The 72089-nt window shown below is 38.4% G+C and overlaps 2 protein-coding genes across 3 annotated transcripts; one reads left to right on the top strand and one right to left on the bottom strand.

The window, feature by feature from the left end:
* The first annotated feature begins 484 nt into the window (after positions 1 to 484).
* On the top strand, positions 485 to 11627 carry LOC118471824 (uncharacterized). Its single transcript, XM_055007509.1, has 10 exons — positions 485 to 863; positions 2913 to 2996; positions 3795 to 3901; positions 4796 to 4910; positions 6362 to 6400; positions 7155 to 7234; positions 7311 to 7401; positions 7488 to 7586; positions 8421 to 8576; positions 9760 to 11627. The coding sequence occupies exons 1-10, from the start codon at positions 833 to 835 to the stop codon at positions 9894 to 9896; spliced, it is 939 nt and encodes a 312-aa protein (XP_054863484.1). The 5' UTR covers positions 485 to 832; the 3' UTR covers positions 9897 to 11627.
* A 24062-nt stretch (positions 11628 to 35689) lies between these two features.
* LOC111586823 (GRB2-associated-binding protein 1-like) lies at positions 35690 to 61966 on the bottom strand. 2 transcript variants are annotated; one of them, XM_055007427.1, is made up of 13 exons: positions 61673 to 61966; positions 54854 to 54982; positions 52303 to 52474; positions 50289 to 50469; positions 47432 to 48075; positions 45844 to 45926; positions 45654 to 45763; positions 44338 to 44579; positions 44099 to 44164; positions 41648 to 41744; positions 40376 to 40505; positions 39050 to 39184; positions 35690 to 37858 (listed from the first exon to the last, which is right to left on the bottom strand). In XM_055007427.1, the coding sequence occupies exons 1-13, from the start codon at positions 61745 to 61747 to the stop codon at positions 37658 to 37660; spliced, it is 2265 nt and encodes a 754-aa protein (XP_054863402.1). In that variant the 5' UTR covers positions 61748 to 61966; the 3' UTR covers positions 35690 to 37657. The 2 variants fall into 2 exon arrangements, with proteins under 2 accessions (XP_054863402.1, XP_054863403.1); XM_055007428.1 differs by lacking the exon at positions 61673 to 61966 and adding an exon at positions 55333 to 55647.
* Between the last annotated feature and the right edge of the window lie 10123 nt (positions 61967 to 72089).

The following is a 72089-nucleotide window of genomic DNA, read 5'->3' as shown; positions in this document are numbered from 1 at the left end:
AAAATCACACAAACAAAACACAAAATGACAGAAATAAGACACAAAACAACTAAAACGACACACGAAATGATGCAAATGAGTCAAAATGACTTAAACAAGATGCAAAACAGCACAAATAAGACAAGAATTAATACAAACAATGCATAAAACAAAAATTAAGAGACAAAATGAAACAAACGAGACACAAAATGACAAAAATGAGACATAAAACAACAAAAATGAGACACAAAATGACAAAAACAAGACAAAACAGCAATTAGGAGGCACAAAAAAAACCAAAAACAAGACACAAAATGGAAAAAATAAGCCACAACATTACAAAAATAAGACAAAAAACAACACAAATAAGACAAATAATTAATACAAATGAGACACAAAACAACACAAACAAGACAATAAAACCCTCTAACAGTGTGTCTGAAGACATTAAAATGTTGATTTGTTGTATTTAATATATCAGTAAAGTCTATTTTGTCTGTCGTGTCTTCCAGAACTCTTAGTGTTTGAATCCTGAACTCTGTGTTTGTTTTTCTTTCATTTCTGCATAAAGTCTGGAGCTGAGAGATTGAAATGATTCTTACATGATTACAAATTTTAAACCAAACTCATCGCAGCGCAACGAGGAAGAGGAAAGAGCTGCAGGTCGAAGCAGGAAGAGGAGGAAGAAGAAGAACTGAGAGGCGATCAGAAGCAAGAGCGACGGGGAGGAAGATCTAAAAAAAAAAAAAAAAAAAGAGGAACAAAATCCAGAAAATAAAAGAGAAACTCTGCAGCTCAGCGAGGATCTAAAAACCGAGAAGGTAAATCAGAGAGGAGCTGGTCTGAGACGACCATGAGGCTGAAGAGTCGACTCTGTTTCCTGGGTGAGTTCAGACCGACTAAACTAAACACCAAGAACCTCCTCAGATCCTCCTGCTTCTGGATCTGCAGGAACTTTATTTAAGTTCTATCTTCATTCTGTGAATATTTTCAGGTTCCAGGCATTTTAAGTCCATAGAGGACGGTCAGAAATGAAGGAAAAAGTCCACCAAAAATGAATTTTAACTCATTTTAGACCAGTTTTGACTCACTGAGACAACTTTTGAGCAGTTTTACAAAAATATTTTGCCATTTTTGTGAAAGTTTCGAGTCATTTTGGACAATTTTTTTGTATTTCTGGGTTCTTGGTTGGACAGAACAACATGTTCCAAAATGCCAGCTTTGCTTTGGATTGATAAACTGTGACAGATTTTTGTATATTTTTTTTTTTTTTTTTTTACTGTTTTCTCTAACTTTGAGCATCAATATTATGGGATGTATCATAGTTTGAACAGTAAAACTGCAGCAGTTTAATGACATAAAGTCCTAGAAACCATCATTGGTTCCCTGGATGTGTTTGTTAACTGATAATTCACCAAGTTCAAAGGTCTTTAGCATCTTCTTAGAGGGATTCTGCAGATCGAACAGTTTGGTAACTCGTTCCACCACCGGGGAACCACAGACTAGAAGAGTCTAGATATCCACCTCATGCCCAGTTGTGTGGTTGGATCAGGATCAGGCGCCTGTTGCTGGTCGAGTGTAGGCCTGATAGAGAGTTCAGGTAAAGCCAGAAGCTCCATTACCAGAGTAAAAAATATGACTGCATTAGAAAATAGTTGTTCCACATCCAGAAGATGATCCTGGTATCAGGATGGTTTTAAATAGGTCTTCTAACTATTAACAACAAAACATACATTAAAAAGTGCAAAACAAATAGAAAAAGCAGCATCCAGGTAACAGTTGTGTCTTTAGTGAAGATTGGCATTCAGCCTCAACTTTGAGGGGTTGATCCTGTTTCTCCTCTCTGGTGTGATCTGCTCCTTGAAGACGAAGGTGGAATGAACACTTGGATTCCCACCAGCTCAGTGGGATATGATCTCACTTCCAGCATTGCATCTGCTGATGGATTCCTTCTTGTAGTGTCACAAGTTGCTCGTTCTCCAGAGAACCTCCAGACAGCAGATGCTTGTGGTTGCTCTTGTTGGTGTTCTGCTGTAGAGGAGTTGACTGGCTGGATCTTCTGTCTGAAGAGCTTCACCAACCGCTCTACTGTCATTGCAGGCCAGCTTTTTGGATCTTGGGGCAAGAAGGGTGGTTTCTGATAGAACAGTGTTTTATTCAATTCTATGGAATTTTTTTTTGTAAGTCTCTGGAGACGGCTTTTAGAGCCGGTTCGTTCACGACCGACACCAAAAATGTGCGTAAAAATGCTCCTTTCATTGTCTAGAACTTGTTCTGACCAACCACCTATCACACATGCTGATATGAGCCTGGAAAGTTTACCCACAATGACCTTTTTAAAGTTTTCTCTGGTCAATTATCAGAAAACAGAAACACATCCAGGGAACCAATGATTGTTTCTAGAACTCTATGTCATTAAACTGCTGCAGTTTTACTGTTCAAACTACGATACATCCCATAATACTGATGCTCAAAGTTAGACAAAAGAGTAATAAAAAGTCCATCACTTTCTCAAATCAAATCAAAACTGGCATCTTACTTAATGTTGCCATCATGTCTGAGCCTCATCACTTCATCAGTCATAAATCTGGACCCTCCTCTATGAACTTCAAGGATCTGCAACTCTGAAAATATTCCTAGTCTGAAGGTAAAACTTTGCTTTATTAAAAAAAAAAACCCTGTAGATTAAAAAGAACAGCTGATTCTGAGGAGGTCAGAATATATTTGACCATCAGGAAGCTGAAAATCTGCTGAATATTTCACATTTTATCTCTCTGATAAATAGGTTAATTTAGGTGATTTTTTATGGATAACTTCAACCTGCTGGTGATTCAGATGTTTACAGATGTTTTCTGTCTGTTCAGTCGTTGTGTTTCTCTGCTAACAACAGTTTGGAATCTCAGTGTGAACTTCAGTTTTTCTCTGTGTCTCAGTTCTGGTGATTTCTTCTGTGTCGAGAGGAGAAAACCAAACTACAGTTTCTCCACCAGGTGGCGACGAGAAAGCGGAGAATGAAGGTATGGTGGACTCAGAATCTCTACAAAACCTGCATCAGTAAACTGCTGCTCACATCTGTTCACATCTGTATATTTACCTCACTCTATTTATGCTGATTTTACAGGTAAACGTGTGTATAAGTAAAAAAAATAGATTTTCCTTGTGAGATTTAAAATGGAAAATGTTGATATACTACGGGGACCAGACCTATCCTATCTTATACTACCATCTACAATACTACACTACACTATCATCTACTATACTATACTATCATCTACTATACTATACTGTACTGTACTGTACTATACTATACTATACTGTACTATACTGTACTGTACTGTACTGTACTGTACTGTACTATACGATACTATACTATATTATATTATACTGTACTGTACTGTACTGTACTATACTGTACTGTACTGTACTGTACTGTACGATACGATACGATACTATACTATACTATACTATACTATACTATACTATACTATACTATACTATACTATACTATACTATACTATACTATACTATACTATACTGTACTATACTGTACTATACCATTACACTACATTATACTACACTATACTGTGATGATCTCTACTCTTTTGTCAGAATAGTCATTTTGTCCTATATTATACTGCGTCGTAGCGTTCTATCATGTAGTATTCTTATTTCTCGTTCTCTAACACTTTGAACTACTCCATCCTCCACCCACTGGTCAGATGTTTTTATTTCCTGTCCTTCTTCTGTGTTCTGGAGTCTGTTTTCTAACTTCCTGTCCTGAAACTCATCAGTCTAATTCTGTTTCATGTCTTCAGCTTCCTCCACTCCTACGGTTCCACAGTCTCTGAATGACACCAGACATGATGCTAACAGCTCCACAGCGACCAATCAGAGCCCAGCATTGGTGGAGACGGTTTCCACGGTAACACAGTCCACTGACTTACAGTTCCTTTGTACCTGCAGCAGGTTAAAACAGTCACTAAACCAATGATTCTCTTTTATATTATTCACCGTTTTCACTAAACTCATCTGGAGCACGTTGAAAAATCTGAACTTGTCCAGTAAATTCTGAAAAGATTGGACTGTGTGTGCCAAGACGCCGGAAAAATTAACTAGCTAACAGGCTAACCTGCTACTGGGCTGTTTATAGAGCAGCTGTTGATGGTTTATAATTACTAAGAAACTCATTTAGCTACATTTACACATTCTACAAAAAAGTAAACAATTAAGTGAAAAAATAAGAAATACATTTTTTAAAAAAGGTGGAAATCTGTCAGGAGAGGTGATTAAAAATATGATGTAAAAAATGGTAGAATATTAGAACATAATAAAGAATATTTTTTATTTTATTTGTCTGTAGTTTAACAAAGTGTCAATAAATGCATCATAATTAGTAAATATCACAGAAAAAAGTGTTAATTTACATGTTAAATGTAAGAAAATAGGCAGAAAAATATTATTTTAAAGATATATATGATCTTATTTTTAAAAATTGTTAATTCAACACTTCTTAAACCCATTTTTGAGAAATTAAAGATAATTTAATTATACAATAACAAAATTAGTAATTTACATGTTGACTTAAAAAAATCAAAAATCTATGTTTTTATGAAAAGCTATTTCTTTTCTTTAGTTCTTTTACAATGTATGACCATAAAACCACACTTTTACTGTATTTAAATCAGCTAAAAACATTATTTTGCTATTTTTATTAAGTATTTTTACAGCCTTTAAATGTTAAACTATTGTACTGTTATATAATGTTTGTTTTCTGACACTTTGCTGTTTTTTTTGTTGTAATTTTTCTCTTTTACAGCCTGTAGTAGGAACGCCGGGTAATGAAACGACAACTGAAGGTTCGTCACAGTCTTCAGCCTCCGTTCACGTGACGACGGTTTCTATGACGACGGATCTCACCTCACCCGAAGCCAGTAGGTTACCTAGGTTACCGTCTCCAACTCACAGTTTGTCTTCCTGCATGTCAAACCACAGCTGTGACTACGGCGTTCTATAAATGTCAGCAGACAAACACGACTGGAGCTTCAGCGAGACACAAAAAGAACCGCAACACAACACTTAACCTGAAAACAACAACGTTTAACCTGAAACAACAAACTAACACCCAACACTCCATTAGTCACTCAGATATTAAACATGATAAAGAACTGTCTGGAAATGGATCAATTTTTAGAAGTAGTTTAAAATTTTATTGCATTATATTTTATTTATTGATTTTATTACATTTATTAGATTTATTACTTATATGTATTATCATTGCCATTTTTATTATTATTATTTATGATACTATTTCATTATTCTAATTATTAACAATAATAACATTAATAATAATAAATATCAATGACTTTTATATAAAGTTTTAAATATGATCCAAAATAAAGTCTGTTGTTGTAATTCATCATAATAATAATTATTAATATTATTATTATTTCTGACACTACTTTACTTTATTTTGTTATTATGAATAATATATAATATTAAATTATAATAAGAATTACCTCACTCTAATTATATAATAATAATAATAATAATAATAATAATAATAATAATAATAATAATAATAATAATAATAATAATAATAATAATAATAATAATAATTTATACTATGAAATTATAATTATAGTAATAATTATACAATTATAATAATAATTATTTTTATTATTATTAGTAGTAGTAGTAGTATGAGGTGTATTATTGTGATTATTTTCATAAAAATAATAATAATATTAACAACAACAACAATAATAATGATAATATTAATAACTATAATAACTATTATTATTGCCATTATTATTATTATTATTATTATTATTTTTGTTAGAAGGAATACTAATTATATCAATGATTTTTATACAAAGTTATAGGTATAAATTCATATCACACTTGATATTGATTGATATGTTGCAGTTAGAATCATAAGTATTTTGACATGTTTTATCATTATTATTTAGATTTGCTGAATGTTGAATATACAAGATTATTAAATTATATTGTGCATACAATGTTTTATGCACTAAAATTGGGAAACAAATGTATTTGAAATATCAAAAATGTCTGTATTTTATGTGTTTTCAGTTATTTTTCTGTATTTTTTGTTGTCTGAGCTGCTGGAATATTCCTTATTATATTATCATATTCATTATTAATTTGCCAAATTAGACTCAGATGTCTGTATTATTATTATATTACATCAATAATATTACAATATTACATATTAGAATCATGCTACTACATCAAAGATTATTATATAATATATTCATATTTATTACAAATTAACATTATGTATTACATATTCAGATTTTCCTAGTTTCTTGTATTAGTTTAATGTGAATGAATGAATCTACTGTTTGTTTGTTTGTTTCAGCAACACCTAGTGAGGAGGAAGATGGAAATACTTCCTGGGGTGAGAATGTTTCTGTTAATTTTAATTAATTTCATTAAGATTAGAAATATTCCATATTTTACTCACTGTCCAACTAAAAAAAAGACTAAATAAAACAATACAAAGTTAGATACTTTTACTCCTCCAGAAATTATTGTGTATAAATCCTGCTTTCGTGTAAAAATATATAAAAATCTGCCATTTTTTCCGTTTTATTTTACCAAAGACTGTTAGATTTAAGCTGAATACTGTGAATATATTTCTAAAATTTGATATAGTTTGGGGCAAAATACTGTGCAATTTTTGAGATTTTTGGTAGAAATACACAAGTTTTCTCATCAAATGTTGAACTAACGTGCTTTCATTAGTGTGTAATATATATTCTACTATACTGTTCTATTATGTACTATGCTATACTATGTTATGCTATACTATACTGTACTATACTACGTTATACTATACTATTACTTTACTAGATTTCACTATACTACACTATACTACACCACACTACATTACACTATACTATACTGTTATGTACTATGATATACTATATTGTACTATACTATATTTTACTATACTTTACTATACTATACTGTACTATACTGTACTATACTATACTTAAGTGGAAGAAAACTTCAGAAAATGACAGGAATATAGAATATTATAAATTAATGACATGATAAAAATATAAATAAAACGAGGCAGTAAAGTATTTATTTCCCTTTAAATCTGTCCCAGTGTGTTTTAAAATGTTGGATGAAATGTGTGTTTTCAGGCTATGTGTTCCTGGTGATGATCGTCCTGGTCATCATCGTTCTGTGTGTCATCCTCTACTTCCTCCGCAGAGCCTCCAGGGTGAGAATCTGAACCACAATAACGTCTTAGTGTGTTAAAGTACAGACTCCTGAACTGTTTTTATTTATCTGTCCAGACGTATTCCTTCGACCTGCATCGTCCCGGTCCGGTGGATCACCCGAACCTGCCCATCGGCACCTTTGAGCCGGTTTACCTGGACGACCTGGGTGTGTTTCTGTGGATGGAACCGGACTTCAGCTACAGTAAAGCCGTCCGAGTCCTTCCTCATGTGTTTCTGTGTGTTTTATCTCAGAGCGACCGACTCCCAAAGAAAACACGATGACCGAAGAAGCTCCTCCGGCTGCCAACGGAACCAGTCTGACGGAGGAAAAGTCCTCGAGTGGACACAACGGTAGGAAAATTACCTGGGGGACAGGTGTTACACTGAAACACCTCAGGAAGCATCAAACTATCACCAGCAGGACTCGGTTCCACGTGTTCCTGTCATGTTTTATTTCATCAGGAGTCATTCTGGACACATTTTAGGTCCTTTTGGTGAAACTTCAGGTCAGTCTGGACAAATTTTAGACCACTGTGGAAAGATTCTTGTTATTTTGGATCATTTTTAGTAAATCTGGACAAATTTTGAGTCAATTTGTACAAATATCAAATAATTTTGGACACATTTCAAGTAATTCTGCACAAATTTTGAGTGATTCTGAACAAATTTAAGTCACTTTAGACCAATATTGGGCCATTCTTGGACAAATTTAGTGATTATTCACCAATTTGGGATCATTTTATATAAGTTTGTGAAAGTGTTTTGTCATTTTGGACACATTTTAAATCATTTTAGGCAAATTTTAAGCTATTTAGGACTAATTAAGAATAATTTTGAAAAGGTTTCATGTAATTTTGGATAGTTTTTTTCATTTTGGATGAGTCTTATGGATTTTGGACAATTTTGAGTCATTTCGGAGAAGTTATTATTTTGATCTAGTTTCAAGTCATTTTAGACACATTTTGAGTCAGTTAAGTCCTTTAGGTGAAACTTCAGGTCAATTTGGACAAATTTTAGGCCGCTGACAAAATAAATCAGGTTTTGGATTTTATAGGTGCAGACACCACAAGAATTAAACATTAGAATAAAACAGTCAAACATGGACTCAGAATAACTAAAATGTTGTAAAACTACAAGTGAATTAACTAAAATATCCCCCTACATGTCGTCTCTTGTTGTGAGCAGCTGCTCAGGAACATCTGGATGTCAATGGTTTGGAGACATCACCCACCAGTAACACCAGTGAATCGCCAGACGCTGACCCAGTGCAGCCCCTGGACAGTCCCAGTCTGATGTTCGGTGATGCTGAAGAGCAGCAGAACGAGAACAACAACAATCCCTGTAAGAGCATTTAGACACACTGACTAAATATTTAGCCCTCATCTGAACTAATTCATTGGATTTTCTATTTTCTGAACATTTCAGAGTTTATTTTTCACTGCTAAAATAAGTGGAGGCTACATGTTCTGCTAACTGTTTGGCTTTAAAGTCAAATTTAGTACACAACTCTGTAGAAAATGATAAAATGCAACCTAACTGTATAAAACTGAACAAAACTTAGCCTTTTTTGGGAGGTCAATACCAATATATGACTACTAGCATGCATGCTAACACTCAGCTTCTCACTGAAAAAAAACATTTTCGTCGCTGATTTCTATTCTGTATTATTTGCCAGTATGTAAATTAGTGCTTTAAGTTTTCTAGCAACCCAATTTATGCATTCGGGAGTATTTAATTTTTTTATTTCTGTTTCACTGACACCTCTCAGCATGTTAACATGACTGTTTAGCCTAGCTTAGCACAGGCAGAATGGAGGGAAGCTGGTAGCTAATTAAAAGGATAAAAATGAATTTAAAATGTCAGATTAAAAGCATCCAAAGCAAATGTCATGCTAAGCCAACTGTAGTAATATGAAAGATATTTTAGCATTTTGAGGATGTCAATACCAGTACACAGCTGCTAGCGTGCATGCTAACACTTAAATTAAGAATTAAAATATTGGCTACAAAAACTAATTTCCATGATAGATTTTTATTATTTTGAGGTAAATTAGCACCTTTTGGTTGTCTAACAGTACAATTTGTGCATTTATGAGCATTTATTTCTCTGTGTTAAATTGACATCTCTTAACATTGAGACAGAGAGAAAGAAATGACTCAATATTGGTCCAAAATGACTCATTTGTGTCAATTTCTCAATATATTTTCAAAAGAGGTTAAAATTTATCCAAAACGAGTTAAAATTTGTCCCAAATTAGTCAAAATTTGTCCACAATAACTTTAAATGTGTCCAAACTAATTCAAAATTACTGGAAACCTGACCAAAAGTAGTTAAAATATTTTCACAACAAGATAAAATTGGTCCAAAATGAATTAAAATTCAGAAAAAAACTAAATATTGTCCAAAATGACTCTAAATGTGCAAAATAGCTCTAAATGGCATATGATACAAGAGATTACTGTATTTCAGTGATGTTTTGGGCCGATTTAAATCTAAAATGTCCTCTGTCCCTCTGTGCTGCCAGCGGTTTGTTCCAACGAGCCTTTCGTGGAGATAAACCTGGATGAACCGGCCTGGTGTGATCAGCTGCTCACCTCCCCTCAACCTCCGTCATCCGTCCTCCTGTTCTCTCCTTTCTCCTTCTCCTCATCCTCTTCTTAGCATCTCACTGGATCTGTCTTCTTCATGTCAAACTAAACATTCAGATTAGGAGGTTGCTTTGATCCACTAATCTTCTTGTATTCCACTTTTTACACCAACACACCTCAAAACGCGACATTCACCCAAACCACGTCCAGCAGCAGTCAGTACATCCCTGTACAACATCATTCATCCAAAAAGAGCTAAAACCTGTCCAACGTGACTTCAGATTTGTCCAACAAGACTAAAAACTCCAAAATAAGTGACAAAAATTGTGAAATGATGGTCCAAAATGATCAGAGGCTTTGCAAATGTTAAGTATTTGTCATATTAACTCAAAAGTTGTGTAATAGGACCGAAAATTAGTCCAAACTGCTTTAAAATTCATTTAAAACGTCTTGATATTTGCTTCAAACCGACTAAATAATTTGTCCAAAACGAGTTAAAATTTGTCCAAAATGACTCTAAATGTGCAAAATAGCTCAAAATATGCCCAAAATGAACTAAGAATTATTCAACATGATTCAAAATTTGTCCAAAATGACTAAAAATTTGTCCAGAATGACTCAAAATTTGTCCAGAATGACTCAAAATTTGTCCAGAATGACCAATTAATTGCTAAAATTAGTAAAAAAGGTGTCTGAAATGACTCCATAACCTTCCAAAATGACTAATTTGTGTTAAATTTCTCAAAACATGTTCAAAATGAGTCAAAATTTGTCCTAAAATAGTCCTAAATTGTCCACATTAACTGTAAATATGTCTAAAGTAACTAAAAATTACTGGAAATCCGACCAAAATTACCTAAAATATTTTCAAAACGAGATAAAATTGGTCAAAAATGAATTAAAATTCAGTCATAACTTAAAAATTGTCCAAAATGGCTCTAAATGTGAAAAAGAGCTCAAAATATACCCAAAATGGACAAATAATGACCCCAAATGAATCAATATTGGTCCAAAATTAGTCAAAGTCTTTGCAAAATTACTCAAAATTTGACCAAAATAACCCATTAATTGCTAAAACTAGTAAAAAAGGACTTCATAACTGTCCAAAATGACTCATTTGTGTTAAACTTCTCAAAATATTTTCAAAAGAGGTTAAAATAAAGATTCCAGAGAATCTCAGTAATTAAAGTTAGACTCACTGAGTTCCTGCTGTGGATCCTGAATTTAATATAAAATAAACCTAAACTGGTAGTTTGTAATCTGACATCAGAGAGATTACTAGTTCTACTGTTAGAAGTAATCTGATTACTGTCATGTGTTAGAGTAGATTACACTGCGCTGTACTCAAACTGTGGTTAGTTTCTGTAAATACTGTTTCTGTTTGACATTTTGACATTTTCTGTTTGTGATGGTGGATGTTTCTGAGTGTATCAGAAGATGAAATGTGTTGACTTTAATTTGTAGTGACAATTATTTTCTAATTTTTTCTTTTTGATTAAAAAAAACCCCAAAAAACTGACTAGAATTACAAAAATTTACATTTTCATGCAACATTTGGCTTCATTTAGGAAACCCCAAACTGACATAATAATAATAATAATAATAATAATAATAATAATAATAATAATAATAATAATAATAATAATAATAATAATAATAATAATAATAATAATAATAATAATAATAATAATGACCTGCTGGTTCAGTGTTAAATGGTTGATATTAAAGTGTTTTCTCTGCAGTTTGTATTTTTGTGTTGTTATAAATATGAATTTGGTGTTAAAATAAAACTAAACTTGGCTGATTCTTGTATTTGTACGTTCTTCTCCCTTATTATAAATATTATAATCCTCTAATTAACATCTTCAATAATAGATCTGACTGAGTTTCTACACCTGGAATCTGTTTCCACACAGTCTGACTGTGTTTCTTTACATCCTGTCCGGTTTCCTGATGAAGCTGCAGTGTTCAGAATATGTAGATTTTCTCCACTAGGTGGCGCTAAAGATGCATCAAACAGAACAGGCTTGACAGGCTGTCCAACATGACCCAAAAACTCTCTAAAACAAGTTAAAATGTGTCTGAAATGACTCCATCACTGTCCAAAATGACTAATTAGTGTTAAATTTGTCAAAAATATGTACAAAACAAGTTAAAATTTGTCCCAAATTAGTCAAAATGAGTCCACAGCAACTCAAAATTATTGAAAACTCCATTAAATTTACTTCAAATATTTTCAAAATTAATGGTCAAAATGAATTAAAATTGACTCAAAATAAGTTAAAAATGGTCCTAAATGATTCTAAATGTGCAAAATAGTTCAAAATATGCCCAAACTGAACTAAGAATTTTCCAAAATTACTCAAGAATGTAGACGGTAGAAAAAAAATCATGTTTTACTTGAACATGCGACTAATGATACGACTGATTTACCCTCTAAATGTGTTCATTTACTAGATTACTGATACTGATGCTCTGAACATGTGTTTAAAAAGAAATAGAGGCTGGTCTACGGGGTGAAAAACAAACAAGTTAGTGTCATTTTATAGCTTTTAACTGTTTTGTTCAATACAGTTAAACATGGAAACATGGAATCTGGTCTCAGATCAGCTGCTGGGTCGTGTTCTGGAGCAAAAACTCAGCAGAGTCTCAGTTTGGAGGTTTGATAAGAAATAAATCAGACTTATCTGAAGCGGGTTCATCAGAGGGAGGAAGCAGGAGAACCAGAAAACTGTTCTGGACCAGATCAGTCTGGACCAGGACCTTCATCCTGCCGGTTCCGGACCAGGGCCTTCATCCTGCCGGTTCCGGACCAGGGCCTTCATCCGGCCGGTTCCGGACCAGGGCCTTCATCCGGCCGGTTCCGGACCAGGGCCGTCATCCGGCCGGTTCCGGACCAGGGCCGTCATGCTGCCGGTTCCGGACCAGGGCCTTCATCCGGCCGGTTCCGGACCAGGGCCTTCATGCGGCCGGTTCCGGACCAGGGCCTTCATGCGGCCGGTTCCGGACCAGGGCCTTCATCCGGCCGGTTCCGGACCAGGGCCTTCATGCGGCCGGTTCCGGACCAGGGCCTTCATGCGGCCGGTTCCGGACCAGGGCCTTCATCCGGCCGGTTCCGGACCAGGGCCTTCATCCGGCCGGTTCCGGACCAGGGCCTTCATGCGGCCGGTTCCGGACCAGGGCCTTCATCCGGCCGGTTCCGGACCAGGGCCTTCATGCGGCCGGTTCCGGACCAGGGCCTTCATGCGGCCGGTTCCGGACCAGGGCCTTCATCCGGCCGGTTCCGGACCAGGGCCTTCATGCGGCCGGTTCCGGACCAGGACCTTCATGCGGCCGGTTCCGGACCAGGGCCTTCATGCAGCCGGTTCCGGACCAGGGCCTTCATCCAGCCGGTTCCGGACCAGGGCCTTGATCCAGCTGACTCCAGCTCCTCTCTAACAGACAGTTGAAGCTGGATTGTTCCTTCCAGGTGAGTCTCTTTCATCAGGTAGAAGGCACTTCCTGTGATGTGTCTTCAGCTCTGAGAAGGTTCCAGCTGAACCTCATCAGTCTGCAGCACCTGAAGCTGCACCTCCACTGTCTTCATTGGGTCACAGCGCCCCCTGCTGCTGTGGAGGATCACTGAACGCTTTAACTTCCAGTTTGTCAGACCGTTTCTTGGAAAACTCACACACAATAACACACACAGTACCACACACAATACCACACACGGAAACACACACTGTTGCATGTGAGAGAATCTCCTGAAAAGCAGGACAGATATTCAGAAGAAAAGAGGAGAAAGAAGGAATCCTATCAGCCCATCCAGGCTCAGGGAGATGATTTTCCTCAACCTGCACTGTTTAAATACTGAGTTTGGTTCTGTTTCTGTTCTGTGGGTTTGTGTGCAAAGTTCTGTTCATTTGTTTTTTGTGCAACAAAAGTTTGATTAAAACAGTAAAAGTAAGAATGCCTGTTTTTGTAACAGAACAAATGCACAAAATGAGGCAGTTATGAGGCTTCTCATAAAAAGACTGAATGCACAAAGGGTTTATCAACACACAAATCATTCATATTTCCCAGGAAAGGCTAACATCTGAGGCTTCAAATAATAATAAAATAAATAAATAAATAAATAAATAAAGAAGCAGCTGTCTGCAGGAAAGGTGAAGGAAGAGAATAATACAGCTGTTTGTGCAGAGTGTTCACCATGTTCAGGACTTTACTGCTGCACAGTTTGTTAATTTTACCTTAAAAAGTCTCAGACTGAAGCTTTATGTCCTAAACTGTAATCAGAGCTGAACTCAGTAAAACACAGTTCAGTGTTTCAGTGGATTTAGTTTTTATTTCTCTCCTCATTTTGTAGGAATAAAGTCACAGACTGAGACTGAACAGTTTTATTGAATCAGACCCAGAAGGGTTCAGATTAAAGTGAATGTGGTTCTTCTGGTTTGATTTTTTTTTCCATTCTCTAGAAGTGTGGTTTTAGTCACATGATCTGTGAGCTGATAGTCTGAGCCTTGCACTGGAACTATCAGTGAGTATGACTGCTGTTTGTTTGAAGACACTGTGAGCTTCAGTATGGTGTTTTTGGTCTTTATTTTAAGTTTATAAACCGTGCTAGTTAAGCTGCTATGGCTAATTTGGTTTGTTGTGGAGCCTCATTTATGATCTATATGTAAACTTACATCTCTGTTGCTGTGTTTATACTATGCTTACTGTGCTGTGAGTGCATTTTGATGTGAAAACGGTGTGCAGTTCTCATAGTTACCTGATCTAAAACCTGGGAGGATGAGAATGTAAAGAGTGTTTTACAATTTTTATTGATTTGTAATAGGGCTGAAGCAATTCCTTGAGTTTGAATATTCTCAGTAATAAATACAAATAGACTGATCAGTTTTCTTATTTGTGTTCTATCAGCTGCAGTAGCAGCAGTTTAAATGGATCAAACATAAAAACGGGTTTATGGGATTTCTGCATCACCAACTAGATATATGTGGGGGTTCCCATGGCTTTAATTTTAGTAGAATACCCCAGTACTGTACTATATGTGCAGAGTACAGGTGTATTATACTATATATGTACTATACACCTGTACTATACTATATATGTAGAGTACAGGTGTATTGTACTATATATGTAGAGTACAGGTGTACTGTACTATATATGTAGAGTACAGGTGTACTGTACTATATATGTAGAGTACAGGTGTACTATACTATATATGTAGAGTACAGGTGTACTGTACTATATATGTAGAGTACAGGTGTACTGTACTATATATGTACTATACACCTGTACTATACTATATATGTAGAGTACAGGTGTATAGTACATATATAGTATAATACACCTGTACTCTACATATATATGTACTATACACCTGTACTATACTATATATGTAGAGTACAGGTGTATTGTACTATATATGTAGAGTACAGGTGTACTGTACTATATGTGTAGAGTACAGGTGTACTGTACTATATGTGTAGAGTACAGGTGTACTGTACTATATGTGTAGAGTACAGGTGTACTGTACTATATGTGTAGAGTACAGGTGTACTGTACTATATGTGTAGAGTACAGGTGTACTGTACTATATATGTAGAGTACAGGTGTACTGTACTATATATGTAGAGTACAGGTGTACTGTACTATATATGTAGAGTACAGGTGTACTGTACTATATATGTAGAGTACAGGTGTACTGTACTATATATGTAGAGTACAGGTGTACTGTACTATATATGTAGAGTACAGGTGTACTGTACTATATATGTAGAGTACAGGTGTACTGTACTATATATGTAGAGTACAGGTGTACTGTACTATATATGTAGAGTACAGGTGTACTGTACTATATATGTAGAGTACAGGTGTACTGTACTATATGTGTAGAGTACAGGTGTACTGTACTATATGTGTAGAGTACAGGTGTACTGTACTATATGTGTAGAGTACAGGTGTACTGTACTATATATGTAGAGTACAGGTGTACTGTACTATATGTGTAGAGTACAGGTGTACTGTACTATATGTGTATAATACAGTGCAGATGTTGGCCCGTGTTCCACCAGGACGGTTATTTCTGTTGCACAGCTCACTCACTTCTGCTTTTGATTCTGTAATGCCAAGCAGGGAATCCGATTACTCAATTATCTACCAGAATAATCGATAGAATACTCAATTACTAAAATAATGGATAGCTGCAGCTCTACTCTTTAACATGTTGTACATTTTTGTTTGCATTGCAGTTTTACAATATTATAAAAGTCTAAGAAGATTCAGTAAACAGAACTCAACCTGAGCTGAGTCTGCTGGGTCTCTCCTTTTGTGTTCACTGTTTGGAAATATGGTTTTCTGCCAGGACAGAATCCATCTGGAAACTATTCAGTCTGTGTCTTCACCACATTCCATGTCTACAGAAGTTTTATTTCTGGAGATACTGAACCCTGAAAACAGTAAATAATTTACAGGAACTTCTCAGGTGTGAGGAAATGTTAAATTCAGGTGAAATATTTTACAGAATTGAATCCCCCCCATATATAACTCTCAGAATATCTGACAGAACTGAGTTTTGTGAATCTGAGACATTGAATTAACCGAGTTCTGCAGTGACAGTGACTCTCCCTGCTGTGTTTGACTCCTGCAGGTCAGACTCAGGATTTCTATGAGGCCCAGGAGCACAGCAACGTCACGCTGACGTGGATCTTCCCTGCAAACATCGACATGCATCCACAGCAGCTGACTGCACACATATTTCACATGAAAACCTGGAGGTGTATCTACTTGTACGACAGTAGGGGTGAGTGGTATCCAGATGAGCTGTACAGAGGACGACTGCACTGCCATCCACAGCTGTTTCCACCGTGTCCTGACCCACCTGAGCCGCAGTGATGCAGGAAAGTTCCACTTCTCACGATATAAGAGATTATAAAATTAGACGTATGACATCCTAGGAGCTGCAGTGATAACAATAAAGGTTTTCTCCACTAGGTGGCAGTAAAGATGCATCAAATCACCAAACAGCAGCCTCAAACAGAGCAGGCTTGACAGACTGTCAAATCACCCAACTCTAAAACAAGTTAAAATTAGTCTAAAATGACTCCATAACTGTACAAAATGCCTAATTTGTGTCAAATTTTTCAAAATATGTTCAGAACAGGTTGCAATATGTCCAAGACAAGTTAAAAATTTGTCCTAAATTTGTCATGTGTCCACAATAACCGTTTCCAAACTAACTCAAAATTACTGGAAATCCGACCAAAATTACTTAAAATATTTTCAAAACAATTTGTAGTTCTAAAATAAGTTAAAATTCACTCATAAGTTAGAATTGTCCAAAATGACACTGCACATCCAAAATACCTTAAAATATGCCCAAAATGAACTAAGAATGATCCAAAATGACTTAAATTTGAAAAAAAAAAAAAAAAAACCCAAAATGACCCAATAACTGTCTAAAACAAGTAAAAAAAACATGTCCAAAATGTGCACTCTAAATGTGCAAAATAGCTCAAAATATGCCCAGAATGAACAAGGAATTATTACGGTTCTCGAGGAGGCTCAGGGTATGAGAAACGACACACTCGAGTATGAGTTGAAGGCTTTTAAAGACAACACAAGAAGGAAATAATATGAACTACAAGACTAACAGAAAGGCGACAAGCGGAAGTGATGTACTGTCACTCTGAATACTGACTACAGGGAGAGGGGAAACTACACCATCTAGCGGTCAGACAGTGAAACTACACTAATACTGAACGTTAACTAAGAACAGAAAGACTAACCCACAGAGGGTAAAATCCAGGCAGGAGAGCAAGAGGAACACACTAGAACACTACGAGTAATAACTACAGGAGTAAGTTTACGCCAAGCAGAACACTAAGAACCAAAAGGCTACGCTAAGCAGAGCAGCTTAGCTGATGGGGAACCTGAGTGGGGGAATGGGGAAGTCTTCAGTGGGAGCAGGGCAGACGGTAGTTAGGTAAAGTTGGCAAGATATTCACAGATTCGGACTTCCGCCATCAATAACTCATGGGATATACGTTGTAAAAACATAAACAATGCCTCTTTCAAATCGATGTAAGCTAGACAATGTGCTACGAGGCCAGTTTTATCAAAAGTCGCTGTCTTTCAAGTTGCAGAAATAACACTGATGTCTATGAGCAGCTGGCTGTGCAACGAGTGAACAGGGACCGTCTGCAAATAGCAAAACTTTTATACACTGTAGTGTCACCAAATTTACTGCAGCCATCAATTGTCTCCTGCTGCTCATACTACAACTCTTGGTTTGACACTAAATGCAAAATCTGAATTTTAAGGAATTGTTATTGGTAATAAAATTCAATAACTTCACTCTTATACATTGCAGTGTTACCAAAATCACTGGAGCCATCAGTTGACTCCTGCTGGTCATACTACACACATACATCACACTCTTGGTTTGATATTAAATAAAAAAATCTGAATTTTAAGGAATTTTTTTCTTATTTTCTTATTATTTTATTAGTAATAAAATTCAATAACTTCCCTCTTATGTACTGCAAAAAGATTACACTCTGTCTAACTCAGTTGGCTCCTGTTGATCATACTACAACTCTTGGTTTGATATTTAACTATTTTTCACAATTTTAAGGATTTTTTTTATTGGTAATGAAATTGTTGTTATATATCTCAAATATTTTTTGTTGTAACAGTTAAAAGTGGTCATCCATTTTTTTTTTTTTTTTTGGTAGATTGTGTAACATTAATAACCAAAAGTAACTGAATTTTAATGATTTGGGTTGTTTATTGCCATGTGAAGATGTGCACACTATTTAGTGTGCATGCTTGTATGTGAAGTTTAAGGATTATGAGTAAATTAGCTTTGACGGCTCTTCTCTTGATGTATGTGGGGCTATATTTTTAGATCCACAGTGCACCTGTTTGTCCAAATACATGATACTGAATAGTAATGGAACTTGGACTCCTCATCAAAGAGAGGATCAGATAACATCAATATACCAAACTAAACTGTTTAGACTGTCTCCTCAAGTACTGACGATTGGGAAGAAAGACAGTCAGACGCTTTCTTACGAGGCTGCAGCCTTAACTGATTCATTTAAACCCTAATGTTAAACAGCTAATAATATTTTCCAAGTTAAGGACTGCACGGACAATACTTGGAAGAAAAAACCTGAAGGTATGATCAGTAGGACCATTTTGATGGTTGGATGGCGTTTATTTTTTCTGCAGTGTTTAAGAGTAAAGTAAGTGAATTTTATTTACCACAAAAATTCCTTAAAATTCAGATTTTTTTACTTAATGTCAAACCAAGAGTTGTAGTATGATAATCAGGAGCCAACTGATGGCTCCAGCGAATTTGATGACACTACAGTACATAAGAGTGAAGTTACTGAATTGTATTAGTAATAAAATAATAAGAAAATAATAAAAATTTCTTAAAATTCAGATTTTGCATTTAGTATCAAACCAAGAGTTGTAGTATGACCAGCAGGAGACAATTGAAGGCTCCAATGATTTTGGTAACACTACAGTACATAAGAGTGAAGTTAATGAATTTTATTACCAATAAAAATTATTTAAAATTCAAATTTTGTACTTAATATCAAACCAAGAGTTGTAGTATGACCAGCAGAAGCCAATTGAAGGCTCCAGTGATTTTGGTGACACTAAAGTAAACAAGAGTGAAGTTATTGTATTTTATTACTAATAAAATGATAAAAAAAATTCCTTAAAATTCAGATTTTTTTTTATTTAGTGTCAAACCAAGAGTTGTAGTATGACCAGCAGGAGACAATTGATGGCTGCAGTAAATTTGGGGACACTACAGTGTATAAAAGTTAAGTAATTGAATATTCGTCTCTCTTCGCTGTTGCAGCGGTTTTGCTATTTGCAGACGGTCCCTGTTCACTGGTTGCACAGCCGGCTGCTCATAGACATCAGTGCTATTTCTGCAACTTGAAAGACAGCGACTTTTGATAAAACTGGCCTCGTAGCACATTGTCTAGCTTACAGCGATTTGAAAGAGGCATTGTTTATGTTTTTACAACGTATATCTCATGAGTTATTGATGCCGGAAGTCCGAATCTGTGAATATCTTGCCAACTTTACCTAACTGCAGAAGTTGGCGTGGCGTTGGTGAAGCAGGAGACAGCGGGGGAAGCGTGTGGCGGCCAGAACCAGGTGTGGGATGTAGGAGATCAGACTGATGATCAGCGGCGTCATCTCCTCTGTGAACACAAGAGGTCAACATTAAAAGTGACGCAGAAAATGAACAAAAAGTCCGTGTCAGAAGAACAAACCTGCGGGTTGCTGATGAGTGTTGCAGGAAGTTTATTCACTTCCCTTTCTCTCAGTCCTTTACTGTTGCTGCAGGAGATCAATCAGATCGATCAGCAGTCAATAAATGCTTGATTAGCTCAGCTCAGTTCAGGGAAACTAGTTTCAGTGCTACCTTCCAGGTTGTTATTCAAGACCGAAGGTAGCATCAAAACCACGACTTCCTCCAGTGAAAAACATACTTCAGCAGACGAGAAACATTTCAAAAATAGATAAAAAGGAAAACATAAGTTAAATAATGAGAGTAAAATAGGTATAAAAACGATTAAAATTTAAAAAAACAAAAAAAACAGTTTTTATCTGTAATTTTTAAACTTATGTTCTGGATTTTTCTTGCTTGGGTAAATTATAGATAATATTTAGTAAAACCACAGAAAAGAAAATATTAATTTACATGTTGATGTAAAAAAAAAAGCAAAACAAAAACAAAAACCAAAAAAATACGTAAATTAAAAAAAAAAAAATCAGTGTTGTTCTTTTACAACATGTGACCATAGAATGACAGTTTTTTGTGCATTTAAAATATTTATTTTACAAATATTTGCTGTTATTTAAAAGAACCATTAAATATAATTGGACTGAAAAATGGTAAACAATTTTTAAAACTTAACTTTTCTTTGTTTGATAAATGCTGACAATATCCAGTATAATCACACAAAAAACAAAAAAACAAGCCAAAACTGTAAATGTCAACATTAAAATCAATATTTTAATAAAGAATTGTTTGTTTTTTCACAACATTTGACTGTAAAGTTACACCATTTTATCATATTTGTGTCAGTTAATTTTTTACTATTATTTTTCCAGATGTTTCTTGTTATTTTGACACATTTTGAACATTGCAGAAGTCTGCCAGTTAAGTTTTTTTGGCAATTTTACTACCAGATTTTTAGTTTTTTATTCTCTTTTTTTATTTTATTTTATTTTTTTTACAGCAATTAACAAGTTTTTTCCCTGTGATTTTACTGGTTATTTTCTGTAATTTAACTAAACAGGGAGAATCAGTAAAACAACAACAAAAACAATGAATTGTTTAAAAATTACAGTTAAAAAATGGAAAATGTTACCGTATGAAGCAGCAGATTTCCTTGTTTCTGTCCCGATGATACAAACACTTCTGTTGGACAATAAAGATCCACAAACTGAAGGGACACAATAACAGTTGTGTGGTTCATGTGGTTCTGATAGCATGTGAAACAACGTCACGCTCAGCAATAAATCACTTCTCTATAGAAGATTCCTCACCTTTGTCCTCATTTTACCGTCTTCCCAGCAGGTTCAGCTCATTTTAACTCTTCAGTCCTCCCAGTTTGTGCTCACCTCCATTCATTTCTGCTCACTTTAGAGTTTATTTGCATTTTCTTGGCTGCACAGAACCTAATTTAAACAGAGTTGGCCAATAATTAACATTTTATTTATGAGATTTTTGTGCTTTTATGTGTGATTTCAAACAAAAGTGAAACTGTAAATTCACGTTGATAGATTCTCGTTTGACCTGATGTGACTCTGAGCTGATGGACGCTCAACCACTTCCTGAAATGACCAAAGCAGAAGCTGGACTGAAACTAGGATGGCCATATTTTGATCACTGAATACCCAAAGTTGTTTAAATCAATCCAACTGGACTTTAAGAAGGTTCCTTGAAGACGTTTCACCTCTCATCCAAGAGGCTTCTTCAGTTCTGGTGGTGGTTGATGTTGCCTCAGCTTATAACCTCTGTGAGGTGTGGTCAGTGTTATTCACATTCCGACGATCATTGCCAAGGCCCACCTGGCTCCTCAACGATGGTCGCTGGGAGCCAGGGAGTGACAAAGGGGGTCGTTGAAATGTGAGTTTCACCGAGCCCTCATATGCTAATGGTGGTCGTTAGCATGAGTCACTTCACATGAGTCATTCTGCTGAGTAGTTCTTTTGGGGAGTTTTGAAAGGACCTGATTGTAAAATGGTGAAAGATGATGTCACAGACCACCCCCCCCGTTCAGAGATGGCTTCTCCACTTTGACATGGATGGCTTCTTTCACACCTCTCTCAAACCATCTGTCCTCCCTGTCCAAAATCTGAACATTGGTGTCCTGAAATGAGTGTCCCTCTTCCTTGAGGTGAAGGAGGACCACCGAATCCTGTCCTGAGGAACTGGCTCCTCTGTGTTGAGCCATACGCTTGTTAAGTGGCTGTTTGGTTTCCCCTATGTAGAGATCTGAGCATTCCTCGCTGCATCTCAACACAGAAGAGCTCAATTGAGCTCAAGCGCTCAAACAGTTCAATAATACCGTGTCACATCTTAGAAAAGTAACTTGTGGTGTTCCACAAGGTTCCGATTGGGACCTCAGTTATTTATACTTTATGTGAATATTAGTTGAGATTAAAAGAGTTAATCATATCTAAAAAGTCTGTAGTAAACATTTGAGGAGGGCAGCAGACATGCATGTTAAAATCGCCTAAGACACGAATTTTCTCAAACTTGGAAATAAAAAAAAGATAAAAGCTCAGAGAATTTGTGAATAAAAATACTGTTCGTCTAAGGTGGTCTGAAGATAATTAAAATCAAAGATGGGCCCTTTAAATGAATTACAAAACCAAGATATTCCAAAAAAAGCTGTTGTGTGAGGTGGCACTACATTGAAAATCCTTCTTGTATATAACAGCAACCCCCTCCCCTGCCTGACAGTGTGGTTGATGTAAATGAAAGAAATTAGGCAGAGTTGCTTCTATCAGTGCACTATGATCTCCCTGTGATAGCCAAGTCTCTGTAATGATAAAAAAAAATCTGAGAAATCAAATCATGACATAAAAAGGATTTGTTGTTAAGTGATCAGATATTTAAAAGGATGAAATTGACAGGAGTATAGTGAGGTGAGGGAGGAGGTATGCTTCAGAGGAATCTGAATCAGATTGGCAGCATTAACACCAGAGGGTTGTGAGGCTGAGGGAGCTGATGAGGGTAGAAGCTGATGGTAGTTATGGGAAGGAGCATGGCAAGTCTGATAGTGAAGGACTGCTTCAAGGGAGGAGGTGACAGGATTGTTAAAGACGGAGGAGAATGGTAGAGGCCCAGAAGGATTATTTGAATTCAAGGGTCTGATGTCTTGGGGGATGAAACTGTTCCAGAACCTCCTCCCAGAGGGGAGCAGGAGAACAGTCCATGGTGGGGGTGTGTGGAGTCTTTGATAATGTTCTGGGTTCTGCTGAGACAGCGCTTGTGTCCAACATCCTGGATGGATGGAAGAGAGGTCCCCATGATCTTCTCTGCCGTCCTCACCACCCTCTGCAGCGACTTCCTGTCTGAGGCCCTGCAGCTGCCAAACCAGATGGAGATGCAGCTGGTCAGCAGCTCTCTATGGTGCCTCTGTAGAAGGTGGTCAGGATGGGAGGGACAGCTGTGCTCTCTTCATCTGTTGCAGGAAGTGCAGACGTTGTTGAGCCTGTTTGACCAGAGATGATGTGTTTAATGACCAGTCCAGACTGTCCGTGATGTGCACCCCCAGAAATCTGGTGCTGCTGACCACCTCCACAGCTTTATTGTCAATGATGAGAGGTGAATGACTGGGCTGCTTCCTCCTGAAGTCGATGATTAACTCCTTGGTCTTCTCGATGTTCAGGAGCAGATTGTTCACGCTGCACCAGTCCACCTGCAGCTTCACCTCCTCTCTGTAGGACAGATCGTTATTGTCCCGAATGAGACCCACTAATGTTGTGTCGTCCACATACTTAATGATGTGGTTCGAGGAGGATGCAGAGCAGCAGTCATGTGTCAGCAGCGTGAACAGTAGTGGGCTCAGAACACATCCCTGTGGGGATCCGATGGAGACAGATGGATCTGGAGATGGTGTTTCCTACTCTCACTGACTGTGGTCTGTTAGTGAGGAAGTCTAGCAGCCAGTTGCACATGGAGGTGCTGGTATCCAGTGGACTCAGTTTGCTGACCAGCTGCTGGGGGATGATCGTGTTAAATGATGAACTGTAGTCAGTCAGCAGCATTCACATGTAGATGTACCAGGTTCAGATGGAGAGAGATGGCATCCTCTGTGGAGCGGTTCGGCCGGTAAGCAAACTGATACGGGTGGAGTCCAGGAGGCAGTGTGGAGATGATGTGGTCCTTTACCAGCCTCTCAAAGCACTTCCTCATGATGGGTGGAAGTGCCACAGGGCGGTAGTCGTAGGGCAGGTGATGGTGGCAGATTTAAGACAGGATGGACCAACAGCCTGCTCCAGTGAGGTGATAAAGACGTCCGGAAGCACCTGTACCAGCCGGTCGGTTCACTCCCGGAGTACTTGTCCTGGAATGTTGTCAGGACCTGCTGCCTGGAGTACATTCACTTTCCCCAGGGTCTTACAGACCACAGCCAAGCTGAGGTTCAGTGCTGTTTCATCAGGGAGGGGATGGATTTTGCTGCAGGGTTGTCGGTAGGGATGCACCGATCCCATCCCTGAATTTGGAAATCTGCCGATACTATTCTGATACCAGATCTCTGTTTGCTTTAATATTGTCATTATTGCTGATTTTATATGAGGCTGTAATAAATTCCTCTCTACAGGCAAGTATGATCTGTATCAATGTATGCATGTATGTCCCAAAAGGTAACTTGAGATAAGTATAAGGTCAGAAAAGGAAGTCAGAAAAACAGGAAAAATCCCATCATGAAAACAAATATGCAACTGTACGAGTTTCAAATTGACTCAGTATTTATTAAATCCAAGACAGAAACACACAAAGGGTAAACTTCTCTAACGCAGTTTGTTAGAAACATATTTCAGCAGCTGAACCTGAATAAAAATCACTTTAAAACTGGACAAATGTTGAATAAATTCTCTAATTATCTTTGACTCCATTCAGTGTTTAACATCTCTAAATAAATGATCAACATCTTTTTTCCTTCATATTTAATGACTTTTCGTACAACATTAATGTGATGATATGTTTTCAGTGTCCTGTACACATTTTGGTCATCAGTGTTCTTTGGGCTCTAAAAGCATCGAAACCTTCAAAGATTCTTAGATTTCTGGTTCTGCTCGAAAATCTATGAAACCCCTGAAGTCCCGAAAAACATTTAATCATCTTGTTGCCAGTTTGTTAGAAGATAAAAACGTTTGGTTTTCACTGTAAATGAAAAACTTTGTTAGACATGTCAAGTATCTATAAAAGAAGCTCACAAAAATAGGGCTAATTTCTACATTTTGAACACATTTCAGCAGCTGCACCTGAATAAAATCTCTTTAAAATTGGACAAATGTTGAGTAAATTCTCTAATTATCTTAACGTTTAACACAGGAGGGTTAATTTGTGGTGCAGGGAATCACTGTGGAGTCATTTCAACAAACGTGATTCATGGATTGGTGAATTATGTTGGTATCGGTCCCATCCCTAGTTGTCGGTATTATTTGCAGCTTCTCCCATTCCTCCATGGCTTTGGGCCTGGTGGAGATGTGTTTCATGATGCAGATGCAGAGTTCTCCTCCACGTTGGTGTCCATTGTCCACTGCAGCAGCTCTGAACATGTCCAGTCCTGTAGGGCTTCCATCTCCCTCAGACCCTCACCTGCCTCCCAGCGGGGTTTCCTCTGGTCAGCGGGGGTCTGTATGCTGGTGTTAGCATCACAGACACATGGTCAGAGAAGCCGAGGTGGGGGCGGGGGGCAGCTTTATAACCATTCCTGATGTTGGTGTAAACAAAGTAAGGTGTGTCGCATCCTCTAGCTGCAAAGTCCACATGTTGGTGGAAATGGGGGAGAACAGTCTTCATGTCGGCCTGATTGAAATCTCCAGCTACAATGAAGATGCCCTCTGGATGTGTGGTTTGCAGCTGTGTGATGGTCTGGTACAGAACACTCAGGGCCTCCTTAGTGTTCGCACTGGGGGGGATGAACACCGCCATGATGACAACAATGGAGTGTTCACGGGTCAGGAAAAAAGGTCTGGATTTCACAGCAACGAGCTCTATGTGAGGAGAGCACTGACTACAGACCACTACTGAGTTATCTGACCATTTATCATTGATGTATAATACTGTACCTCCAGCCCGGGCTGGGCTCCCATCCACTCGGAACGTAGTTAGCCCCTGGAGGCTAATGGCGGCGTCAGGTACCGCCGAGTTCAGCCCCGACTCGGTCAGAATCAGGACACAGCAGTCTCTCACCTCCCGTCTGGTGGTCACATCGAGCTTTAGATGGTCCAGTTTGTTCTCCAGGGACTGTACGTTAGCCAGTATAACAGACGGGAGCAGCGTTTGAAACGGGTTAGCTCTCAGCTTAGCCTTTAGCCCAGCCCTGCAGCCCCGCCGCCGTCTCTCCCTGCGCCGGTCTGTGAAGGCAGGAAGCCCCGCCGCCACCTCAGCCGCTGGCCGTAGCAGTCCGGAGCTCCGGAGCCTCTCCAGAGTGTCCGAGTTTACGGCTTGAAAAGTGTTCAAAGTCCGTAGTCCAAGCAGGAACTGACGATCGTACACACAAGTCCCTGCTTTAGACGGAGGATTAACCGCTGAACTCACAACGTTTTCATAATTATCACACAGAAATGATCCGCTGTTGTCGAGACCTGGAGCAGCCGAACAGGACGCCATGATGGTCTGTAAGGTTGGAGGCTGTGAGCGCGAATGTTTAAAACTACGGAGCCCCGGAAGGGACACGGAGGACAAAAACAGGAAGAGGAAGTCACATCCGGTCACGTCGATGTTTTTTAAAAAATCCTTTATTGACAAAATCATTTAACAAAACACTGTAGAATACAGTCTCTACAAAGGCATTTTTTATAACGAACAGGTGCTTCCAGTGCAGTAAAATATTATATAAATCTATTAAAAGAGGCAGTTCTTGAAAATTATATGAAGCGCAATCAGAGAATGAAATAGAATCAAAGCAAAAAAGGAAAAAATAAATAAATATAAATAAAACAGAACAAAACATAGAGCTAAGGCGTTTTTTTGCAGATCGTAATTCTCAATCACATTGAACAGTTTCATTGCATGTTTAGACTTCATTTTTAAGGGCTTTAGTGAAGGACAGAAACTCCTCATGAAACACATAAAATCTAGGATTTACCATCATGGATTTACATTTGTGTATATAAAATTTCCCGAGGATGAGGATGTTGTTCATCAAGAAGTCATAATCTTTGTTTTCTGATTCAAAGTGTGACGAGGAGTCAGACACATGGCATTTTAGGAAGACAAACACATCAGAGTTCTGGTTAAAACTGACACCAGACCAGTTTTACATCCACTCCAGGTGACACACTCTAAACACCAAATCTGGTTTTTGTTCATGCAACAAAAAAAAGGCAACTATCAAAACAAATCCTCGTGTATATTTGCTTGGTCCCCTTACTGCAGCATTAAAAGAGAAATGTAGCCTGAAAATAAAAGCACTACTTGCAATAAAAGCATTTTTTTTTAAATATATTTAAAAGAAAAAAAGTACATTTATCGACAGACAGAGTATAAATATTCCAAAACATAAAGTCAGTGTTGATTATTCAGGTGAAGACTTGTATCATCACTTTATGTATTTACAATCCATGATCCACTGACATGAAGATTACAGAACAGTTACTGCGACGTTTATTTAACCAACACGTGAAAACCCAGATATGGAAAACGTAAACCGAAGAGGATCACAGAAAGTTGAGGAACAGATTTAGTGAATTCTGTCTGAAAACATTCACATTTACACCAAAGTCCCCGTAAACCGGTTTCACTTTTAAACATCAGCGAGAACATCTGTGATCACCTGAGCTTCAAGAGCTCCTCCAGACAGGTAAACAAGAACGCTGCGGTCCCGCCTCCACGGAACCGGGTCGGTCCAGAACCACAACTCTGCGGTGAAGCTTCTGCAGCAGAGCCATGTGTGACTCACCTGCAGGTTCCTTCTGGAGCAGCAAGAGGGCGCCAGATCCTCGTTAGACTCAGATCGGACGGCAGTGGAGCACCAGGCAGCAGGAGGTCAACAGAACCACCACCCCTGCTGCCATGGCAACCAGCAGCAAGGTTCTGACCGCACTGGGAGGTTCAGGTGTGGTTCTGACTGTTGCAGCTGTGGAGCACACAGGTGAGTCATTTAGTGAGGAAACAGAACCAGCTCACATCCACTCACACCTGAAGCTTCTAACATGGTTTCTGAACCTTAATGGTCACGTCTGACCCTGAGAACCTTCAATCCAGCTTTCACTTCCTGTCCCTGAACTCTGACATCACATCAGATCTTTGTGGTGTTCTGCTGAACAGGTCTGCTTGCCTCTGTAGTTGTGTAAAAAAAAAACACTCCCAGCTGTGTTTGGAAATTTACTGAAGCTTTTCTAAAGTGAAAGTAGATTCAGAGATTAAAATGTTTGTTTCTCCATGTTTTTGTCATTATTTTGTGTCTCTTTGTGTCTTTTTGTGGTTGTTTTGTGTCTATTCATGGTTAAATTATGTGTTTTGTGGTTGTTTTGTGTCTCTTTGTGTCATTTTGTGGTAGTTCTGTGTCTCTTTGCATGTTTTTGTGGTTGTTTTGTGTCTCTTTGTGTCATTTTGTGGTAGTTCCGTGTTTCTTTGCGTGTTTTTGTGGTTGTTTTGTGTCTATTCGTGGTTAAATTATGTGTTTTGTGGTTGTTTTGTGTCTCTTTGTGTCATTTTGTGTTTGTGTGTGTCATTTTGTGGTTGTTTTGTGTCTCTGTATCATTTTGTGGTAGTTCTGTGTCTCTTTGCGTGTTTTTGTGGTTGTTTTGTGTCTCTTTGTGTCATTTTGTGGTAGTTCTGTGTCTCTTTGCGTGTTTTTGTGGTTGTTTTGTGTCTCTTTGTGTCATTTTGTGGTAGTTCTGTGTCTCTTTGCGTGTTTTTGTGGTTGATTTGTGCATTGTGACAGACTGGGAACGTACCGGTGACGTTGAGCCAGAACTCTCTGACCTCCTTGCCAAACCCGGTGACCATCCTGCACAGGTAGCGGCCCGAGTCGTCTGTCCTGGTCCTGGACAGAAGCAGCCGGACTCGTCCTGCAGTCAGAGCCTCTGTGTCGCATTGGACCCGTCCGGCAAACCGCTGGTGCTGAGGCTCCTCCACGCTGTGGTCCAGGTGATAAAACACCTGCAGGTCAGGGAGCAGCAAACAGTGGATCTTCAGGGAGGAGATGCTGAGGCCGGTTGTCAAGGCAAAGCTCCACTCCACGGTGACGTTGCTGTTCTCCTCAGCCTCATAGTGTAAAGCCTTGTTAAAGGACAGGACTCCTGAGAGGACAGAGAGAATGCAGCAAGCAGTGAAATATCACTGTGTGAATAACTGTTTCTGTCACTGGACGTCAGAACTTTTCTTTAAGCATACATGTTCAGATTCTGCAAGTGCATGAGGAGGAAGTGAATAACAGCTGCCATTCACACCTTCCAGCTGTCCAATAATCCTGGTTTAAGTAGGAACTAAGAATGATTGAGGAAACGCTGCCCTGAGGACTGTTTTTATTGCCACTTGAGTCATGAACACACTAAACTCAGTGTGACTCATATTTCAGCATCACATTCCAGAGGCCTCGTGTTCCCACAGCACACAAAAGGTCATGAGTTGACATTTGTCAGTAAACCCAGACCCCACCAGCCCTCTGATCATATACAGGTACTTTCATGCTAACATGCTCGCTGATGTTTAGCAGCTGGAGGGTTCACTGAGTCATCAATGGCTGTAATGTTTCACAATCAATTATATAATCAAATGCAATAACATGAGAGGTAACCAGCAGTAAAAATGATTTATTATTATATGAAAGGATAACTTGCTTACTTTATGTTAAGCTAATAAAATTATGCTATATTAGCTTGTTGTACCACTAGCTACTTTGCTGATTGGTCGACTTTATGATAAACTAATAATTTTGTGCTATATTAGCTTACTGCTGCAGTAGCTACCCAGCTAATTAACCAGCTTTATAAGTTAATGATTTTATGCTATATTAGCCTACTGTTGCACGAACTACCTAGCGAACTAGCTTATTCTATGTTACACTAATAAAGTTATAGCTTGCTGTAACACTAGCTATGTGTTTCCTCTAGGATTTTTTCCTGCAGCAGCAGCAGCAGGAGTTACTGCATCAGTAAAAATAAAAACAGACAATAAACACACATGACTACCAGTCTATATCAGGTTCTATGGTGAAGAGATTTGTAAATACAAAGGAATAAACTGACCGGAGACACTGGAGCTGAAGCTGAGCAGCAGCAGAATCCTGCACATCATCTCCTCACTGTCAGAGAAACAACAGTTCATCACAGACACCGGAAACGATTGAAGCGTTGCTCTGCTGTTTATGCCGGAGTCTCTGATTGGCTGTCAGAGTCCAGGTGAGCTCTGATCCACCTGTTGAACTCTCTGATTGGCTGTCAGAGTCCAGGTGAGCCCTGATCCACCTGTTGAACTCTCTGATTGGCTGTCAGAGTCCAGGTGAGCCCTGATCCACCTGTTGAACTCTCTGATTGGCTGTCAGAGTCCAGGTGAGCCCTGATCCACCTGTTGAACTCTCTGATTGGCTGTCAGAGTCCAGGTGAGCCCTGATCCACCTGTTGAACTCTCTGATTGGCTGTTAGAGTCCAGGTGAGCCCTGATCCACCTGTTGAACTCTCTGATTGGCTGTTAGAGTCCAGGTGAGCCTGATCCACCTGTTGAACTCTCTGATTGGCTGTCAGAGTCCAGGTGAGCCCTGATCCACCTGTTGAACTCTCTGATTGGCTGTCAGAGTCCAGGTGAGCCCTGATCCACCTGTTGAACTCTCTGATTGGCTGTCAGAGTCCAGGTGAGTTCTGATCCACCTGTTGAACTCTCTGATTGGCTGTCAGAGTCCAGGTGAGCCCTGATCCACCTGTTGAACTCTCTGATTGGCTGTCAGAGTCCAGGTGAGCCCTGATCCACCTGTTGAACTCTCTGATTGGCTGTCAGAGTCCAGGTGAGCCCTGATCCACCTGTTGAACTCTCTGATTGGCTGTCAGAGTCCAGGTGAGCCCTGATCCACCTGTTGAACTCTCTGATTGGCTGTCAGAGTCCAGGTGAGTTCTGATCCACCTGTTGAACTCTCTGATTGACTGTTAGAGTCCAGGTGAGCTCTGATCCACCTGTTGAACTCTCTGATTGGCTGTCAGAGTCCAGGTGAGTTCTGATCCACCTGTTGAACTCACGGCAGCGTTCTGTCAGCGACTCCCTCAGACGTCTTCAGTCTTTGAGCTGTCGTGTTTGATTTCTTGTCAGGAAACCGGTTTGTCAGATGACATCATCGCTACATGTTTCCTAGCAACAGAACAGGTGTTTCACTCAGTCTGCCCCACATTCATAAACATGATCACAAACACAACCTGTTTCTTTGCAACATTAAATCTAATTCATGAGGATTTGTGGAAAATTATTATTGAGAAAGTACAAAAGTCTCATTTTCATGCATACTTTAGATACTTTCTACCTACTTTCAGATCATTTTTGTTGCTTGAAAATAAAAACCAGCACATTTTTAATCCTCATGTCGTCCTACAGGTCAAACTGACCCGTTTTAAAGTTTAAAAATGTGGAGAAAGAAATATATTTTCACAGTGAAAACTTCCACATTTTCAACATTTTTGGGAAATTATTGAACATTTTTTGATGGGGAAAAAAAGAAATGTTAAAAAAAAATGTTTTTTTAAGAACATTCAGAGAAAAATCAACCAAAATCCAGTGAAATTAGAAAGAAAATATGAGAACTTTTACTGATATATATGTAATCACTTTAGCTATTTTTTGAGGAAAATTTGTATTCATTTTTTGAAAATATTTACAATTTTTATTTATTTTTTAAATTTTTATTTCTTGCCAAATTTGGGGATTTTTTTTCAAATAAAACTTCTATGGGAATTTTCTTCCTGAAGATGTTGCAAATTTTTATAAATTGGGGGAAATTTTTGCTGAATTTTTGGGATTTTTTTCAGACAAGGGGACAATATTTTTGGGTGCTGTAAATGGGAACAACAGGAGGGTTAAGAATATGTATTTTCTACCATTATTTTAGTTTTTCTGCTCAATGAGCTGTGAAATTTCAACAAAAATGTTTTCATGTTTGATTCATTATTTTACATGTCTGAATTAATATTTACCAAAATTAATTATTTATACTCAGCGAATTCTGTTAAAAGTATAAAATTCTTCTTACTATTTTTGAGTCGTTCTGGACAAATTTGAAGTATTTTGAACTGATTTGAATAATTCTGGGAAGTCTCTGCTGAATTTGGGAAATCTGGAGTCATTTTAAATGATTTTTTGCTTTACTTTGGACAGATCTAAGTCATTTTTGACTAAGTATTATTTAATTCATCAATGTTTTGTGTCATTCTGTACAAGCTTTACTCATTCTGGGCTAATATTGATTCATTTAGGACACATTTCAAGTACATTTTAAATTATTTTTGTATCATTTGGTACAGGTTTCAGTTATTTTCAATCATTTTTGAGTGATTTTGAACAAATTTCAAGTAATTTTGAACAGATTTGATTCATTTGAATTATTCTCTATTGAATTTAGAAAATTTCAGAGTCATTTTGAATATTTTTTTTGCATTATTTTGGACAGATTTTGAGTAATTTTTACCAATTATAATTCATTTCAACATTGTTTCGTATCATTTTGTACAAGTTTGAATCATTCCAGGCAAATTTTGACTCCTTTAGGACACGTTTGATTCATTTTGAACATGTTTCAGGTACATTTTAAATTATTTTTGTGTCATTTGTTACAGGTTTTAGTCATTTTAGACAAACCTGAATAATTTTTAATAACGCTATTTTGTGCAGGCTTTAGTTATTTTCAATCATTTTTGCATCATTTTGGACAGACTACGAGTAATTTTTGACGACTAATTCCTTATTTCAACATTGCTTTGTGTCATTTTGTACAAGTCTTAATCATTCTGGGCAAATTTTGACTCCTTTAGGACACGTTTGATTCATTTTGAACACATTTCAACGACTTTTTAAATTATTTTTTCATCATTTCTTTTTACCTTTCAGTGCTCCGATGATTCCAGGTCAAGTGTTTAATGTCACAGCTGAGTGATTCTTATCTCTCTCTGATGTTTGCTTCTACGACTCTGTGAACGTCTCACCTTTTCGCCTCCGATCTCACGTGGGAATGAAACGAGGCGGCTGTCAAAGGATGTAAATTTCCAGCCCTCAAGTACTTTCAGTTTCCAGCAGAAGAAGATGCACTAAATGGAAAAACAGTCGCATCACCTGCCAAGAGGAAAACAACAGAATCCAGCCGGTCTGGTTTGTGTTCATTTCTCTGGTTATTCTGCTGCTATCTGATCGTGTGTTAATGAGTCTGTGTGTGAACATCTTTCTGCAGAAGTTGTGTAAAACTCACGTCCAGCCTCCAAACTGAAGCACGTTCCTCCAGGGTTGTCGTCACACTGGTTCAGTTTCAGAGAAGCAGGTGAGTTTATAAGAACAGCCTCAGGTCTGGTTGCCATGGTGACTAAAGAACAGCAACAACAACACTGAAGGACACTCAGGAGCCATGAGTGACGGGTGATGCAGAGGATGTCTTTGCACCGTTTTCATCCCTTCTTTGCACTTTTTCCATCTCATCTTTGCACCATTTTTATCTCTTCATTGCACTTTTTCCATCTCATCTTTGCACCGTTTTCATCTCTTCTTTGCACTTTTTCCATCTCATCTTTGCACCATTTTTATCTCTTCATTGCACTTTTTCCATCTCATCTTTGCACCGTTTTCATCTCTTCTTTGCACTTTTTCCATCTCATCTTTGCACCGTTTTCATCTCTTCTTTGCACTTTTTCCATCTCATCTTTGCACCATTTTTATCTCTTCTTTGCACTTTTTCCATCTCGTCTTTGCACCGTTTTCATCTCTTCTTTGCACTTTTTCCATCTCGTCTTTGCACCATTTTTATCTCTTCTTTGCACTTTTTCCATCTCGTCTTTGCACCATTTTTATCTCTTCTTTGCACTTTTTCCATCTCGTCTTTGCACCATTTTTATCTCGTCTTTGCACTTTTTCCATCTCATCTTTGCACCGTTTTCATCTCTTCTTTGCACTTTTTCCATCTCATCTTTGCACCATTTTTATCTCTTCTTTGCACTTTTTCCATCTCATCTTTGCACCATTTTTATCTCGTCTTTGCACTTTTTCCACCTCATCTTTGCACCGTTTTCATCCCTTCTTTGCACTTTTTCCATCTCGTCTTTGCACCGTTTTTATCTCATCTGAATCTGAGGAGGTCAGGATGAACTTTTTGCTGATTTCATTATATGAAATGTGGAACTTTTCACAGTAAATGAACCAAACCAGCTGCAGCTCCTAGTATCTGAGTCTGTCTGTGGCCAGAGAGGCGTCAAGGATCTGCATGTAAACACAGAAACATTCCCAGCACTGAGGAAACTCCCACTGCTGCTCAGCAACAACAGCAGGGAACAGATCTGAGACCAGCAGCAGCACAATCATCACTGTCCCACCAGAACCAGCTGGATCTGGACCTGCAGCTACGAGGAGGGACATTTCCATCATCCCTTCCTGTTTTCCTGCCCTGCATGTTGTTGTTTGGAGCTGGTCGTCATAGCAACAACAGCAATGGATTGATGGGGGCAGCGTGACACCAACAGGTAGAACCCTGGCAGGTGAGACAATCTGAGGACATCTGCTGGACGACCAGAAAACATCCAAGGAGCAGATACATTTTGGTGGTTTCATCTCGTCTGATTCTGAGGAAGTCAGGTTGAACCTTTTACAGATTTATTAGATTTTTTTATGTGACGGATCTGTGTGCAGAAAGGTTGAACATCTTTCTGCAGAAGTGTAAAACTCACGTCCAGCCTCCAAACTGAAGCTCGTTCCTCCAGTGTCGTCGTCACACTGATTCAGTTCCAGAAAAGCAGGTCAACTTATAAGAACCGCCTCAGGTCTGGTTGCCATGGTGACTAAACAACAACAACAACAACAACGCTGAGTGAGTTACCATCAGTGAGTCAGCCAGCAGATCAGCTGCAGAGGACGGACGTCTCACATGCAGTAACACCTGCTCAGGTGTGTTTGCTCCTCAGACTGCAGGGATGTAAATCAGTCATCTGTCAGAATGAACTTTACCACAACAGTCACATTCATTCGTGGTTTTGAAGAGTTTCAACCTCAATAATTACACCACCAGTCCGAAGTTTGGACACACCTTCTCATTTAATGGTTTAATTTAATGGTTCTTTCTGTTTACCTGCCCTGCATGTTGTTGTTTGGAGTTGGTCACCATGACAACAACATCCATAGGTGAGACTGTGTGAAAACATCCAGGGAGGAGGGAAACTTTGCACCGTTTTCACCTCGTCTTTGCTCTTATTTCATGAAAGAATGAAAATGCAGTAGCAGAGATCAGAGTGAAACGTTGTGTTATTTTGTCGTGTTTATTTTGTTGTTTATTCTATTTTCATCACATTAGTGAACAGATTTCGTCCATCCTGTGGACAGATCAGATTTGTGTGGAGAATTCTTCAGATTCTCTGATTTATTGATCATTAGATTCATCCTGATTCTTTTCTGTTTCAGCAAGAATCGCAGCATTCAGGTCAAACTAGATTTCTACGTGTCTGAGACTTAGACAGACTTTATTAATCCCCAGAGGGAAATTCGGTTCTGAATTCTGTCTTCCAAACATATAAATCATTCCAGCATCAACTGATTCTTTCTGTGCAGGAGGAATGAAGATAATAAATCTTTATTTTAACCCGAGACTCTTTCCTGTGACACGTGTTTGAGTTAGTCATCAGATTCTGAGTTTAAATCAGCAGCAACATGTTTTTACTGAAGGGTTTAGAAGCTGCTACTGATTAACAGATCAATAAATCAACAATGAATTGTCAGAACAATGTCAGTTTACTGACTTCAACCTCAGATTTTTTTAAATTTGTGGGATGTAATGACATGAAAAAGAGTTTATAATCAATGATTTTGACCGTTTTTACCGTATTTCCTGTGAATTTAATAATTTGAACCTGATATTTGTGTCATTTTTGACTAAGATAACTAATATTTGTGGGAATTTGACTGATTTAAGTCAATATTTCTGTGAATTTAATTCAATATCTCTGTGAATTTAATTACTTTAACTGAATATTTCTGTGAATTTTATTAAATATTTATGTGAAGCTAATAATTTTGACTCAATATTTCTGTAAATTTAATTATCTGAATATTTCTGAGAATTTAATGAAATATTTATGAATTAATAACTTTAACTCAATATTTCTGTGAATTGAATTAAATATTTGTCAATTTAATTACTTAGTATTTCTGTGAATTAAATTATTTCAACTCAAAATTTATGTGAATTTTAAATCCTCTAAGTCAATATTTCTCTGAATTTAACTCAACATTTACGCAAATTTTATTATTTTAACTCAACATTACTCAACATTACTGTAAAGTTATGTTTACTGTAAATTTAATAATTTCAACTCAATAATTCTGTGAATTTAATTACTTCAACTTAATATTTCCATGGAACATAAATATATAAATATTGTAATATTTCTTTAATCTTTATTTTCCTTAATGAAAATGTTTTTAATGATTTTAAATCAGGGGCTGCACAGTGGCGTAGTGGTTAGCACTTTCACCTTGCAGCTAGAAGATCCCTGGTTCACGTCCCGGCTTTCCCGGGATCTTTCTGCATGGAGTTTGCATGTTCTCCCTGTGCATGCGTGGGTTTTCTCCGGGTACTCCGGCTTCCTCCCACAGTCCAAAAATATGCTGAGGTTAATTGATCATTCTAAATTGCCCGTAGGTGTGAATGTGAGAGTGATTGTTTGTCTCTGTATGTAGCCCTGTGACAGACTGGTGACCTGTCTAGGGTGTCCCCTGCCTTCACCTGAGTCAGCTGGGATAGACTCCAGCCCCCCCATGACCCTAGTGAGGATTAAGCGGTGTATAGATAATGGATGGATGGATGGATGGATTTTAAATCAGTAGCAGCTCATAAACCCGTCATTCTAAGTCTGTGGCTGAAGTAATGTCAGAAGTAATCTATTACTTCCTCCAGACAGAGTACTGAGAGTGTCCTAACTGTGTGGCTGAAGTAATGTCAGAAGTAATCTATTACTTCCTCCAGACAGAGTACCGAGAGTGTCCTAACTGTGTGGCTGAAGTAATGTCAGAAGTAATCTATTACTTCCTCCAGACAGAGTACTGAGGGTGTCCTAACTGTGTGGCTGAAGTAATGTCAGAAGTAATCTATTACTTCCTCCAGACAGAGTACTGAGGGTGTCCTAACTGTGTGGCTGAAGTAATGTCAGAAGTAATCTATTACTTCCTCCAGACAGAGTACTGAGGGTGTCCTAACTGTGTGGCTGAAGTAATGTCAGAAGTAATCTATTACTTCCTCCAGACAGAGTACTGAGGGTGTCCTAACTGTGTGGCTGAAGTAATGTCAGAAGTAATCTATTACTTCCTCCAGACAGAGTACTGAGGGTGTCCTAACTGTGTGGCTGAAGTAATGTCAGAAGTAATCTATTACTTCCTCCAGACAGAGTACTGAGGGTGTCCTAACTCTTGTCCTTCTCCGTGGACATCCTCCCATCATGCCAGGCTTCCCTGGTGTTCCTCAGAGCTTTGGTCCGTTTGGGATCCACCACCACGTAGTCTACACGTGCACGCTCGCCTCGTGCACGCTCGCCTCGTGCATGCTCCTCGCCGGCTCCAGACGAGTAGCTGCCGCCGACTCCGCCTTCAGCTGTGCAGCGTTTCTGTTCACACATAGAAGTTTTTATACTCAGAACTCACAAACAACCCACTGGAAAACATTTATATGTTTAAAAAAAGGCAGAAATTACTCCAAAAAACTGTAAAAGCAGAAAGAATCCTCACATTTATGATTATTTTACATCTGAATAAAAAAATAGTTTATACTCAGCGAATACGGTTAAAAATTATATATTCTTTTTACTATTTTTGCATCATTCTAGACAAATTTTAAGGAATTTTGAACATGTTTGATGCATTTTCAACACATTTGAAGCAAATTTTCAAGTTTTGTGCTTCATTTTGTACAGGTTTTATCCATCCATCCATCCATTATCTATACACTGCTTAATCCTCATTAGGGTCATGGGGGGGCTGGAGTCTATCCCAGCTGACTCAGGTGAAGGCAGGGGACACCCTAGACAGGTCACCAGTCTGTCACAGGGCTACATACAGAGACAAACAATCACTCACACATTCACACCTACGGGCAATTTAGAGTAATCAATTAACCTCAGCATATTTTTGGACTGTGGGAGGAAGCCGGAGTACCCGGAGAAAACCCACGCATGCACAGGGAGAACATGCAAACTCCATGCAGAAAGATCCCGGGAAAGCCGGGACGCGAACCAGGGACCTTCTCGCTGCAAGGCGAAAGTGCTAACCACTACGCCACTGTGCAGCCCTGTACAGGTTTTAGTCATTTTCAATTATTTTTTAGTCATTTTGAATAAATTTAAAGTAATTTTGAACAGATTTGAATAATTCTGAGGACGTCTCTGCTGAATTTGGGAGATTTGGAGTCATTTTAAATGATTTTTTACATCATTCTGGACAGATCTTAAATCATTTTTGAGCAATTATTATATATTTCAACATTGTTTTGTGTCATTTTGAACAAGTTTTAATCATTCTGGGCAAATTTTGACTCATTTAGGACAAGTTTCAAGTAAAATTTCACTTATTTTTGTGTCATTTGTTACAGGTTGTAGTCATTTTAGAAAAGCTTGAATCATTTTTCATATTAATATAATTTTGTAGAGGTTTGGAGTAATTGTGGACTAAACTTGTAAACTAGCGCCCTCTAGTGGCCAAACTCCCTGCAGACAGGATGATCATTGTATTGAAGATAATTGGAGCAACAGAAGCATGTAAAACCTGTCGTTCAGTGTTGGTCTGTGGTTCTGAGCTGCTACCTGTCTGCTGGGTGCTGATCGGCTCGTATGCAGGTCCAGGTCCAGGTACTCCACCTGTTTGTCTCCTCTGGCTCGCCGTAGCAACGGGCTGCTGACTCCGCCCTCTGAGGCCCGGTGCAGCATCAGCCTCAGAGACTGGAGGGTTCAGATGGAAAGAAGATTATTTAAAAATCATTCACGGATCACAAATCAACAAGTGTTGCCTCGTCTTTCCTCACTAGAATTAATTATTCCGACGTAAAGCTGCAATAATCTGCATTTAGTGGCTCAAATATGCTTCATAAACCATCAGAGTTGAAAGAAAATGAACTGAATTCAATCAAATATCGAACACTGAAACTCTAAATGTGATTCTAACTTTAGTATCCAATGTTCAGGTCATCATTAAGGCTTCAAATTAGAGGATTATTGAGATTACTATTATTTGTTTGCATCAAAAATCAAAGAAATCTCATTAAACTTAAGCTAAACTTCAGTATCTTCTAAACTTTTTGATGCTCTGGTACACGGGGAAAAAACTGTGGATCAAAAAGGACGTTTAAGAAAAAAATTAAAGTAAAAATGCATCTTGAAAGAGCATTTCTTATTTCAGTGACAGAAGTGTTGCACAAATATTATATAAATACTGACCAAATGGCCAAAAATGAATCCCTCACAACTGTGTTATTTGGTCAGATATGTCTGTTTTTGTTTTTTTTACAGTTCTAAAATGTTATTAAAGCATTATTATAACATCTAATTCATTCATTCCTGATCGTTATAGACTCACACTAAAAGATTAAAACCTTAGAGACATTTTTGCTTTCAGAAAATTTGCATTTTTTCCATGAAAATTAATAAGAATGAACTAAAATCTTATTAAACTTTGATAAATGAAGCTCATTCATTGTTATAGCTTCAAACTACAAGATAAAAATCTTGAAAAAATGAAATTTTTGCTCTCTAAAATGAGATATTACTATATAAAGATGCTATAAATCGTGTTTTTTTTGCATTAAAATCAATAAGAATGAACTATAATCTTGTTAAACTTTGATAAATGAAGCTCGTTCATAGTTACAGCTTCAAACTATAAGATTAAAACCTTGAAAAAAATGCCATTTTTGCTTTCTAAAATGAGATATTACTGTATAAAGCTGCTAGAATTAGCATTTTTGGTCTAGAAACCAGTGAAAACTCAAAGAAAACAAACTCAAATTAAGCTGAACTTCAGTATTTTATGCTCTAATTCTATTTTTAAAGAAACAAAGCAGAAGTAAAACAGAAATAAAGGATAGAATTAAACGAAGGTAAATGAAAGTGTGTTTTTTTGTGCTTTTTTTTTACCGACTCGCCGGCACTGAAGCTGAGGTTGGAGGTTGTCATGGCGACGTAGCTGTCGTCGGGGTCGTCGGAGTCGGAAGAAGGGGAGGAGCTCTGAGCCGAGGTCGGACAGACGGACCGACGGCTGGACGGACTGACAGATAAATAAATCACAATAAATCATTTATTCTTCAAGTAAAACCTTCAAACGTTCTGCTGGAACCTGATCAGACGATCAGTAAATCAGTGATTATCAGTTAATCAACCGATGGAAGATTAATTAAATGATTTAAGTCACTTTTTGAACTGTTTACAGTCGTCTTTTGGAAATTTCTCTCTTCGCACTGTGAAGTTTTGCAGTTTTTTAATGCTGCTTTTAGTTCTTCTAAATGAAAAATAATAAAGTCTAATTCTCAAACTCAAATCAATAATATTAAATACAATCAACACCAGCTTTAATATCTAATACTTGATCATTTCTAAGGCTTCAAACGACAAGATTAAAACCTTAAAGTGACATTTTTATTCTCTAAAAGAGGAATATTGGAAAGTACAGCTTCTATACATCACATTATTTGCATAAAAACTGGTAAAAACGATCTAAAATCTAATTAAACTTTAGTATCTGATGTTTGTTTATCTTCACTGCTGAGATTTATTGGCCTTTCTGCAAAGTAAAAACTCAAATAAAAGAGCTGCACAGTGCAGATTTTTTTTAATATGTGAAAAAAACATGAAAAATGATCCCAAATTCACATTTTAAAGCTTCAGACTATGAGATTAAAACGTTCGAGTGACATTTTTGCTCCCTGAAAGAGGAAAATTTCAGCCTGTGAATTGAAACGTTTGCTGAAAAGTCTGTGAAAATAATTTGAAATGAAGTTAAACTTATGTATTACTATAATCTAAAGCCTCTTCATTGTTGCAAACTTTAAACTACATGATTGAAACCTTACAAAAGTGACATTTTTGCAAAATATAGCTGCTTAAATTGGACTTCTTGCATCAGAAATGAACAAAAACAAACTCAAATCAAGCTAAACTTTAGTATCTGATGCTTGTCTATCTCAACTAGAAAATAAAAATATAAGAATTTCACATTTTTTCTCCCTACAGAGTGATAATAAAACTTAAGGAGTGATGTTTTATATAAATATAAATAATAGTTAGAAGCTGCAGTTCTCCTCCACGACCACCAGGTGGCAGAACAGCTTCACTTCTTGCTTCCTCTAACTGTGTTTAAACATTAAATCTGGAATATTTGTGCATTAAAGCTCAACATGCTGACACACTTACTCTCGTGTGAAGGTTCGAGTGACAGGTGAGCGAACAGGAGGCGGGACTTCCTGCCAGTCCTGGGTGACTGGGCTGATGTCCAGAGGAGCTGGTTTCACTGGGAGACAACAGACGTTTACACTCATGATCGCCTCCACAGAGTCCACAAAGGTTTAAAGGGAAGAGAAAGTAGCAGAGCTGCTTGTTTTTCACATTTTAGGACCAACAAACTAAATCTGTCAGTCTTCAGGGTGAAGGATTTTAGTGGAAAAAGAACAGCAGACACGCCTTGTTCTGATATTTTAATGTTCCATGAAGTGAGTTTATCAAATAATCAGGTTTATTTCAGTCGACTGACTGTCGGGTTATGTTGAGCTTCACAACAGATTAGTAATTAGTCATTTTTGAGTCATGTTAGAGAAGTTTTTGGTCTTTTTAGACAAGAATTGAGTCATTTTGGACAAATTTGGTTGAGGGAAAACCAATATAAAGACTCCTCTTCACTTGAATCATTTTAAAGAACTTTTTGAGAATTTTCAGTATTTTTTGAGTCATTTTTGAGATTTTTTTTGGTCATTCTGGACAAGAATTGAATGATTCTTAAGAATTTTTGTCGTGTTACACAAATTTTGAGTACTTTTGGAAAAATCTGGACTAAAGTTTAGTCAGCTTGGACAGATTTGGGGTAATTTTGGACAAATTTTAAGTCACTTTGGAGAAGTTTGAGTCTTTGTAGACAGTGCATTGTGGGTAAACTTTCCAGGCTCATATCAGCATGTGTGATAGGTGGTTGGTCAGAACAAGTTCTAGACAATGAAAGGAGCATTTTTACACACAGAAGATACCAGGATCATCTCATAGACATGATTCACTCTCTGTCAGAGTAAATTTCTAAAATATTTATATCTTTTACAGCTTATTTTCCTGTTGTAACGATAATACATCCCATAATATTGATGCTCAAAGTTGGTTATAGAGAAAATGAACAAAAAACCAGATATAGTCTTTAGACCGTGACACCTGGAGTGGATGTTAAACTGATCTTGATGTGTTTTTCCTCCTAAAATGTCATGTGTCTATCTGCTGGACTGATGAAGTTCTGAGGCTCATTTCTGAGCCTCAGAACTTCATCTGTGATAAATCTGGACCCACCTCTAGGGACTTTAAGGACCTGAAACTCTGAAAATATTCCTAGTCTGAAGGTAAAACTTTGCTTCATTAAATAAAGTTCCTGTAGATAAAGAATCAGCTGATTCTGAGGAGGTCAGGGGGAACTTTTAACAGATTTTTTATGACTGTATTAGGTATAGATGGAGTTAAAATGTCCTTAAAGGACTTTAGATGTGACTCTTGTTGTTTCTTGTTTTATGAGAACAGACACACACGGTGGAAAACAAACCAGTGAGGCTGATTTTGTGTGAAACTAAAAGCTCTTCAGTGGAAGTAAAATCTGAGCGTTGCAGAAACACCTGACCGTGAACATTATTCATGTTTTATTGCTATTTAATGTACCTATAAGCTGCTGTGTGTGTCTGAGTGCTGTCAGTTTGTTGACCTGCTAGAGCACATAAATAATTCAACCTAACAGGAACCTGGACTGAGAAGAAGGAACTATTTCAGTAACAGAAACATGCAGGTACGTGGATTTACTCTAGTTTAACTGTGGATGTGGTTTTCTTGTCTTTAAACCAGAGACTTGCTGTGATTATTTACTGTACTGAGGAGTGTCTTCAGAAATGTATTATTGTGATTTATGATTGGTTTCTACCATCATCATCTGCTGAAGTGACGTATTTCATTCAGTTGCTACAGTTTTTCCACACATAACCTGTAAATTCAGTTTTTTGATATAAATATGCAAAAGATGATGTTTTCTGATCAATAAAAATATCTCAAACTGGTGTTTTTATTACATTGACTGTATATTTAGTACATATCAGCTTGAAATATGGTGAAGTTTTGGACCAGAAGTGTCTTCACCTTAAAACAAATTTAAAAAATAAATGTGATTTATCTTCTGCAGAGGGAACTGTGCATTCTGTGTTCTACATCTGAATAATAAAAACACTAATTCTCTCCTTTCTTTAGCGTTAACTATGACTCTGATGCTGCAAAAACCAGATTGAACATGTTTCCAGGTGTGTTTTTTTCTAAAATGAGTATTTCTGCTAGTCAGCTTCCTAAATGTGAATGTAAAGTCCAAAAAAATAACTAAAACTGAGCCTGTTTGTCTCAGAAAAGGAGGATTTTTATTTTGTGATTAAATATTTTCACCCAAACTGCTCTTTCATCCACTCCTGCTGCTCTGTTTGCTGACAGATTTTAAAGCTGCTTTGATGTGAATAACCCACATATATTTCACTAAAATAATTTAACTGAAGGTCTGCTTTTATTTTTAAAGAGTACTGTGTCAAACCATCATCTAGAAAAGACTAAAAATGTATCATCTGTCATTTCAGTAGTGGTTTGTACCTCTTGTTTTGGGCTCAGCTGCAGTCTGAAAGTCGCTTCGTTCCACCGTCTGGTTCACACAAACTCCTGCAGACACAAAAAAAACCCCAACAACTGAACACACAGAAGCTCATTTATGATCTCTGTGGATAAATATCCTCAATTAATCACTGACTGCTGATAAAAAAGGTCAGTTTAGATGAACTCTGAGAAGCTTCCTGGAACTAATGCTTCTCTGATAACGTCAGTGAGATAATGACCTCTGCGCTGGGGCTTCAGGTTGCGGAGGATCGGCGGCGGCGTGGCGTCCGTCACGGTGTTCCTGAGGAGTGGGGGGGTCAGCGGGGGGTTCCTGAAGCCCATGTGGGCGGGTGGAGGCACCTGTCGGCCCAGAGAGGCCGGGTCACCTGCAGCAGAGGGCAGGTGAGGGCTGAGCGGCGTCATGGGGACGTAGTTCCCGTCATGGAGGTGGGTGGAGTCAGAGGGAGGAGCTGGAGGCACCCTGAAGTAAACAGACGGAAGAATCATTAGAATTAATTAGAAATAATTACAGGAAGTCCTCGGTTTACGATGTACAGCGTTTCGTTGTTACGTCAGAACTGGTTACTGGAACTAGTTAATGAGTGGAGCGGATGAATCCATCGTCTTTCAGCGCTATCAGACAGCTTTGTTTCCATTCTCTGGTTATACACCACCTTGGATTGTGCTACATTCACTAACTTTTTGTCCTTCATTATGGCTCCCAGCGTAAGTCAGACTCTTCTGATGCTTGGAAGAAAAGGAAAGCCGTCTCCATGGAAGTGAAATTAGATAGAATAAAACTCTGAGAACAGGACTAAACATTGAACTGGACTCAGCCTTAGAGATAGGGGGAGAAGCTCAGACATCCAGAGGGAGCTCAGAGTAGAGCTGCTGATCCTTCACCTCTAAAGGAACCAGCTGAGGAGGTTTGGACATCTGATTCAGATCCTCCAGGGAGACTTCCTTTGGAGGTTTTCTGAACACGTCCACCTGGGAGGAGACCCCGGGGTAGACCCAGAACCCTCTGGGGGGATTATATATCTCATCTGGCCTGGGAACGCCTCAGGATCCTCCAGGAAGAGCTGGAAAGTGTTGCTGGGAGGAGGAACATCTGGAATGATCTGCTTCATCTGCTGCCTCCACGACCCGACCCCGGATAAGAGAAAGAAGATGGATGGATGGATGGATGGATGGATGGATGGATGGATGGATGGATGATTGATGGATGGACTGTTCGATCTTTACATTCTATTCTAAATTATTTTTATACCTCACTGTGCCTCATTGTATATTTGTAGTGTAATGTGCTGCTGGATATCTTGATTTCCTTCAGGATTAATAAAGTACATTTTGATTTGATCTGATTTGATCTTCTAGCTGCGAGGAGACAGTGCTAATCACCAATCCACTGTGCAGCCTCTACTTTAATACCAGCAGTAATAAAATCACTTCTACAGTGCTGTTTGGTTTTGTTGTCAGATCTTAAATGTCTGTAATGTCATCTGAGTATTAGCTGTAATGAAAACAGAACTTTTCCTGTGGCGTGTGAACTGACCTTGGAGCGACTGGCGGCTCGGTGGTGGCGGCGCTCATGGGAACGTAGTTTTCATCCACATCGTCATCTTCAGAGCAGACGCTGCCCAGAGGCACCATACCTTTATTAATCTGGGGGCGGAAATGATGGAGAGATGAAGCAAACCACTCGTTGTGTTTGTTATTCTTCACGTTTAAGAGTCTGAACTCACAAAGTAGCTGCTGAAGCTCTCGCTGAACTCAAACATGCTCGCTCTGTCGGACAGAGACCGAGGAATGGAGGAGGAATCACAACCTGGAACACAAACACAAAACATCATCAGTGTTTTCAGTCTGCAGACACTAATGTGGTGTTTGTGCTCTCAGCTAAAGTGTGAAACTGCTGCCTTTTGCTGCTTTCTGGATTCAGTGAATCTGTAGAAGCTGTGAGAAGCTGCATCGATACTATAAACTATCAGAGTTTTAAACCTGAAACTTTGGATCAGATCTGAGCTCTGCAGTTAAGAAGCTTTATTGTACAGAACTGGCAGCGTTTTGAGGGATTATGTGGTCACAGCAGGAACAGGTTGTGCGTGGTTCCACTACAGTTTGATTGGCTTTAGTTCATTAATAAGACGAGAACTTTGACCCACAGCAGAACAAAGAGTTCATTCAGCTCCTGATTCAAGTTTGGTTGGTCAGAAATAAACCGTTTTCTGATGTTTGTTCATTAGTCAGACTCAGTTGCTCAATGAACATGAAGGTGGATGTTTCCTCCACCAACATCTGCTGGGGATCATTATAATATAAAATGGATCAAATCTGAAAGAAGTTCCCCCTGAACTTCTCAGTATCAGCTGGTTCTGTTGTGATATGGATGTATGAGAATGCTGTTTCTCAGCAGAACGAATCATGTCCAGAAGACGATCCAGGTATCTTCTGTGTGTAAAAATGCTCCTTTCATTGCCTAGAACTTGTTCTGACCAACCACCTATCACACATGCTGATATGAGCCTGGAAAGTTTACCCACAATGCACTGTCTACAAAGACTAAAACTTCACCAAGTGACGCAAGATTTGTCCAAAATGACCCAAAACCTGTCCAATCTGACTAGACTTTTGTACAAATGTGTCCAAAGTTACTCAAAATTTGTCCAACATGGTAAAAACTTCTCAAAAAATTACTGTGAATTTGTCTGAAATGATTCAGTTCTTGTCCAGAAAAACATCTCTAACATGACAAAAATGATTAAAAATGTGTCCAAAATGGTCAAAAAATTCTTTAAAATGACTCAAGTGAAGAGGAGTCTTCAAGAAAATGTACATATTGGAAAATTATCCCTTTCCCCTCAACCACATCTGTTCAAAATGACCCAATTCTTGTTGAAAAGTGAAAAATTCTTTAAAGTGACTCAAAAATTGTCCAAAATGTCTCAAAAGCAGAGAAAATGCTGATGCTGAAACTGATCTGGTGTCAGTTTTTAACAGAACTCAGATGTGTTTTTCATCCTAAAGTCTCATGATTCTATCTGCTGGACTGATGAAGTTCTGAGGCTCAGAAATGATGGAAAAAGTCAATTTTTAGTGGACTTTTTCCATCATTTATGAACCTCATCTCTTCATCAGAGTGAAATGTGGACCCACATCTGTGTACTTGAAGGAACTATAACTCTGAAAATATTCACAGTACGAAGGTAAAACTTTGCTTCATTAAATATAATATGGTTATTTAGGGTGTTTCGTGTCAGGTGGGAGAGTCTGACTGTTTTTAAATTGGTTTAAATGAAGGTAAATAAGGTGTATTTCCTGCTCTGAGCTCACCTGTCTGCAGGCGTCCAGGTGTGGTGATGGTGTTGCTCCTCGGCAGGTATCCTCCTCCCTCCTCCTCCCTCCTCTCCGGCTCTGAGCTGGTCCGGGGCAGCGTGGTCGGCCTCGTGCCCACCGAGGAGCCCTCTCCCTGGGCTGCCATGGCGGGGGGCTTGGGTGGGCGAGGAGGAGGAGCCGGAGTGGAGGCGTGGAGCTCTGCTGGGGTCAGAGAGTCCACACTGGGGGTGGAGGACGGGCGGCGAGGGGGCGGCGGCTGGGGGGTGGAGGCCGGACGGGGGATCTGGTACCCACTAGGGGTGAGGGAGGGGTGAGGCGTGGCGTCATCGCCCAGGGGGATGGCTACGGGTCGCAGGTGGAAGTCCAGAGAGTGCTTCCTGGGGTGGGGAGACGGGTGGCAGCGAGGCCTGGCCCGTCGGTGGGGGTCTGACGTCACACCGGCGTCCAGGGATTGGCTGAAGGGGCTCGTCGCAGCGGCAACCGTCCAGGGGGCGGTCCTGAAGCCAGAGGAGGGAGGAGGCGGGAGGCTGTTGGGTAGGAGCGAGGGCGAGGAGGAAGAGGAGGAGGAGGAAGAGGCAGCAGGAGGGTAGAGGCCGTCGCTGTAGTCGGTCTCCAGAGACGTGGACGAACCTAAAGGAGGCCTGAGGACAGACAGACGGACGGACGCAGAGTTTAGAGAGTGAAGAAAATTCACTCAGAATTGTCTCTCAAGTCAAAGTGAATGTTTTACAAGGAATCAACCAGAACAGAACACAGTTAGACAATAAAAAGAAACAGTTTAGCTTTAATGCAGTCACAGTCCTATCATCAGTTCTTTCCACTTTCAATCGGCTGCTCCCAAAATCAGCTTGTTGTATTTTCATGGCCAGAGCTAATCATGGAAGTTTACTGAGTGCATTGGGTTCTATGAGTTCACAGTCACACAGTAGTTTATAATCATACAGAACATTTAATCATAACATTATTATAATTTTATAACTAAGAGTTTAAAGAGACAGAAACTAAAACAGGGTCTGAGTTTGAAGTTTGTCTGCATCAGTTTAGACAGAATTCAGGAAGTATGATGCTGTTAGTGTCCAAAGTTACTTATTACTCTGCCAAGGAACCAAGCACAGTTATGCGATGGCTGCCACTGGTCTGTCTGTCTGTCTGTTAGCAACATTACTCATCAACAGACTAACAGATGTGGATGAAATTTTCAGAGAAGGTCAGAAATGACACAAAAACCAAGTGATTAGATTCTGGCAGTGATGCAGCTTATAGTCTGGATCCACGGATTTGTTAAAGATTTCTGTATCATTGCCAGATAGCAGCACGGTGTCACTGTAACCATGACAACCAGTGAACACTACATCAGCTGATTGTGATCCTACTACAAATCCACCTCTGAGGACTTATCAGGACTTATCCATCAGAAATGATCCAAGGAACAACTGATTAAATTGTGGGGGTGTTTCTGAGTCCCATCAATTCCCGCCGCCTGCTACATATTTAGGTCACGTGATTCGGTATCTGTACATAACGTGACTCCAGAATGTTGAAATCTGCCTCTAAAACTCCACAAACGGAACAGTAATTCTCTGAGCTTGGTTTAGAATCTCTGGCTATTTCAGATTTTAACAGTGTAAACTTGGTAAATTCAACTTTTCCATCCTGGTTGAGGCCAAAGTGAAGCTTCAGAGCTAAACTAGCTGCAGGTTCAGACGTGCTGGATGGAAGCAGCAGGATTACTGGTTTATCTGGGATCACACCCACATGGTTCCACAAGGGTTGACTTTGCAAAACTTCACGGGACGCTTCATGAGAACACAATAGATCCTCCTCTGCTGCAAAGACTTCATCAGTCCAGCAGGTTTCGGTTGCAACTTGTGACTCAAAGCATGAAGAAACCAGAGTGGGAAAAAGCAACAAGAGCTCATTGTTTCATTAAAAGCTATTTTTGACCAAACTGCACCCAGCAGCTGTTTGCCTCCACGAACAGAGAAGAAACTTTTAATTTTTGGCTCAATCTGTGTCACTTTAAAGATCAGTTTTCTCCACCGTCCACAACTTTGTGTTAATTTGGGAACATTCAGGGAAAATCAGCCTCACATGTTGTTTAATTTCTACATGAAGACAACATTTAAGCAGCTTGCAACTTTGCACATAAAATACCAACACATAGACCTCTATGAACACCAGGTCCTGTTTCCTACCATCAACATTTAGTCTAAATATCTAAAAACAGGAACCTTGGCTCGGCTCAACAGTTGGTGAAATGTCAACCAAAGACTGGATTTTAGTAGAAATATGGATCCATCCATTTATAGACACTTATAGGAACTTTATGGGCACACAAAATTACTGTTCTTTGAACATTTTGTGCATTTTTCCATTTTTTGACAATGTTTTACTCATTTTGAACAAATTTCAAGTTTTTGTGCTGACAAATATTGAGTCATTTTGCAAATTTTTTACTAGTTTTGGACAAGTTTCTTGTCAAACTATCTAAACACTGGAACTTTGTCCTGTCAAACTTTCCACACATCAGATTCTACTGATGTTAGAGCCTCAATAGTTGGTGAAATATGGACCAAAGACAGGATTTCAGTAGAAATATGGATCCATCCATTTATAGACACTTACAGGAACTTTCTGGGGACACATTACCACCATGATTGAACATTTTGTGCTTCTTTCTACATTCAGTCTGTGCCGTCACCACATTTCATGTCTGTGGGAGTTTTATTTTTGGAGATACTGAACCCTGAAAACAGCTTCACAGGTTGTTTTGAGGGTAAAAATATCAAAACTTCCAGCTCTGAAAATATGAAATCATCTAAATTCAGATCAAAGTGTGTATTTGTGAGTTCACCTGATGTGACTCTGGCAGTGAGACAACCACAGGTAATCGTCCTCCGAGCTGCCGTCGTTATCCAGGTGTCGCACGCTCACCGGGTCGTACGGCGGCGGGACCGAGCCCGTTACCGTGGCGATGGAGGCGGTGCCACCGGTCGGGGTCGTAGATGGGATGGAGGCGGGAGTTCTGTCTGGAACTGAAAGGTGAGTTCATTGGTCGAGTGTTTTACATTTAGAAAAAGATGCAGCAATAAAGACTGAAGTTTCTAAAATGTTGACCATCAGGCAAACATCAGGTCAGAGGGATTGTGGGTATTGGAGTGTTTGTGAAACAATGTAAAGCTGGATCTGTGGAGTCGTTTTTATGACGGGTGTTTAGTCTCCACAGTGAGCTCTATGAAGTCTGTCAGATGTGAAGACTTCAGGCTTAAAACTACATAAACATCTGTGGGTGTAAAGTCAGGACGAGGTGCATTGTGGGTAATGTAGGCTTTGACAAGGTAGACAAATGTTGGAACATAGAATATGGTTCTACTGCAGTGATTTTATTACAAAAAAAACAACTTCTTTTCATTATTCTGATATTATTTACACAGAAGTCCTTTTATTAGGAACACTAAGACAGTTTAAAGCATTTTAATACAATAGTTCTGCCACTTATTTTACATTTATGAAGCCAAAAATGTCCAGTTAGTGTTGAATATTCTTCAAACTGTGCAAAATTTATGGTTAAGCTTTTAAATATATTTGAATTATTTGAACACATCTTAAATTCCCATTTTGTATTATTGTACCCTAGTTTGTCTTTAAGGCAAAAATAAGCTCACCGGGTGTGTTTAATTCACTCTAAATATGAAAACATGTTGGTAAATGTGCATCAGGCCACTTATTTCTAATATCAATACAGAAATACAGAAATCCACTCATTTCACCATAAATCCATCACTTACATTTACAATATGAGCAGATTTTTCACATGATGGAACCTTAAAACATCTGCGAGGCAACCAAAAAAAAAGTTGAAATGACGGGAAAGCTGGTCTAGATATTTACTGATATTTCATGACATATTTCAGCGTGTCTGTCCGTCTTCTCTCCTCCTACCAGGTTTCACACTGACTCAGCTTCATCCCACACATCTCCCTGATTTAATGCACAACATGATGCATCTAAACTGAAACACAAACCGCCCTTCTCAAAACCAGAATCACAAATATTAACCTGAACACTGTGAGGACAATCAGGCAGCAGTGTGAGCTTTTATGGACTTAATTTGCTTCTTATTTGTTTGTCCTGCTGCATTAGAACTTCCATCATCATCACTACTTGAAAAACACAATTTCCTCAATTCTGATCATTTTCTGATCATTTCCTGATGTTTAAGATATTTATAATCTCTAATTCTGTTCAGACAGACAGCCTTTAGTCAGAATCTGCCAGAGTGTTTGAAAGAAATGCTATCTTTAAAAAAAATCACCAAAATGACATAATTTATCAGGCAGAAATGTTATGATTTTTTCACTCAAAACTGCAATATTTCATCAAAATCCATTTTTCCGCTTGTCTTATTTAAAAATTAGCTAAAAAATACATCATTAATTTTAACCAGATTCTGTGAAAAACAAAAAATTCTGCCCTAAAAGGCAGAACCATGAAGCTGTTAGTAACTCAGCTGTGACCAACAGTCAGGTGAGGAAAACTCAGAGAGTTTTCAGGTTGAATTGCAGGCAGTGTTTCCACAGAGCAGAGAGGAAACCAAATAAACACGTAAATATTTAAATATCCATAAGATATTTAAATATCCTTTTTCATAGTTGTTCTGATTTTAGATTTAAGTTTAAGTTTATTTATTTCTAAGTGGTTAGGACTTTATATTACTGTAAAAATGAGCCCAAAGTGAGGAATGATGAGCCACAGTGAAGAAAACTGAGCCCACAGTCAGAAAAAATTATCCCACTGAGTTAAAATTAACCCACACAGTTCCAACATGTATTTAAATTCAGACTCAGCAGAAGATGAGACGTTCTTACTGGTTCCGTCGTCGGTGGGGTTGAAGCCACAGAGCAGGCAGATGGACGTCACCCAGCGGTTCATGTCCTCCTCGGACTCGGCCACCAGGTACCAGGTCCTCTCCTCCGTCCTCAGGTCGAACACGAAGCTGCTCTCCAGCTCCTTCTTGGTGAAGGACAGACCAGCGTCCACCTGAAGGAGTTCACCAGACTTCATCTACTCTCATACAGACACATCTACAGACTGCAGACAACATGAAGACCATCCTGTCAAACAGCCCACACTGTATATTAGTGGACTAGGCCAGATTTACTAGAGAATATCATTAGCTTTCCATAAATTTATAGATGTAACTGAAATATATATGAACAAAACAACGTAAGAGGTGCAAACAATGGAAGAAACACAGCTTCTTTTCAATACAAGGATTTAAAAAGGACCATTAGGATAAAGTTAAAACAAGAAGACAACACACGGAAAAGTACAATGTCAGTATTAGTCAAGTCAAAAGAAGTCGCTGCTTTTTTCCTATATTTATGTGGTGGATTTAAACAACAACCATAGAAATAAGACTGCCGTACAGAAGTTTAAATATTAATAAAAGGACTCTAGAGTGTAACGCAGTTAAATATTCAGGTAAAATATTGCATAAAATATGAATCTACCTGAACAAATGAAATACACAAAAGGTATACAATGTTTTATTAAATACTAATTTATCAGAATAATTTAAATATTTCAGAGAAGATTCTACAGTTTTATATAAAAGACTAATTTACTCTATTTAATTAAATATTAAGGTTAAAACCCAACAATATGATGGAGTTATCCAAGATAGTATATAGGACTATTTTTAATGACTAATTAATATAATATTCATTATGTAAATTAACCTGATTAAACTAAACATTATAGGAAAGACGCCCACATTATTATATGGAATACAGATTAACCTGAGATTAAACATTCAAGTTAAATCCTATAATATCAGGGTTCATGTTATTGTCCAGGATAAGTATTTCTGACTTATCAGAATTTACCTCATATCCACTTATTAAGCTGAATTCTTGTGTTCAGAACATTAGTCAGAACTGAGGCTGGAGGTGTTTTATACAACAGTCTGATCCAAAACCAAATCTCTTCATTACTTCAAACATGTATTCCCATTCAGTTCTATCCAACGCCTTTCCAGCGTCCATGGAAACAACGGCGCCCGATGTTTTACTAGTATTTAGGTCATGAATAATATGGAGGAGGCGTTTACTGTTGTGGTCAGAGTTTGACCCTCTGATAAATCCCCATGTGATCCACATCCAGTATCTTGGAAAGTATTTTGTTCTCCACATTAAGAAGGCTGATGGGTCTATAGGAGGCACACAGCTCTGGATTTCTGTTCTTCTTTGCCATTAATGTTATATTAGCTCTGTACATAGATTCAGGGAGCCTAGACTTCTAAAATGATCTATTAAAAACCCTTAACAGAAGATTGTTCATTTTCTCCTACATCACCTTAAAAAAACTCAACTGGGAAGCCATCGTCTCTGGGACATTTCCCTGATTGAAGTGTGGAAATAGCTTTGTCTAGTTCTAATATGGAGATAGGGGATTCCAGAAGGTCAGATTGATCCTCTGATAATTGTAGAAAACACAAGTTATCTAAAAGCCAGCTGTCCTAAGTCTCTCCATATCAACCTCACTACTGTACAATCTTTTAAAGTTCTCATTAATTTGTTTGTTCTCATCCAGTACAGTTGATATATAGGACCTGAGAGGAGCATTCCTTGCTTGTCGTGCTAAAAGGCAATTTGGTTTGTTGGCGGATTCCAAAAAATGTAGTTTGGTAAATAAAATATGCCTTCCTGCCTTCCATGTTACCAGATTATATAATGCTGTTCTAGCAGATTTTAGTTCAATAAGAACTCCATCAGATTTTGTTGTGTGATAGGTTTCCTCTCATCGTTTTATTCTATTTTCTATTTCTAGTTGTTTCACAGCTCACTCTTTTTTCATTTGCCTTATATATAATCATATCCCTCATATAGGCTTCAGAAGTATCCCACACAGTTCTAGGGTCAGCTTCATTTTTATCAGTAATTTATAAACAGAAATCTAACATAACAGCACAAGGGTTTTCTAATCATCAATGAGCCTTTCAACACCATTAGCTAACACAATGTAGCATTAGAACACAGGAGTGATGGTTGCTGGAAATGTTCCTCTGTACCTCTATGGAGATATTCCATTAAAAATCAGCTGTTTCCAGCTAGAATAGTCATTTACCACATTAACAATGTCTACACTGGATCTATCATTCATTTAATGGTATCTTCATAGAAAAAAAACTGCTTTTCTTTAAAAAATAAGGACATTTCTAAGTGACCCCAAGCTTTTGAACGCTAGTGTATATAATTTACAATACTGTGTATAATATAAATGATTATATGCCCAACATATGACGTATAATTAACACGTCTTTCTGCTCATCAGTAAAGGAATACATGAGTTTTTCAATGACAGCATGAAGTCATGACACCATGAGGCTCTCTGACAGTCAGGTGTGTGCAGGGTCACCTGTTCACACAGGTTCAGGTTGATGGTTCTGATTGGCCGCCTGGACTGCTGGTTCTTGTAGTACTGCAGGACGTCCGGTTCTCCGCTGAGCCGACCGCTTCGCAGCACGAACCAACGCCTCTTCCAGGCCTGAGACAGACACGGGTAGATGACAAGAACTTTAAGGGGTTTCAGATTCATTTTAACAACAAGATAGAAGTTAAAGAGCGACACAAACTAGCAGCTCTCAGCCGTTTAAACCATTCAGCTGCTGCTGTGGACTTTAGTCTTCCTTTATGGGTTATTGACTGCAGGTCAGTTCATGTCATGTTCCTCTGTCTCATGTTCTCAGTTTTACAGTCCAGTGAACAGGAATGCTAAAACACACACATGCAGCCAAGTGCTGAATGTTTGACAGTATCCTGCAGCATCCTGTGCCGAGCATTCTGGGTAAATATCCATGATCCACGAGGACACCTCATACTTCAGACATGACTCACCATCTGTGTGTGCTGTTAGTGTGTAGGTCGAGTGTGAGAGGGACACGTCATGATCATCTGAAGGTGTGAAGAAGCTTCTACTCTGATACCAGTGAACTCAAACTGTTTGTCCACATGAGGATCTGTCGGTTTGAAGGAGAATTTCTTTCATAACTACGTTAATCTGTGACTGTGTTTGAGTTTCCAGCACTCTGACATGCATCTGTTCTGGTCCCAGCTGAACACAACCTCTGCATGGTGTGATCGGAGTGGTTAAAAACCGTTTCCCTTCTTTCCAAACTCAGACAGGACGAGGAAGGAGCTGCTCAGGAAATGCCGCTCTGGGATGTTTGTTCTGTCGTCTTCAGTCTGCTGCCGGACCAAAACAGCAGAGACCGTATTCCTCTGCACCTTCTAATTAAAGGAACAGTTTCACCAGCTATTTATAATCCAGCACTGACTCTGTGTACAGTACAGTCCTTCCTCTGCATGAAACATTCAAACACAAGGAATCTTAGCAGACAGCAAAACCCTAAGGGAAAAGAAACAGGTCAATTCCTATCTGAACTAAACTGAACAATATATGAGAAATATCAGTCAAGTCCTTTGTAAATGTAGAAATAACTTGTTCCGCAGATTAAAAGTGACATTCTTAAATAAAGGTAATATATGTGTGTTTGTATGTATTATACTATATACGCAGTTAGCTCGGTTGGCTAGTCTGGATAGGATTCATTTCTTAATGTTGAACAGCTCATTAAATATTTTGATCAAGTGTCAAATGTAATCATTTTAATTTTGCTCTTCAACCTCAACAGACTGCATATTAGCAGGCAAATGGTAGTTCCTCAGTTAGATTGCTTATTTAGCTGTGAACGAGCTAACTGAACAAGCTATTTTTCCTAATAAGTATGATTGCTAGGTATATGTTACAAACATTCAAGTCAATAATGTTGACCAGCTTTTTAAACATTTTAATCAAGTGTCAGATCGTATTTGTCGAATGCAATTTAACCAGTTTTGCTCCTAAACCTAAACAGGTTGTATATTAGCAAGCGACCGTTATTACCTTTAGCTAATTACACCAGTTAGCTAGTTCATACAAGATAATTAGCTAGGTCAGCTAGCTAACCATTACAGCTGTTAGCTCATTCAATTAGCCATGTAGCAGTAATACAAGGTAATTAGCTACACCAGCTAGTTAACAGTCACAGCTAGTTGACCCCGCTAATTACCTTTAGCTAGTTACCTGCTAGCTAGTTCAGTTAGCCTTGTAACAGTAATACAAGGTTACAGCTAGTTGACTCAGTTAATTACCTTTAGCTAATTACACCTGGTAGCTACTTCGGTTAGCTATTTAACAGCCTCAAAGTTTGGGAGTCATTTACTAATGCAACACTTAACCCTTACATTTAGCTCATTGGTTAGCTAGCAGCTAACCCTGCTAGTTAGCTTGGTCAGGTAGTTTGTTATTTAACATGTAGAACTATTAGCTGTTACAGTTTACCTGGCTGTCAACAGGTGTAAATACTTAACAACCAGCCTCGAGAAATATTAGTCTTCAATATATTCTACATATATTAGAGTCTTTAAAACCATTATTTAATTTAACATAGTTTTAGATGTTCTAATTAAACACTACTTTAACCAGGTTCAGATTAATATTTTATGAATAGACACTTGTTTTCCTGTCACATAACATTATTACATGGATTACATGGACTCTTCATTGTCCTGTGTTGCGTGTTTATTATGTCCTCGGTGGTTTTATTGTGTTTCCTTGAGTTTTTATGTCTCCTCATTTCCTCCTGTGGGACAATAAACATCTGAACTGAACTCCCTGAAAATTACGAACTGTTTGTGCGCAAACAGAGTTGATTTGTTGTAAAACTAGAAGCCTCAGCACACACACAAAATGATTAAAGCTTTCTGAGATGATGAAATTAGTGGACTGAGGACAAACTGTTTTCTCATGATCACTAAACGTTCTTGTGTCCCTCAAAGAAAACACAGAATCCCAAAATCAGATAACAAGATCAGTCGATTTCTGTCAGGAAAACTAGAAATGAATCATTTATGAGCCTGTCTGAGGTCACTGCCAGCTCCAGTCAATAACAGAATCAATGTACGGTCTCAATAAGAAGATAAACTACATTAATTACAGTATGTTTAGCTGCTGTGTTCTGATGTTTCCACAGTAAATTCTCATTTGGTGCCTTTTCCTCCATGTTTTCCTCTCTGAGCTGCCCAACAGTAATAAAGAAAACCTGTTTTCCTGCTTCATGCTTCTCTCCTGCCGTCGTTTCCTCCCTGACCTCTGACCTCGGCAGGACGAGGCCACAATGGATCTAAAATAAGGTTTCCTCGTCCTGCCTCCAGATTTAACAGCAGACCTGAACAACAAGCTTCCTGCTGTTCCTCAGCTGCTCTTCTGTTAGTCCTCATCTTCTCGTAGCATCTTGTGCTTCAGACTGCAGACATATGACCTTAAACACCTTCACTGTAGAAATAAACTGCATTTACTCATATATATCCATTAGAACCGAGAAACGTCAAAAATAAAGCCAACTAGACTTTATTTTGAATTATATGTGGATGTATTTCTGGTTTATTGTTATTGTAAAACTAGTGTTGTGGTGAGAACTCTTAGTTTTCTGTAAGTTCTACAGCTGAACGCATTTAAACTGTTTATAATAATAAACTGTTTAAATTATTACATTAATACTGTAGAAATACAGAAAGGTTTTGGAAGCGACGAGCATTTTACTGTAAACTTTATCTCCCACAACATCTTCTCCACCATCTCCAACTTCATTTCTGTATCTCATCCTTCATCTCCTCCATAATCTTCTTCTTCATCTCCTCCATCACCTTCCTCTCCTCCATCTTATCCTTCTCTATCTCCTGCATCAGCTCCTCCTTCTCCTTAATCTCCTCCTTCATCTCCTCCATCGTCTCTTCCTTGATCATCGCCTCCTTCATCTCCTCCCTCATCTTCTCCTCTATCTCCTCCTCCTTCATCTCTCCCACCTTCTCCTCCTTTATCATTTTCTCCATCATCTTCTCCTCCTCCATCTCATCCTTTCTGTATCTCCTCATCTCTTCCTCCATCCCATCTATCGCCTCCTTTTTCTCCTCATCTCCTCTCCTCCATCATCTCCTCAATCATCTCTTCCTTCATCTGCTCAGTCACCTTCATTGCCTCCTCCTCCATCTCATCCTTCTCTATCTCCTATTTAATCTCTTCCTCCTCCATCTCCTACTTCAACTTCTCCATTATCTCTTCCTCCATCTTGTCCTTCTCCTCCTCCATCTCCTCCTCTTCTATCTCCTCTTTAGTCTCCTCTTTGTCCATCTTGTCCTTCTCCTCCAAACATCTCCTCCTTCTTCATGTCCTCCTCCATCATCTCCTCAATCATCTCCATCTCCTTCATCATCTCTTCCTTCATCTCCTCAATCACCTTCATTGCTTCCTCCATCTCATCCTTCTCCATCTCCTCCTCTTCTATTGTCTCTTTAATCTCCTCAATATCCTACTTCAACCTCTCCTCCATCTCCTCCTCTTTCTCCTCCTAGATCTCCTCCTCCATTATCTTTTCCTCCTCCATCTCCTCCTCCTTCTCCTCTGAGCAGCAGCAGCTGATAGTGATTAGTTTGTTACATAACAGCAGCTTTCAGCAGAGCAGGGAGCGTTAGAGGAGGAACGTTCTCCCAACGCTCAGCAGAAACATGAACACACCCTCTGTGTGTGTGTGTGTGTGTGTGTGTGTGTGTGTGTGTGTGTGTGTTTACCCCTCAGTGTGTTGACAGTGGACACACAGCTGTGCAGCAGTGTGTGTCTGTGTACACACTGGCTTGTGTATACCATCATAGAGTCTCAGCAATAACATCCTCACTGACAGCTTTACCTCCTTTACTGTACACTGTAAAAACATTATGTAAAAAATATTCTGTAATAAAATATTCTACATAAAACATTTTGCAAAAAATATTCTATAAAAAATTCTGCATAAAATATGTAAAATTATTCTATAAAAACCACTCGACAAAAAACGTGTAAAAATATTCTATAAAGGATTTTCTACAAAAAATATTCTGCCAAAAATATTTTGTCAAAAATATTCTATAAAAAACATTCTGTAAAAACACATTCTGCAAAAAAAAAAAACATTCTGTAAAAGATATTCTATAAAACACGTTCTGCAAAAAATTATCTGCAAAAAATACTTTGTAAAAAATATTCTGTAAAAACATCTGTAAAGAATATTCTGTAAAAACATATTCTGGAAAAGAAAATACTTTTAAAAATCTATTTTAAAAATTCTGTATTTCACAGTTAAACAGTAAAAGAACAAATTGCTTTTTGATGTGTACATTAACACATGTACATAATATTTGTTAAGTTTTATTGGTTATCTATAATTCAACAAAACAGAGAGATTAAATTAGAAAATTAATTAGAATCTATTAGAAAATGAATACTTTTTACAGTGCACTACTTTATTTCTAACTGAGGAATAAAGAACAAAAGCAGATTATCTTGGTTCCATCTTATAAACGTTCCCTGCTGAGAGGACCTGGAGTCCAGAGGGATTGTGGGTAATGAAGTCCTGCTAATTAAAACCTTCATTCTGTTTATTTCCAGTGTTTCTGTCGGATCTGGTTCCTGTGACCAAGCAGCAGACTGTTTGTTCTGACCCACTTATTCTCTTTACTTTCACTCTCAGAAACAGATTTATCCTCTGGGAAAGGACAGAAAACGACAATGGAGGAGGAGGAAGAAGGAGTGCATGAATGAAAGAGACAAACGAAGGAAAGAAAAGGAAAGTGTGGAGGCAGAGATGAGATTAGCTCCAGTCAGCAGCCAGGAATCCCAGATATGTGCTCTGTGTGTGTTTAAGCTGCTTCGTCACTGCAAACCCAGCAGCTCCGGGAGGATTTAGAGCTCCGATCTGCTGCACACTTTATCAAAAAACAACTCCAGACTGCTCCAAGTTTCCACTGCAGCAGGTTTCAGGGTTCTGTCTGCTACTAAATGTTTCTGAGAAGGTCAGCAAACCACCGACTCTGTTCCTCCAATCAGCAATAAAACAGAACAACTACTGACTCCAAGAAATGCAGAAAAAACATTTAGAAATGAAACTACAGATCAGTTTTCTCAGTCATTACCTGAAAGATTTAAAACATCTCATTTACTGACTAAGACATTTAACAGTATTTTCAGGAATTGTTGACGTAATAATGTTGTATTAACTTAATATTTTGTGTGATTTCAACTGAAATTTGCAGGTTTTGTTTACAAGATTAAAATTTTTTGTAGTTCAAATACAGAATTTAAAATAAAAAAATGTCAATTTATAAGCCTGCATTTATCATTAATGAAGTAAATGACACAAAAATTCCTTTTAAATAATGTGAAAATCTAATACTTTTTTTAATAATCAACATAAAAACTTGTATTTCTGTTGCCAATCACGAAATAACTAAAAATCCCTTTGATTTTAGAGGAAGTGTTTAGTTTTTTTGATATAATTCCATCAGAATTTGTCTGAACTCTTAAAAAATTGATGCAAACTATTAATTTGTTTTATTTCTGTTGAGCTCAAACATGATTTTTAGATTATAAAAAGTCATTCAAGGACCTTTCTTCCAACACAAACATAGTTTTAATGAGTTGTGTTGACACAATAATGTTGCATCAATTTAATATTTTGTGTGATTTAAATTCTAATTTTCTGATTTTGTTTTCAAGATTTTATTTTTTTTTAGTTCAAATACACAATTTAAAATAAAAAAGTGCTAATTGTCAACTTAAAAATTTGCATTTGTCATTAATGAATCAACCTAAAAACTGGTGTTTCTGCTGCCAAACATTAAATAATTAAAAATCCCTTTGATTCTAGAGGGAATGTTTAGAGTTTTATTTTCGTTCTTTTTTTTTTTTTTTTTTAATATAATTTCATTAGAATTTGTCTGAACTCTAAAAAATTGATGCAAACTGTTAATTTGTTTTATTTTTGCTGAGCTCAAACATGATTTTTCAGAGTGTAAAAAGGAATTTATGGACCTTTTCCCATCACAAACATATTTTTAATGAGTTGTGCTGACATCAACTTAATATTTTATGTGATTTAAACTGAAATCTCTGCATTAGCTGACTTTAAACTAAACTCATGTTCATGAAACTGACTTGACAACTTAATTTTTCTTCACTTTGAGTTCAGGATTTGCAGTTAATTAACAAATCTTTGGATGAAAGAGGAAAATCGTACTCCTTCGACCTACAAAATGTCATCAGAAGTTGTCAAACTGCTGCTTTATAATTCAGATTTTATGACATTATTTAAGGTAAAACACTCACGTATCGCCTCAGCTTCTTCTCTGGAGGTGACTTTCTCAGCCAACCTTCACACACCACGTCCCCTGCTGCACTCATCCTCACAATCAATCAATCGATCGATCAGTTGATCAGCTGTGGGGCAGGTAATCCTCCAATCAGGATCCCCCAGACTCGACCAATCAAGTGTCGAACGGGTCGGTTTAAATGGATCTGTGATCTCCGAATGGATCCGGTGGTTCCAGTGTGCCGTGGAGGAGTCACACCTCCTCCTGCTTCCCAGCAGTCACTCCTCTCTCTGAGTCTGGAGATAACGGAGCACAAAGCCCTGGACATTCCTTCCCTCCTCACTCCTCCCACCCACCGCTGGGCTGAACAGGAAACTCCCCCTGTGGATATTCTCATGCTGAAAAAGACACGCTGTTCTCTGGAAACTGTGGAGAGAAAAAAAAGAGCAAATCTTAAAGACCTCGTAGCAACAATAATGATCCCAACAGAGCAGCAGCAGTCAGACTGAAGCTACATGCAGCAGTTTTACCTCCACAACGTGAATATTTTTAGAGTTACAGACCCTTGAAGTACATAAGGGTGGTTGAAATTTCACTCTGATGAAGTTATGAGGCTCAAAATGATGGAAAAAGTCAATTTTAATTTAATTTCTGAGCCTCATCACTTCATCAGACAGATATACGACATTTTCAAGGCTAAAAACACATCTGAGTTCTGATAAAAACTGCAACCAGATCTGTTTTACATCCACTTCAAGTGTCACAATCTAAACACTAAATCTGTTTTTTTGTTCATTTTCTCTATAACCAACCTTGAGCATCAATTTTATGGGATGTATCCTAGTTTGAACAAGAAAATAATATATGAGCTTTGAAAGTTTACCCAGAATGCACTGTCTAAAAAGACAAAAACTTCTCCAAAGTGACTCAAGATTTGTCCAAGCTGACTAAACTTTGGTCCAAATTTGTCCATAATTACTCAAAATGTGTCTAACATTACAAAAACATCTCAAGAAATGACTCCAAATTTGTCCACAATGACTCAGTTCTTGTCCATAATGACAAAAACATCTCTAAAATATATCCAAACTGATCAAAAGGTTCTTTAAAATGACTCAAGTGAAGAGGAGTATTCAAGAAAATGTAAATATTGGAAAATTATTTTAAGTTTTTCCTCAACCAAATTAGTCAAAATGACCCAAAACTTGTCCAAGCTGACTAAACTTGAGTCCAAATTTGTCCAGAATTACTCACAATTTGTTGAACATGACAAAAACTTTACAGTGTAAATTTACAGTGTAACAGCAGCAAATAGAACAGTCTGAATAAAAAAGAGAGCAGCACACAATGCACACAGTGCATAGATATAAATATTTATATAATAATTGAGGGAAACTGTGATACATCCTATAATAATGATGCTCAGAGTTGCTGTGTCCTACATTTCTCATGATGCATTGCAGAATAAAACTCTCAGAAAAAAACTTCTCTGTCAAGAAAAACTGACTGAAATTTCCTGACATATTTATTTGGAATAAAGTTGAGCTTCAGTGGCGAGTTAACTTTAAAGTCTAATGCTGACATCTAGTGGACAGTTTTAATCACTACAAGTTTAAACAAATGAAGGAACTGATCAATTATATTAAGTATTAAAGTAAAACCAATGTTTGAGCTAAAATTACTCAGCTAAAAATATTTTTAAAGTTATTTACTGCTCCTTGAGATAAAAATGAAATGAAATAATTATACATAGGACTTTTAAAAATGTTCATTTTTAACTGCTATTTTACAGATTTTTGCTGTTTTATTAATTAAATATGTTTAGTAAAATCTGAGAAAAAAAAGAATTTACATGTTAATTGTAAAAGATTAAAAAAAAACACGAAAAAGCATGGCAAAATTGTAACTAATTTTGGCATCAAAAATCTTTATTTTTACAAATAGTAATTTGTTCTTTTATAACGTTTGAGCGAGATCTACTGTATTTAAATCTGCTAAAAATATGTTTTAAAAAAGGGCATTAGTTGTTCCTTGAAATAAAAATGAAATTAGATAATTATAGGATGTTAAAAAAAGGTCAATCATTTTTTGATCTGCCATTGTGTATTAACTGTAAAAAAAAAAATTTAAAAAGGCAAAAATTGTCAAATATATCCACATCAGGAATCTGTTTTTTATAAATAGTAATTAGTTCCTTTACATTGTTTAGAAGTAAAATTAACAAAATATGCTTTTTTCCAGATATTAGCTGTTATTTGAAATGAAAATTATGCATATTAAGGATCAAAAAATGTTCATTTTTTAACTGATATTTTACAGACTTTTGCTCTTCTGATTGGAAAACAAAAAAACTAGAAAAAAACAGGCCAAAACTGCAAATAATGCTGGCATCAAAAATCTTTTTTCTCTCAAACAGTAATTTGTTCTTTTGTAATGCTTGAGCTAAAACTACTGGATTTAAATCAGCTAAAAATATATATTTTAAAAGATATTTGCTGCTCCTTGAAATGAAAATGATCTATGTTAAGGATTGAAAAATTATAAATATTTGTAACTGCTATTTTACAAATGTTTGCTGTTTTTGTTCATTACAGATATTTAGTAAAATTAAAAACATTTTTTAAAATTATGTTTAATTCATTCATTCATTAATTCCAAAAACAGGCGAAAACTATAAATAATGTCGACATCAGGATATAATACTTTTACAATGCGAAAAATGAAAACTAATTAATACTGCAATGATTTACTGATACTGTATTAGAATGAGGAACTAAATGCAGGAGCTTATTGATACTGTGGATGCAGAGGTGTGTTCACAGGGTCTGTATGTTGTTTTATGAAGCAATTCTTCATTTTAAACTCCTTGTTTATTTAATGCAAATGGATCATATTTGAATTGAGTGCGGTGGAGCAGAGCTGCAGTGTAGAGACGGTCATATAGAATCCACAGAGCAGAGACGCACAGACGGAGGAAGGTTAGTGCTCTTCTTGTTTTCTAACATCACCATCAGATGGAATAGAGTGGATGAAATGCACAGAAAAACTTAATGTATGGGCTCTTGCCTAGTTAATATTGTACATATATGTGTAATAGTAAATCAGTCGGGTAGCTCTTTAATTTGTCATGAATGCCGTCGATCTTTAGGGACCAGTAACACTCGGAGCTTTGTTGCAAATGTATGAGCAGTCCATTGATCTGCACGTGTTTTCTGTCCACTTAATGATCATCAGTCCAGTAGTTCATAACTCTACTGCTGTCCACACAAACTCTGGAGAATAAAAATAGTAACAGTTCCTTTCAGCCATTATGCTGCACTGCTGTATGCTGGTGGCTCAATCAGTCACTGGCTTCACTGGTCACTTGAACCACACCCATAACCTCGTACAGCGCTGATAAAAACAATTCACTCACTTTACAAGTTCTCCTCCTTTGTTGTGTTTCAACATTGAATCATGGTCAGTTTAATCTGGCTTTTTGAAATATAAGAGTTTTTAAAAATACACTTTAATGCTAAATTAACGATTTCTACAAATTAATGTCAATTCATTAGAAATCTAAAATCTAAAATAAGTGATTGCAGTAGTCATCTCCTGCTGCCACCACCATGCTTCACATCATGATGCTGCCACCACCATGCTTCATATAATGATGCTGCCACCACCGTGCTTCACATCATGATGATGCTGCCACCATGCTTCATTCATGATGCTGCCACCACCGTGCTTCACATCATGATGCTGCCACCACCATGCTTCACATCATGATGCTGCCACCACCATGCTTCATATAATGATGCTGCCACCACCTTGCTTCATATAAGGATGCTGCCACCACCATGCTTCATTCATGATGCTGCCACCACCTTGCTTCATATAAGGATGCTGCCACCACCATGCTTCACATCATGATGATGCTGCCACCATGCTTCATTCATGATGCTGCCGCCACCTTGCTTCATATAAGGATGCTGCCACCACCATGCTTCACATCATGATGCTGCCACCACCATGCTTCATTCATGATGCTGTCACCACCATGCTTCACATCATGATGCTGCCACTACCATGCTTCACATCATGATGCTGCCACCACTGTGCTTCACATCATGATGATGCTGCCACCACCATGCTTCACATCATGATGCTGCTACCACCGTGCTTCACATCATGATGCTGCTACCACCGTGCTTCACATCATGATGCTGCCACCACCGTGCCTCACATCATGATGCTGCCACCACCGTGCTTCACATCATGATGCTGCCCCCTCCATGCTTCACATCATGATGCTGCCACCTCCATGCTTCACATCATGATGCTGCCACCACCGTGCTTCACATCATGATGCTGCCACCACCGTGCTTCATATAAGGATGCTGCCACCACCATGCTTCACATCATGATGATGCTGCCACCATGCTTCATTCATGATGCTGCCGCCACCGTGCTTCACATCATGATGCTGCCACCACCATGCTTCATTCATGATGCTGTCACCACCATGCTTCACATCATGATGCTGCCACTACCATGCTTCACATCATGATGCTGCCACCACTGTGCTTCACATCATGATGATGCTGCCACCACCGTGCTTCACATCATGATGCTGCCACTACCATGCTTCACATCATGATGCTGCCACCACCATGCTTCACATCATGATGCTGCCACCACCGTGCTTCACATCATGATGCTGCCACCATTGTGCTTCACATCATGATGCTGCCCCCTCCGTGCTTCACATCATGATGCTGCCACCTCCATGCTTCACATCATGATGCTGCCACCACCGTGCTTCACATCATGATGCTGCCACCACCATGCTTCATATAAGGATGCTGCCACCACCATGCTTCACATCATGATGATGCTGCCACCATGCTTCATTCATGATGCTGCCGCCACCGTGCTTCACATCATGATGCTGCCACCACCATGCTTCATTCATGATGCTGTCACCACCGTGCTTCACATCATGATGCTGCCCCCTCCATGCTTCACATCATGATGCTGCCACCTCCATGCTTCACATCATGATGCTGCCACCACCGTGCTTCACATCATGATGCTGCCACCACCATGCTTAATATTATGATGCTGCCACCACCGTGCTTCACATCACGATACCTCCACCACCGTGCTTCACATCATGATGCTGCCACCACAGAGCTTCATCATAGGTGTCTTGGTGGCCTCCCTCACTGGACCTCCCAGATACAGGTGTCTTTATACTACAATCACTGAGACACATTCACTGCACTCAGATGATCTCCATTTCATTCAGTAACTATAATGTGTATTTTTAATTATTTGGCAATATTTTGTAGAAATATTTCTGCCAAAATTATACTGACCATAACTCACTGTTGAAAAGTACTGAAAAGAGAAAACATCCAAGGGAGGACAGTCAATACTTTTTATAGGCACTGTGTCAGAGAAAACTCGAACTTTAACTCAGCATAGGAGAGACTACTTTTCTAAGATAGATGTAACTCATGGAATTAATCCATTTACCTGTTGTGTGCTTTTCTCTTCCAGACATGTTCTTCTCATCATCCAGCGACCCCATTCTTCATGGAAACCTTTCCTCCATCAGTGCTTTCCAGTGCTTCCTCATAAAACCAGACTCCATCATCATGACATCATTCTTCATCCCCAACATCCTCCTCCTCCTTCCTCTCTGCATCTTCATCCTCCACCATGGTCTCCAACAGTGGAGGAAAAAGTCCTCCACCTCCTCACCGATGAGTCACTCCGACAGCTTCACCTACCACATGGTCACCATGGAGCTGATTAGTGTCCTTGGGGGTATCTTAAGCTGTTGTGGTGTCTTCTGCAATCGATTAATCATATTTCTGGTGGGATTTGTTCTCTTTTCTTTCACCTGGTATGGACAGACATTCTTCCACGTCCTGACCTGTGTGGAGCGCTACCTGGCTGTGGTTCATCCCATCACCTACCTGAGCCTGAGAACAGAGAGAGGGATCAGAATCAGGAACATCAGCATCGGCTGTGTCTGGATGCTTTGCTGTACAGGGATGGGTTTGGTGATAATGGAAAAATTTAACGTCATGGATTTGTGCCAACTGACATTATCTTTAACCATCGTGTCCTTCTGTAGCATTTCTGTTCTCTGTGTTCTGATTCGTCCAGGTCCAGGGGAGCAGGGCGGGGGCAGGAAGAGGGTTGACCAATCAAAGCAGAGGGCATTCTATACCATTATGGTCATACTGGGAGTGCTGGTTTTGAGGTTTGCTGGGAGTCTGGTTCGGTCTGCGTTCCAAGTGTCAGGAGGCCTTGATTGTACCCTAATGGCATGTGAGGCGTGGATTAATCTGCCCAGCAGTCTGGTGTTACCGCTACTGTTTCTACACCGAGCAGGAAAACTGGGGTGTTGTAAGAACAATGTCCAGTGATGATAAAATAATAGCAGATACGATAAAATAATTACACAGAGAATGAGATATACACCAGTTAGGCACAACATTATGACCACTGACAGGTGAAGTAATGCAACGTATTGCTGGGAAATCTTGAGTCCTGACATTCATGTGGATGTTTGATATCTGCCACCCACCTAAACACTGCAGGTCAAGCAACCCCCCAAGGCAACGGCAGTCTTTGATGCCACCCTCAGCAGGACAATGCACCCCGACAAACGGCAAAAACTGTTAAGGTGTTCACCCGGCTTCCACACTCCCCAGATTCAAACCTTAATGAGCATCCGTAGGATGTGTTGGGATAAGCCTGATCTAGGTAGGTCCCACCCTGCAAACCCACAGGACCCACAGAATCCATTCCCAGAGCTCCTGGTTCCATGCCCCACTGGGTCAGAGGAGTTTTAGAAGCACAAAGGAACCAACACAATGCTAGGCAGGTCGTCAGAATGTTAGGCCTGACTGGTGTGTGTATATATAAACTTGTCTGGCATCACAATCTTCCTGTCTCATTAGAAAAATGCAAACTGACTTTGGCCTGGTCATTTCAACTACAGTGATCTTCTTTTTTAGACAAATGGTTTTATCTGTAATCCTGAGTTTGTTCTTTTCCGCAGCAGAATAAAAGGCAGTAGTGGTTCTTAGTGTTGTTTAATAAAATGGGTATATTTCATAGAGTGTGAAGGCAATAACAGTCCCAAGAATATTTCCATATTTCCATGACATTCCTGAAGCTGGTGAGAACTCTGAAACTGAACCAAGCAGTAAATGAGCTCTAAAGCCAAAACATCAACATGGAAATTTGACCACATTTCCTACATGCTGATGTTCAGCAAGTGTGATATTTACTGTCATGTACTGTACCTTCCTCCCAAATCCTGCCTACACTCATATATCTGCACATATCAAATACTTTCTTTGTGCTAATTTGCTTTTGATTGCTCTTTGTAGTGTAAAGATAACTGTCATAATTTGGGATTCTTTATGCAAGGTTATACAAATGTATTTGTTTGTTGTGTCCTTCTGGTGACTAGTAAGGTTGTTTCTCCTTCATCTGCATGCCCTTGACATCAGTTTCCATTAAACAGCACATAAGATCTGTTACGTTACTTTTACTTCAGTGAATAAATAAATCTGATTAAACAACGACGAGATTCGGTTGGAATGGATTTATTTACAGAACCTTTTTATTTAAACCGCTTTGAGCAAAGAAAATTCAGCTGTGTATATATATATATATATATATATATATATATATATATATATATATATATATATATATATATATATATATATATATATATATATATATACACACACACACACACACTGCTCAAAAAAATTAAAGGAACGCTTTTTAATCTAAGTACTGCATCAAGTCAGTCAAACACGTGGGATACTGATCTGGTCAAGTAAGTTGAAGAGGTGGTTTTTAGTCAGTTTGAGCTGCTTTGATGTTCATGAAATTAACAACAGGTGCACTAGAGGGGTAACAATGAGACTCCCCCAAAACAGGAATGAGTTTACAGGTGAAGGCCAATCACATTTTTTCCCTCCTAATGTTTTCTGACTGTTTTTCACTAGTTTTGCATTTGGCTAGGGTCAGTGTCACTGCTGGTAGCATGAGGTGATACCTGGACCCTACAGAGGTTGCACAGACAGTCCAACTCCTGCAGGATGACACATCAATGCATGGCACTGCCAGAGCCCTACAAAATGACCTCCAGCAGACCACTGGTGTGAGTGTCTCTGACCAAACAATCAGAAAGAGATGTAATGAGGAAGATCTGAGGACCAGATGTCCTCTAGTGGACCCTGTGCTCGCTGACCAGCACCGTGGAGCTCGGCTGGTATTTGCCATAGAACACAGGAACTGGCAGGTCCATCACTGGTGCTCTGTGCTTTTCACAGATGAGAGCAGGTTCATCATGAGCACATGTGACAGACATGAAAGGGTCTGGAGAAGCTGTGGAGAACGTTATGCTGCCTGTAACATTGTTCAGCATGACTGGTTTGGTGATGAGTCAGTGATGGTCTGGGAGGCAGATCCATGGAGGGACACACAGACCTCTACAGGCTGGGCAACGGCAGTATCAGGATGAAATCCTTGGACCTATTGTCAGACTCTACGCTGGTGCAGTGGTCCTGGATTCCTCCTGATGCATGACAATGCCCAGCCTTATGTGGTAAGAGAATTCATGCAGTTCCTGGAGGATGAAGGAACTGATACCATTAACTGGCCTCCACGCTCACTTGACCTGAATCTAATAGAACACCTTTGGAACATTATGTTTTGGTCCATCCAACACCACCAGGTTGCTCCTCAGACTATCCAGGAGCTCAGTGATGCCCTGGTCCAGTTCTTCCTCAGGACACCATCCATCGTCTCATTCAGAGCTTGTCCCGACATCGTCAGGCTGCATACAAGCACATGGAGGAAACACCAACTACTGAGGACCATTCTGAGTTGCTGCCAAGGAATTTCAGCAAGATGAACCAGCCTGCACCATCAGTTCTTCACTTTGAGTTTTGGGGTGTCTTGAATTTAGCCCTCCTGTGGGTTGATAATTTTCATTTCCATCAAACAATGTGGCATCTTTTCATTCCCAACACATTATCCAGTCCATATCAATGTAAATATCCACTTTGTTTTTTCCCCACATTGAAATATGTGTTTTCAAAGTGTTCCTTTAATTTTTTTGAGCAGTGTATATATATATATATATATATATATATATATATATATATATATATATATATATATATATATATATATATATATATATATATGTATATGAACACCATAGTATATGTAGTAGATAGAATTCAAATGTACAGAGAAAGTTTGTGTATTCAAATCAGTCCTAAACGCTGTGCTTGTATAGTTGTTATTTTAATCACACCTGCTGTGACTGCGGTTTGGGTGATGCTGCACAATATCAGTCACTAGCATTGCTGGCATACTTTTAGGGGAACATGACGATGCTGAGGCTCAATACACCGTTTAAATCAAGCAAAATTTATATTAAAAAACACCTTCAAAACAAGTTCCAGAACTGTTTCATCTGGATTATTCAGTGAAGCAGAAGCAACACAACAGGTTTTATGTGACTACCTAACCCTAACCCCCTAACCCTAAACAGGAAACTGATTTCAAAGATAAACCACAACTGAAATAAAGAGTAAATAACATGATGAGCCAGCGGAATAAGGACTATAAAAGGTCAAAGAACCACAATCCCACCATGTTTGAATATGGGATCTTCACTGCTTTGAAACATTTGTAAACATACAGATTTTCTTATCTGTGACAGGATTTTAGTGAATGTAGGCTTGATGTTCTTTGAATGTTGTTCTTACAGCACCCTGGTTTTCCTGCTCAGTGTAGAAACAGCAGCTATAACCTGACTGCTAGACAGATTAGTCCAGGCTTCACATGATGCCTGTCCATTCCAGGTGAAAAACAAAAGGGAAAAAAACATGCTAATAATATAAATGAAGTATCCACAACAGCAGAGGATGAACCAAAATATTGTAATCAGCTCCATGGAGACCATGTGGTAGGTGGAGGATTTTTTCCTCCACCTTTGGAGACCGTGGTGGAGGACGATGTTGGTGATCATGTATGTGGTGAAGGTTTGGAGAGAATGACTAAGGGGGAATCTGGTCGCAAACATGTTTTTAGAAAAAAAAAAAAAAAAAACACCTGAACTTTTGAAAGTTATGTTTACAGTTTCTTGTGCTGCCTTAACCCCTAGATGCTCCAGTGATTGGATCCTACACTCTTCCATAAGTGGGTCAAAGACGACCCATATAACAATCAACGTGGGCTTTTTTGCCATTTTTTGTCATATTGGTTAAGAATAATAATTTGAATTATTGTTTGCATTATATTTTTGTCCACACAAGAATGAGGTCATATTTGAAATATGTTTATCTTTCACTTTATAACAGATTTCGAACACTTTGATGATTGAAAAAGAAGAATAT

The sequence above is a fragment of the Amphiprion ocellaris genome, chromosome 23 (assembly GCF_022539595.1).
Source record: "Amphiprion ocellaris isolate individual 3 ecotype Okinawa chromosome 23, ASM2253959v1, whole genome shotgun sequence".
In the NCBI taxonomy this organism is placed as follows: domain Eukaryota; kingdom Metazoa; phylum Chordata; class Actinopteri; family Pomacentridae; genus Amphiprion; species Amphiprion ocellaris.
Note: the sequence above shows the minus strand (reverse complement) of the source record. Positions and strands in the feature narration are given on the sequence as shown.

Coding starts and splice junctions, on each gene's coding strand:
- LOC118471824 (XM_055007509.1), top strand. CDS start 833: ATGAGGCTGAAGAGTCGACTCTGTTTCCTGG. Junction 864..2,912: donor GAGTCGACTCTGTTTCCTGG/GTGAGTTCAGAC, acceptor TCTGTGTCTCAG/TTCTGGTGATTTCTTCTGTG. Junction 3,902..4,795: donor TGGTGGAGACGGTTTCCACG/GTAACACAGTCC, acceptor TCTCTTTTACAG/CCTGTAGTAGGAACGCCGGG.
- LOC111586823 (XM_055007427.1), bottom strand. CDS start 61,747: ATGAGTGCAGCAGGGGACGTGGTGTGTGAAGGTTGGCTGAGAAAGTCA. Junction 48,076..50,288: donor CACTGCCAGAGTCACATCAG/GTGAACTCACAA, acceptor GTCTGTCCTCAG/GCCTCCTTTAGGTTCGTCCA. Junction 44,165..44,337: donor CCTGAAGCCCCAGCGCAGAG/GTCATTATCTCA, acceptor TTGTGTCTGCAG/GAGTTTGTGTGAACCAGACG.